Below are 64,284 nucleotides of genomic sequence, written 5' to 3'. Positions count from 1 at the left end.
TGAATCCGGGTTAGCTAATTTAGATACACGAATGCGAGAAATACGATGAAGTGTAGGTAATTGTGCTATTTTGACTTTTAGTCTCTAAAGAACACTAGCTGTATTGGCGGTTTCGCGCACTATTTATTTAAAAAAAAAGGCTGCCCTCCTATTCGTTCTACTCATTCCCTAGCATCATTTACTTCAATTCCACGCTAATTATCTAAGAGAAGTCATTTTCTCTTATCATTTATATAGGTTCTCAATTTAATTGGCTCCAAATGGTTACAGCATCAAGTTTGATAATCTTCTTTATCAATTAGACTATCAACCAGAAAAATGTTTTTCAAATCCGACTGGCAGTTCCAGAGACTAGTTCAAACAAACAAACTCTTCCGCTTTACATATTAATATAGATTAGACTTTTCTAATTTCGTGCACTAGGTGTTAATGTAAACATCATTTATGATCTACCCACAATTTTATGACGCACCGTGACTTAATTATCTTTAATTTTGTGGTTTGTATGTTGATCTAATAATAATTGGGTCGTTCAGTCTAATAAAATGTCGGCAGGTATATAATTATATAAATAGATTTGCAGCGACTTTGCTCGCGTTTGAAAAGTTTTATTGAAGGCAATAACTGCGTGTTTTGGGAAATAAGGCGCATTATAATAGCGGTGGGTATCAAATAAGGCAATTTTGTGTATCAAATATACGCATATTAGATGGGAATAATGTTAGTTTTGTAAGAAATAATCAGGTATAGACTAGTAATAGTGTATCAGTTTTCTAATTTAATAATAAGACTTTATATGGGTTTGTATTTTTAGAAAATGATGATCGCAAACAATTTGTCGACGTACCTCTATGAACTTTAGTACCAGGTGTAGGTTACGTAATTATATCTATACAAAGAAATAAAATTGAAGTGTCCGTTTGTATTTCGAATTAACAGGTTTTCACTAAATGCACATAGTAGTAATACGGTACTTACATTAAAAAAACATTTTAAAAATGTAACTACGTGTAAAATATATGAACTGCAACACAGAAATTCATAGAACATGCTTCTCTGTTCTATGGCTAGCGAAGTGTTATATCAGGTCAATCTCTACATACTCCTGGAAAACATCGTTAACTCCTAGCGATTACGATAGGCCTGAACAGGGTTTCATCTTATTATTCTCTACTGGTGCGTAGTATTATTAACACAGACGGTGTTAGATTCTACATGTATACATTGAAAAAAATATATGTTGCAAAGAATGTTACTAACTCTTTTTGTTACAGCACCAATTGATAAACGATGCAGTAAGTTTCTTGAAAACAACTACTTCAGTGTATCGTGCTTATAATGAGTTAAGTACCAAATGTGGTGCAAGTCTAAAGCTTACTGCTTAATAATAAAACGCGTCAATACTGAATTGTTATGAATCTGTAGTTTGCCAAATAATAATATGTCTTCAAGACTAAATTTTTTCGTATTGAGCTCAATGTTTTTTTTATTAAAATAAGTACCTATTATTATTTTTTATTGGAGAGGTTTAGGCTATTGTTAGATGTTTGGACCTGTAGCAATGCTACGTAGATCTATTGTGCTCGACCTTTATAATATGTACCTACTTAGTAAGTTTATTAATTGTCTAATACAAACCTATAGTATAAATACTGATTAATTAATTGCTATACTTTACAATACTATAGATGACCCTCCAGAAATGTGAGAGGCGCATTGATTTTCTTTCTTTACTTAATCATTATATATGCCAAATCTTAATGATATTTTAATCATCACGAAATTTGGTAGTTAAACTGTAACAATAACTTCTTCGTAAAGTGGAGAGTAAAACACGTATATAATGCTTTTTAGAGACGAAAGGGAATTGTTAGTAATGTAGACTAATAAATTTATTGGTACCATGTCAGGTTGCTCTCCACGCGGTTCTCCCTAGAAACCATGGTGACAGTTCTTGGTAAATTTGTCTGATTTGACTTCAAGCTCATCTTATTATCCTCCACTGGTGCTCTACTAGCTTTATCTCCAAAACCAAACCGTTATCATCCTTAAAAAAATGCCTGCTGCTGCCGGTACGGAACACATTCTAAGCCAGAATGCTGAGGAATCTGATTACTAAAAAATGCGCATTACTTGTGTGACTTATCCTATCTTCTATATATTATCCGAACTGACGGTAGATTTGACATATCATAAGAGTCTGTAATAGACATATATGAATAAAGATATTTTGAATTTGAATTTGAATTATATGGGGATGTATTTCAGACTAATTATCCGCTTATTTTAATACCTTGTACCACAATAGAGTTTTCGCTAGCCGTATTCTCTGCTAATTGCCAGCCTGGGAGCGTGACTCATAATAATTACCTTAATGTTTGTTACACAAAATTATTATTGCACTTTGATTTACCCTAAAAGTTCAAGGGTTCTGCCATCATTATTAGCTACCATACATCGTTGACGAATCCTTACAACGTCAAAATACAGGCGGTGAGATTATGTAGGTTAAAATGTGTGTTGCTTTTATATCACAAGAATATTTAGTTGATTAATATTTAGTTCTTGGTTTATATATTCAAAAGTATGCGTTATTTTTTATTTATGTAACCGGTACAAACTAGGTGATAGCCCAACTGATAAAAAGCACTCATGCGTTACCCGGAAGACTAGGATGTCTCGTCCCCATCTACTGAAACTAGCTGTGCATGCGGTTTTACCAGCGTGAAATTTACATAACATTTAAGTAGTATACACTACTACTTAAGTAGTATCACTAACATATTTTAAATATAAAATCCCTTGTCTGCACAACTAACACCATATAAGGTCGTCTGCTACATAATCGTTTACAGAGTAATCGCCTTATATCTACATTCAACCAAACAGCTTTAAAGCAGCTAAGCTAAGAACAGTAAAGCAACCTGCTTGGCTGCTGAAATAGTAGAAACAGAGGTACCCGCAGACGGATTTTGTGCCAATGAGACGTATCACGGTTGTCACATGATAACGTGATCGATAGTGTTGTTCAAGTACTGTTTAAGTACTACGACGGATATCGTTTACCATCAGGTAAGTCAGAGTGTTTCCTATTCTATGTACTTAACAAAAACAACATAGGTATATATCATTTCCCGCAGTTATCGTGTATATTACATAGACATAGAAGTAATCTTTATTCAAATAAACTTAACCGTCTTAGTGCCATACATTTTTTCGCAATATATGTGAAAAATGCCAAGAATAATTACCCTCTTTTTTGAGAAATTTTGGAGTAAGAGAAAATAATGTGTAACTTTTGTAAAAATGTTTCAATTTTCAAAATAGCGGCCGAAACTAAAAAACACGCTGACGCGTGAGTCGCTACCGCGCACCTGGCACTTTTAGATAAAATGAGCAGGTGTGCGATCGCACGCCTTGGCACTAAGACGGTTAAATAAGCACTTTTGAATAGTCAAATAATTTTTATTCTACCATACATTCGCAAAGCAGACTCATCACAAGAAGAACGAGCAAGATACTTGCGTGTTTCGTTTACATAAATGTTGCATTACATTTTTAATGTATAATTTAAAATTTCTTGGGAATACAAACTGCTAAATAGTAAATTTTAAGTTAATAAATATAATAGTTAGGTACTTGAGTGCCTTTTTAGAATGAGACCTATTAGGTAATCCCAGTTTGACTGCACCCACTAAACAAAATTTGAGGTGGGCCATGCTTGTAATAGCGGGTAATTCAGGCCGCGGCTATTTCTGAATACATTTGGGTCTTACACAGGTCTCACGTTAGTTATAATTCATTAAATTATTGTATTTCTTCACGAAACACCCACGAATACCAGCTGAACCTATAAATCTTGAGTTTTAGCCTTTTGAATGTAGCGTAGGAAAAACTAACAAGCTTTCTGTTCACATCAATAATTTGGAACATATATACATACAAATAATATGTATGTTTGTATGTGCGTGTCTTGCTAGTTATTTGCTATTGCTAAGGCAATTAATAAACCTTTAATTAATACCACATGCAAAGAAATTTACTATTCTGGTTAACTTTGACAAAAACTAAGCAGATTTATACCTACTTTGAAGATAAGATAAGGAATGAAAAAAGGAAATATTTTTTTAAATCTATTCATAATCTGCATATAAAATACCCAGTCACACACAGTGTATAAAATTTCTGTACTATTCGAGGATTGAATCTGGGACTATCGAGATTAAGGCAGTGTGTTAATCCGCTGAACCATCTAGGTCCTAATACAATTAATTTTATATAACTCGCCTATTAAAATCAATTAGTACGTTAAAGTTATGTCCTCAACATGATATGCCAATTCAACTCGCGCGGGTTATGTATAATAAATTCTATTACATGTAGTAGTAAAGCGATATTTTTCTTCCCTACATGTTTTCCAAAATGTCAACCCTGAGTCAGAGAGGACTCAGGGTTGACATTTTGGAAAATGAAACCGGATCTCACTGACTCACTTAGAACTCACTTCAGCCAGTGAGTCAGTTAAACATAACCTTATAAGTTTGATAACCTGTAGGTAAGTCGTTTATAATGAGTTCAGTATAATTGTATATGTATATTTGACACGCATAGTATTATAGTTAGGAAAGGTATAGTCAGTAAATATGATTCACTACACATTTTGCATTACTTCTTCACTGACTGTAAACGTATAGTGGTATAGCTATTTGATACTGCCTTAATGCTGATAATTTTAGGATTCAGTTCTGTTTTAACGTATGTCTAAACCAATATTATGTATAGGAAGAATTTGACTATTTGTCTTATGCCACATATTACATATATGCTTTAATGACTCGAAAAATTATCTCACCTGTAAAAAACTATTATACATTATCACAGATTAATATATTCTGATTTGTATTTCGAAAATCAGTCACCGTTATATGTATATTAAAAAAAAATCAATATAACACAAGAAATAAAAGTTTTAAAAAAGGACACATATTTTCATATATATCGGAACGTTAAATTAAAGATTTCGCTACACGAAGTAAAACAATAATCACAGAAAATGTTGGTAAAAAACCTCCACTGTTTTTGTTAATTAAAAAAACTCAATGTACCGTAAGGAACACAATTTTTTAAAAAGAAACACCTAAATTCTAATATTTCAGAACGTCAACTTAAAAAATTCGCTACACGAACTAAAACAATAATCATAGAAAATGTTAGACATAAATCTCCATTGTTTTTGTTAATTAAAAAAAGTCGACGTAACCTAAGGAATACAAATTTTAAAACACCTAAATTCCAATATTTCAGAAGATAAACTTAAAAAGTTTGTTACACAAACTAAAACAATAATCACAGAAAATGTTGCACATAAATCTCCCACTAACATTTTTAATGACTTTCTACTCACATACTACAGTCGTAAGCTTATTGTAGGCGTAATTACTTCAAAATGCAACATTCATGTCGTAGTACGAGATAATTACGAGAATATCGGTCATGTATTACACTACGCCTACGCTGAAATCTGTGTATAAAGTGTACTAATTTATAAATAGTATCTACAATGAACCAATGAAGTTCATGTTTGCTGTTTTAATCTTTACGACGACCGTCGACGTAATTATCAATGGGAAATAATGACATATCCACTTGCCTATCTCACATGCAATTACGAATCCCTACAACAACTACAACTGGTATTACTTCCATAATACTCAGAAATTTTGTATCGTATATAATATACGTGTAAAGTAAATTGCAAAGAGTACAGAGTGTTTTTTTTCATTTGTAATTTACTACAAGCCGTCAAAACTTTATAAATACTACGGTATCTTTCATGATATTTTACGGTAGTTTATTACGCTACCATAAAAATATTGCAAGTTACCAACTAGCAAAAATGGCCTAGAAAATAAATTTCCTGTACATTAGATACTCGCTGGAAATATAAAAGTAGCTTCATATTAAGTCAGTTATTAATCACGTTTCCAATTTCCCGGACTAGTAGGTACAATTCTCCGTTACACCATTCATCCCCACTTCCTGTGGACTGCAATATCCGTTATGCAAAGGCTTTTAGTCGAATTAACAGCCGGTACATCTGAAATGCTTAGTCACACTTGAGGGTAGTTATTTTGCGAAAGAAATGACCGCATACACAAAATTGAGTCACAATGAATTCACACAAATGACTGTACATAAATAATGCCAATAGGATTATTAGACCCATTCACAACTTCAAGAAATTGTTTAATCCTACATAACAAGGTTTTTGTGGCCTTGATAACACAAAAAGTAAAAAATCGTGACCCAACTAAGTTATGCATACAACCTTTTGATAGTGTTTAGTTACATTTAAAGAAGTCAAACTATCCATGAATCAAGGACGACAAGTATAGAGTAACTATTATTTTTAGATTCATGTATAAAGTTTATAGAGGGAGTTAATAGAGGTTTGTTTTATATAGTTCCAGCTAACCGTCCCGGCAACTTGTAGGTTTGATTTTGTTTTTTTTGAACAAATTTTATTTCTCTAATAACATTTATTCAGGATAAAAACATAAACCGTTTAAACAGTTTTCACAGCTCTTGATATTCGCTCTTAACATTCGGTAGATGAAAGAATTATTATAATATGTCGAGTATGTGTCGTTTTTCCATTACAAAGAAATGAACAAATTTTATTTCTCTATGATTTTATTTCTCTATGATATACATTTATTCATTATATATATGAAACCAACTGATATAACCAACCAACAAACCAACCATATGATTATATTTAACTCGTGTGATAAAAAATATATTCCGAATTATTTTTTATCGAACTTCTTTTGAAAATATTATGCATATATTTGTATACATGCTAAACACATATTTTTTAAATAAAATGTTTAATATCACCTTATAGTCCAACCTAGGTTAGACTTAGAATAATCTAAACTACTCTAGTAGACTTTCGATATGGCACCGTTTAAACACCTTAGCATAATTCAAAGTACTTACAGTTTTTATATTTATCTACACATACAATACATTTTTAACATACTTCATCAATATATTATATTCTCTCTATCTTTTATATATAATAGCCGTATCCCTCTTTTAATAGTACTTATAAATCTTAGAATGTAAGATATAGGGGGCGTGACATAGCAGGACATTGTTACTACATACGGACCAGCAGTAACATGGTATGTAGTGTGACGCAGCTGGAGTGGCCTTCATGAAGGAGGATTACTGGCCAAAAGGTTGTGGTGTATCGATGCTACCGTGGCAGGTAGCTGTCGTCAGTGCCGTGGCTACAGAGACGATTTATATTTATTTATATTTTTATTATTATTACATATTTATGTTAGTCTATGACGTATTTTAATTGTGGGCCTAGTAACCTAAAATTAATAATTAATAAAAAAGAGGTTACTTGGATACCTAGTACAGGAAAATGATTACTTTTGAATTAAATTTTACCTGTCGAAATGGTTCTGTTACTTTCCTGTACTGTATATTATCAATGATTTTGTGGAGAAATTACATAGAAATAAATCTTTACACTGTTGCTATACACATTACACACCGGATTTGAATGCATTCTTTAGCAATAGATAGAGTGAAAGAGGAAGGTTTATCTGTATAATACATGTACACCCGTGCGACGCCGGAGCGAGTAGCTAGTATTATATAAGTAGGTAAATTCACGGTGCAGTTATGTATACAATTAAGTGTTATTACCGCTATGATATACGTAAGTTGTATGCCAAATAAACGGCGTAACCTATTTGTATAGTCTCCCCTTCGTTTTAATAAATTTATGAATGCACAAAAGAAAGACGGACCGCCGTACTTAATTTCTTTGTAGTATTTACCTTTATCTTATGACTATAATATATAATACTGCATGTTTCTGTATATTATCTATACAAATAATTGAAATTAAAGTGTCTGTTTGTAATTTCAAATTAACAGCTTTTCAGTAAAGGTACATAGTAGTTAATACGGTACTAACTAAATAAAAAATGTATCTGTATATAAAATACTATATATATAAAGAAGTTTTTTTCATTGGTTAATAAACGAAATATGAAATGTATCAACTGCTACACAGAAATTCATAAAACAGGCGTTTCTGTTTTATGGCTAGCGAAGTATGTATAACGTAATGTAAACCATACATTTTAATTTAATGTAAATACTTTTAACAAATTAATAATTTATTACATCAAAAAATTAATGAATATGTTTTTTGTCTATCTGTTTGTTCTTTCTAATATCTGAAAAGGCTGTACCGATTTAGATGGGGGTTTCAATCGGAGATAGCACTTAAAGCTTTAGGGTGACTAAGGCTAATTTAATTTTAGAAACTTCATATTTCCACGGGGACGAAGTTGCGGGTAACAGTTAGTAATTTATATATATTTTTTATATACTTATAACAAACATTTTGTGTATCATCATAGATATTACAAAATTTATATGTGCCACCCGTTTCTTGGGTTGCTATTTACTTGAAGACTGAGATATTAAACTTCCGTACCATTTAATCGCAATGCCACATCTTAGAATTTTTTAAAATATAACACAGATTATAAAGCAAGTTGTTAACTGTTTTTACACGAATAATATGAAATAAAGATATAATAGCCAACACAGAATCGAAAAGGAGAATAATGAGGTTATTTGTTAAAAACAATCTCTGCAAGACATTAGATACAGACCACATCTACAAAACGATTTTTTCTGAGTTTATCATGGATTTCGCAATAAGTTTATGTAAGTTTACCTATAGTAAAAACTTTTCATAACAGGTATCTGTATTCTTGTTGGGGAACTAATAATAATCACTAGGAAAGAGCAGAATGGTTTTCGAAAATTTATACCTAATTAGGTACTGTTTAATAAATTGTTACTTTTTTTTACAGTCTCAATTAAGACAATCTTTTCACACAATTTGACCTCTTCGTTAAATGATATCACATACTACAGAGAAGTCAGTATTTATTGGATGGGAAATAATCGAAATATATAAAAACCACTCACACACATGTTTGTTTAGAGAAATTCTAATTAACAAAAATAACATGTTTAACCTTGAGTGTTTCGGCTTGTAAGTTAGCTATTGAGGAAATTAACCGATCGATTATGTACCAATTCTATAACTTTACGATTTCATTTCACCGTTATTATTTTATGTGCTACATTAACAACTATTAACTCTGCGTGCTTGGACTCCGCGTGATTTCTGAAAGTTCTTTTTCGCTACTGATTCTTAATAGTAACAAGACCCTATGAATTGATTTTATAAAAATAATATTATAAATGTGAAAGTTTGTATATTTCAATGTTGTAACTCAAACCGGGAAATAAAATAGATTTGAGATTGATTCCAATGAAATTTATTACATAAAAAGATTCTATACAGAAGACTTTTTCTCAAATACGAGTATATTTGAGACTATACTGGCATCAAATTAAACTTTAACTTGATTGCTCGTTAAATTAGCATTAATTTATATTTTTTTACAGCAGGATGGTGGTAAATAAGCGTAGGGCTCGTCTAATAGACGGTTGACGTAGCCTATGGACGCCTAAAACATCAGGGGTATCACGGTGCCAATATTTAATCATAGTGGGTATATCATTGAGTAGTCCATTGATATTTGGATACGCTTATGCACTACCCTTATACGTATTTGGTACCTACTCTATAACATAGTTGGTATTCTACAATAGAAATACTGTTATAAAGATCTCAATTCTAAGTTCGTAATCTAATGCACAGGCCTTGAAAGTCTGTCTTTACCATTTGTATTAGTTTAATATCAGTGGTATCTTTATGCATAAAATAAAGTCAGTCTGCAGTCTATTTCTTTATAAGTACGTTGCGGATTTTAATGCAGTTTTCAGGAATAGACTTTGTTATCTTTATCTATAATTCAAGAGGAAGGTATATTTGCACAGTACATGCGTATTACACTATAGGAAAGCCGAGAAATAGAAATAAAAATAATCTTTAAACTCATTACAAACACTTTTGAATAGTCATATTTTGATTCTACCACTCATTCGGAACGCAAACAAGAAACTTGTATGTTGCTGTTTTGAATAGATGTTTTTTTTTTATATAATAATTACAGTATAACAAGTAAGAGGCATGCTATAATCAAGATAGAAAGCGATTATTAGTGTAATCAGATAATATTTTCAGTGCTATGGATTTTAAGTTTTTCTATAAAAACATTATTGTCGTTAACGAATTCATCATTTTTATAGTAAGCTTTTTTGCAATGGAAATGTTTTATATGACATTTAAATCTTTTTTCAGGTAGATTTATAACAGACTTTGGTTTTTTGTTGTAAAACCTTACGCAATTGCCATAAAATGAATTACGAACTTTAGTTAAACGATATTTAGGTAAAATTAGTTTGTTATTGTTGCGTAAGATTTTATTAGTTTAATCACTAACTCTTTTGAAATTGTCTATAGTAAATGTCCGAGAAATTTAAAGATTTGTATTGCATCCTTGCAAAGCCGGGGCGGGTCACATTTTTCAATAAATGTTAGCATAGATGTAGACTAAACATACAATGCATGCTGAAAAATCGAATAAAGATCATTGAACACAACTGCTATTGGTTTGATTAGACTGAAAAAGAAAACAAACAGATATTTTCGCGTAGGATCAAATGTGCTTGTTGTTCTCTTCCTGAAAATATGGGTACATGCACCTATCTTTGTATGAATGTAAATAAATACACATATCTCATCAAAAACATGAATGACGTAGAGTCGCTCTTCTTTCGCTGTAAACAATCGCGAGATGTTATGTAGAGCTGTTATTTATTCCGTGGTAGAGCCAGCTACCGTTTATTTACCTTCACTATCCAATCAATATAAGTTCTCTTAATTCATTTACACAATTACTATGAAACTTAATTTTAAAGAAAAAAAATAAGTCGCTAATTATGCGATGCACTTAGTTATATATCTTGTAGATAAACTTTGCAGGAATTGCACGGGAATATGAATATTAATGGAAAGGCACAGCTTTAAGGATAATGATTGTTTTAGAAATACAAAAAGGTTGGTAAATTAACAGTAATGATGAAAATAAAAAAAGACTAAGGAACTAATTAGCCTTGGTTGGAGATTGGTCGCTTAGCTACAATTTCTTTCTTAGCCTGTCAGCTGTTAGTATGCAGGACTAGTAGTACATCATCATAGTTAGTTTATTAATGATAAATTAATAGCTTTTTTGGATATAAAATGATATCACCTCCTTTTCATTAGGAAACAACTGCCCACACCGATTATACAACAGTGAGGTTAGAGTGACAGCGATAGAACAATGAGTATTATTATTAAAAAAAAGGTTTAAAATATGTTGATAGGGTTTTAGGTTTAAATACAATTTTCTAGCACAATTATCAATTAACTTATTATTATATTACAGTTTATTATATGTATTACAGAATTTCCGTTTGAAGGACGAAATATATATATTAAACCATACTAAAATATGCAAGTCCTTTTTGGCCTGGTTCTATTTACACATTTTTTACACAATTACCAAGTATTATATGAATATTTATTGACCTCGATAAGTTTTCTAAAAATACTTGAACTAGACAAGCTTGCGATGAAAGCTCTAATAAAGTTACGACTCTTATCAACGAAGCGAGGTTTGTGAACGGCGCTATAACTACATTCATTTCCGCTAAAAAAACAATATTTCCCAAGTCCTGGCCTACATAATTTTGGGTTTTTATCGTAGTACCACTTTCTGTGTCAAGGGTAAGAGGTGAGTTTTGCGTGCGACGTATGTAATCGATGGGAGATTTTCGACCTTGGCTGGCCAACACCATCCTTGGAAATTGCTGACCTGTCTATTATTACCAAGGCCATTGCTAAGTATTTTCGAATGACTTCAAAATAGAAGGGTCTTGCAAAGCTAGAGAAATTATTTGAGTGTACGTGTAACAGAACATTTTAAACTTTATGGCCAAAGATGGGGTAATACCTTCATGGTAATTTAGAATGTTATTTTTTTTTTTACAGTTCGAAATTTAAAAACTAATGTAATTATTAGAACGATATTATAATTATTATGTAATATTCTATATAATTAAATATTTATGTATATTATTGTACATATAGATATATAATTGCGTTATTAGAATGAAAATATTTATATGTAACATTTTTTTTTTAAAAACAGCATATTTGTAAGCAATGTTTACATAGATTCAATTTGACGGTTTTATCCGCATGTGCAAGACTGCCTCAATTAAAACTATTTTTATATGAAACTGTGCAACCATTATTTTTTATATTCATTAAAGGTTGGTACCTACATAGTTACAATTTTGGTGCAATTCTCGTAAGGGCATAACTAACTGTTTGAAGACTTAATGTTAATTGCTCTGTGGTGGTTCAAAAAAGTCGAACCTTTTATTTATTACAACAGACCCGTTGTTCACTCGGACCATTCTCGTTAATGAAGACATAGAAAATTTCATTAGCATATCTACGTACGTAATGGTCAGACAGACAGGCTTATGGGTTAAATTTATTATACTGTGTTTATATTAACACTTAAAATGCGCCCCAAAAAATGTACGAAAGCTTGATAAGTTTATCAAGAAAGAGTATCGTGTCGAAACACCTGGAAAGCCTGTAAGAATAGTATACCAAAAATTAAATTTTGTTAAGTTTTTAGACGTATTTTTGACGTCGAATTAAAATGTTGTGGTCTAATTTCATATTTGATGCATTAGATGTTATATTATGTTGATTGTTTTTTGTAAATTGTTAATAATTATAGTGGAATAATGCAGCTGCCTGTGTTAATTGAATACGCTGGTTGGGGCACTAGTAGTGGTTGATGAGATAAGAATGAGGTCAGGTCACTTTGCTCATCGTGATTAAATAACCTAATATAATACTTGTGTTCCATTGCTAGCAATTGGAACACAAGACCCTATTACTAACAATCACGTTTCCCCAGTTTTGTGGTGTTACCATCGGAAGCAACGCGGCGCGCTAAATGGCTAGACCACGATCGTCGTCAAACTCAACTACCGGGAAATTTTACGACCTGAACGTATCAAGTCGTAAAATATCCCGAAGTGGGACCACTCCGGCGTATTTTTGAATCAGTTCCAAGATGACATGAGAAGAGTGAGTTCAAGACTCTAGTTCGGTTTTGACTCAATGAATCGCTACAGGTTTCAAGACTACAGTTCGAATTTGACTTAACGAATGATGATGTTAGATGAAAAATTATAGAATATTCGTCCATTCAATAAAACTTAACAGTCTTATCAGGCATCTAATGTGTCTATTATCGACATATATACGTATATTTTATAAGACAACTGCTTTTAACCTTCTTACAGATAGCATAAACCACTGGGTTACGAAGGACCAGATGATAAACAGTATAAGTAAATAGCCGCTTTCATGTGTGATATGTTGATTTCTAAATATATCATACGTTTTATCAAACTACTATTTCTTTTAAACTTATTACAATTATGTTAGTTGCCCAGACAAGTCACTTGAAAGTGGATCATTTAAAATGCTTGGAAATAGCTTTTAATGTAACAAAAAATGAAATTGGAGCCGTACGCTGACACAGTTACCTCACGCCAACCTTCCAAGGGGTTGGCCACTAAGATTTAGCTTATTAATTGTAACGGTCAGTTAGTACCCCCTCCCCTTTACTATGGTATAGAGGAGGTGAGGGGGTTTATTGCACGCGCGACCAACCCATAAAATTATTTATGTCGCTATTTGAAATAGAACATCTTGTAAGAAATTTTAATATCCACGCGTACAACGTTTGTGAGGATAATTACTTGTTGACATGGTTTTAGAAAGTACACACTCATGGCGAATACCTAACAATTAGAAATGGCTTAAGTATTTCATGCAAATAATTATTTCTGTACAAAACGCTGGATTCGAGTCGGATCAAATATTTATCCACCTAACAAATTAATTAGCCACAATAACAAAATCAGTTGATTGTTATTTTATTTAGATACCGTTTGACCTTCAAATATATACCACCCTTTACATCCTGCTAGGGATTATGATGAGCATCTACGTGATGTAGTGGCCTGGCTTCATTATAATTCTATGTTCCGGGGGGAAGGGAATTATTATAAATGTTAACCATCCTATTCCTAGCAATGTACCATATCAGGTTTACTTCCACGTAGTTCGGCTTGGAAAGCATCGTGATAAATTCATAGTGAATTTACTATGATAGGTTAACTGACCTGACCTCATGCTCATCTTATCATTCTCCACTGGTGCCCCGCCAGCGTAAACCATCAGCTAAGGCGGGTGCACCATTCCACTATCATACATAAAAAATTCTGACTTCCACTGGTGTCTTGCGCGGGATTAGGACGTTACAGATTGAAATTATATCTTCTATCTAGATTTCAATTTTTTTTTAACTAATGATAACTAGGGCTATTTTTGGAGGAGGCTTTCATTTACAGTGAGGCTCTTGGAGGTTAAATAATATAAGACATATTAAAAATTATGTATCAAATCAACAACTAAATTTAGGAAACAAACTTAATTAGAAACAAAAAAAATATTGTAAACAGAATTTAACATTATCTTCTGTTCATTGATTGTTTCGTTGAGTATGGACTGTGTAAATGTACACACAAGTCTATTAGGTTCAAGTGGTATATTTAGTATAACTATTTTGTGTAATATTTAATTTGCTAAATAAATAAATTGAAGGTAAGAATTCTCGTGCCAAGCCGGTAGGTTAATAATGTCAGCAGTAGCTATAGAATAGAATAGAATAAATCTTTATTTTAGTTTAGGTAGAAGTTTGATTACAATTTCTTGCTTTTGCACTGAGCTTATTATAGGTAATCATGCGTGTATTTTTTGTATCTATAATTGCAGTGAAATGTTATTCAATGCCGTTAGTTGTACAAATGTACTAATGAAATTGTTTACATGTCTCTTCTAAGAGACGATACATTTTTAATTCAAACAGCGCCATCTTGTTCCAAGCTAAGTTGAGATTGTGTTATGGGCATACTTTTTGTAAATATATAGATAGAAAATACCAAGACTTAATATAAATATTTGTACCGTGGGAGGAATCGAACCCGCGTTCTTCAGAAATAAGGTGGAGAGCTAATCCGCTAGATTACCGAGGCCGTTTCTTTTTTATATTTAATAAATTATCCGCTCTTTTCAAGATACTGTGAGGACGTTCATTGCAACTTTACTGAACTAGGAAGTCCTCTGCGTATAAATTATACAGTTTACTATTGGTATCCACGGAATATTAAGATTCGTTCCACTCTCTCCGGTCGTTGGCTGCCGAAATAGTAGGAAAACAGTGGCTGCCTCACGCGAAATATCAAAACAAATCATACATGAGGAGCGTGATCGATCCGATGATCCCCTGAAGGCAGTAAACACGGAGTACGTCTCGGCATGCACGCGATTCGTTGCCATGATATCGAATATACAGACTGCGATCAACATTTTATAAACTTTCACTACGTCGCATTTTTGTCATTTCAACCCCCGGCTCGAAGAGAGTATTGCTATGAGCGTTGCCTTTGTTGGTTTATCATCTTTACTCACAATGCATACGGCGGAATGATGGTTCCGATCTAGCGGATTAGCACATCGCTTACTTGCGGTGATTGCGGATTCGATTCCTTCCACGAAACAAACATTTTTATTCATGAATATAATTATTTTGGTGTTTGCTAAATCTATTATGTAAGGTAGGGAAAAATTATTAATACAAAAAATTTAACGATCAAAGGAGGCTAAAATGTCCTACATGAATAAATAGTTTTTTATTTGATTTAGTTTGATATATATTGCGCTTTGATTTGGACTAGATGGCTCTGTGTGAATTACTCAGGAATATTATATTATTTATGCTAATTTTGCTAGTTATTATAGTCCAAATTGCTGTTCAAAGAATTTCCAATTGTTGGTTTCATCATATAATATAACTTAAACTGCACAAATTCGTCTTCTATCTATCTATCTATTATATGTTAGATTACATCCATATCATGTCAGTAAACAACTTATATATTATATTATCTTTATAAGTCTGTCGCACCCATTTCAGTTAAACTCAAAGTAGCTTCGTAAGATGTGTTTTGATTGAAGGGTTAATAGATATGGCAGCAAATATGATTCGGAGCTATAAAATCTTAATCCTCAGGAAGGTCATCGAGCATCACATTATTAGGTGATGTCCGTGACATTGTAGACAATAGGGGTAACTCCCCTACATTATTACTATGTTGGCTAGATGGGTTACTTTTTTAAACTATAATGGTGGCAAACAATCAACAGGCATCGGCCCATCTGATGGTAAACGGTTATCGTAACCAATGAACGCCTGAAAAAGCACGTCTGTCACTTGCGCATTGCAAATCGTTAAGAAAGATTTATTTCTATTGTATATATACGTAATTATATTATTATTACCACACGAGAAGATTCTTGACGGCAACTTATTGTTTTTGAAAGAAATTAACGAAATTCAGATATTCAGAATAGTGTCAGTTTTTAGAATACAGTGACACTACAGAATTAGACAAATATGAAACATTTGAATATTATAGTTAGTACTGTGCTTAGACCGACTAACCTTTCATATATATGAAAAGATCGGTAAGATATTTTCTAATTTAAATATTTTAGAGAAGCCTTACTTTTGGAAAAAAAAAATATGATGAACTGTAATCGAAGAATTCGAAAACGCTAATTACATTTAACATTTAGACAAATCGTAACAGTATATAAACATGAATGAATTGTAAGTGACGATATTCAAATGATTTGTTTTGTTATCGCTATAGGATAGATCGCTAATAGTTATATGTACAATGCCTAAAAATTGTCTAGAACACGCTCACCAATATCCAGTGTATTTTTAAACACTACTATTTTTTTGTCTCGATATAATTTGTCTACGTTTTTCTGTTAGTTTCATCTTTGTTATCCATTAAGATTATAAAGATAGAGGTTTTTATGAGTTTTTGTATAGTTTTTATTATTTACGTAATTCTAATTATAATAATATCTCGGGGCAATTCACACAGCGCCACCTAGTCTCAAGCTAAGCAGAGCTTGTGTTATGTATACCGAACATCAGATGTAAATACTTTTTTTTAATACATACATATTATACATAGAAAAGACCCAGACCAATACAAACAATCATACTCATGATTACAAATGTTTGGACCATATGAGGAATCGAACCTGCAATCATCGGAAGTGCAGTGCGCTAAACCGCTAGAACACCGACGACTTTAAATTGAAATAGCAAAGAAACTGACGGGCCATGTTAAATAAATACTAACCGTCGCCTATATAAAAGGCACCATATAATTTCACTACCTTATCAACCGAAATACTTGTTACAAACCAAACTGCTTGGAAAACATTATATTGTAAAACTCAGGCAAAACCGGTATAAGCTGCTAGATGTTACTACCTCATGGTATTTAACTGAAACATATTTTACCTTATACCTAATACCAAAATATATAAGTGTTTGTCTTTGATAAACGCTTTCAGGCACTTTATATTTTTTGTATCACTAACCGTCCAGTTCGATTAGCTACTTCTTTAAAGTGACATAAAATTGTGGTAGATATGTATTTATTTTTATTATTATTTTTAATCAGTCTTTAAATGAAATTAAATAACAGAATCAATACAATATATATATACACTTAAAACAGAAAAAATATTGTAAAAAATAATTAAATTAAAGTCTCTTAAAGCCACTGTTTTTCATCGTTACTTGCTAGTCCATCAGGGTCCATAGTGCTATTATAACAATAACTCTTATTGCAATATTATAGAATGCAAATAAATAAATAATATAAGTTCACATACGTATAATTAGTAAAAATCACGGGATCTTACCACGTTTTGAGTAAACAGTTTGCCCATAAACACTGCCGAAATATCGGAACTCAATAAAAATGAAACGTGGTAATATCCCGTGATTTTTACTAATTATACATATAAATAATGACCGCGACGAATTTAAAACAGTATATAACGTTCATATAGTATATATGTTTGACATTTGCAATCTGTGGGTAAGATTTTTGTAAGACAAAATTGTTTATTTATATTAGACATTTTCGGTTGTTTATCCAGGTTAACTTTTTGTCACTGCGCTTATAGTTCACTTCATCTAGTTACAGTTGAGAGTTTGTTGAGTTATTCCCTAATTAGAGGACAAAGTTTAAGTATATTTTTTAGAATACTATTTATGAATATTACTTGAAACTATTTATAATTATTACATACGTAACATACGTATATGATTAAAAATATTATACGCATAAAATGAAAATCGTAACTAAAAAAAATAATATAGTAATAAAAAATAATATAATAATAATATAGTAAATAATGCTTCTGTATATTTCTTATGTACTTTTAATTTGTATTAGAAACTATTAAACTTCCAAATGACGAAACTATTTAAATAGTATGACGTTTGAAATTATTCCGAATAAAAACTCTTCGTAATCACATCCGGTTCTAACTAGTTTTATTTAATATTATTCTATTAAGAGCCTATAATAAAAATAAACAAACTCGATATGTAGTTTTTCATTATCGGACAACTTCATGCTGATAATGAGATGCGTTTTTGATGTTAATGGAAAAACATCAATTACTTCGTGTGATATACAAGCTTTTAGCGTAATCTTTGATTCAATAACATAATAAAATATATTACCTTGTGATGTTTTTGTACGGAAAAGTTTAGTACAAGTGTAATTAATATATTTTTTATAATAAATATTAATAAACGTATAAATAATATTCAATATCATTATTCAATATGTCATGGTTTTTGTCAGGTTTTTAAATTGATTTTTATGTACCTATGGTTTTTTATTAATGCTGTAGAACAGCATCCTTACTCGCTAATATATATGTATATATATAGTAACTTTATCTGTCTGTTTGTCGCACTTTCAGGCCAAAATTACTAAACTAATTTTATATGACAATTGGTACATAGATATTCTAGAGCCTATGTCTTTTTGGGTTGTAAGGGATTGAAAGAGAAGATGAAAAGTTGTATAGAAGTATCGTCATTCTTAAAGCTAGAAGCTTGAAACCTATTTTTTAGGCCGTTAATTAATAATAAATAAATATGACACTCAAAGTTGTTTAGAATTTTACCCTTAAGGGGTAAAGTAAAATAGGGAATGAAAGTTTGTATGTAAATTTGTCATTTTTGAAGTTAGAACGATGTAACTTTTTCTTAGTCTTTTGGGTCTATTAATGTTTTTCTTTATTTGGCCAAGGTCGCTATTCCACACAGACTAAGTTACAGACACAGCTAGTAGAATATAAAAACTAGTTTGTAGTAAAGTGTAGTGATAGCAATTTTGTGCATTGTATTGGTACTTGTACTAGCTATTAATCCCGATGGTATATATAAAACAAAGTAATTTTCTAATAGCAAAATTACTAGACATCTTATTTTATTTTATTTTGTAGAATTTTTCGGAATTCTACTAAATAAATCTTTATAAGTTAAGCTATCTATAAATTATAACAGTATAATTATATGAACTCAATATTTCTCATATAGATTTTTTTGGAATTTTGAATAAAATACTAGTAATATTCCGCAGTCCTGTCCGCGTGAATTTTGGTAAAAAATATTATATAAGAATTTTTTTTATACCTTCGTAGACCCAAACAAGTTCAATTACAAGTAGTATATAAACATTACAGAATATTTTATACATTATTACTATACCACATGAATGTCCAACGAAATATATTATAAACTATACGTATAATACATATATTTATATATGTGTAGTATTAACTTTAACGCATAAAATAATTACACTACATTAAATGGACTACATTCTGACAATATAGACCATTCAATGAAAATTTGTACTTTCATAAATTCTTTTTCATCATTCTTTATCGTTTTAAATTTATCGACACATAAATGCCCCTTCACTAGAAAACGTAATTTTATTATACAATAAAATATTAATGGAAGAAAGATGCAGGTGTTATATTTATCAAAATTGTGGTTTTCATATTGTTATATTAATCAAAGTTGGATTTAATTTAATATTCAGTAAATAATTAATAATTTAAAAATGAAAATAAAATCTAAAAATTTAAACTAATAATTGACGTAAATTGTTTGGCCCCTGTGAAAGTGCTGGCAGAATTACTTCGCTGAATGACCACGCTGAACCTTTGAGCGATTGTCGAAATGAATGGAAATATTTTCAATAACAAAACAAATGTGAAATGGAGAGGATTACTATGGGAACTGTTATCTCGCGGTGTATTTGAAGTCACATGACAGGAGGTGAGCTTACGCATATCTATCGGATTAATGTAGTTTGTTAATCATGATTTCCATTGCCGGTAGATGAAAACTAAATGGACCCAGAATATGTAATACAAGTAACCCACACAGGCTTTTCTCGGGTGATCGTAACTCTGTGAGTTTATAAGATTTAGTGACCCGTTCTGACTTCGCACGGGTGCATTACAATTTTTTTAATTTCTCAGCCTGTTGTGAACATAACATGTCCGTATTATACATATAAACATTCTTCTTGAATCACTCTATCTACTGCTGAAATTGCATTTAAATTAAAAATATATTAAAGTGTATATTATCATGATAAAGTAACGAATATAGTTTTGAATCGACATCAATGTAGTTTTTCTGAATGATGTCACATTCCCGTGAGATAAGAAGAGTTGTCCCATGATTCCTTCAAAGTAAAATATTTTTCTGCTAAATCTTAAGTACTATGTCTAGATATGAGTACTCATATTAAATACAAATATAGTGATGTCAACGAAAGAATGAAAAAAAGAAATAGTGAAATTAAAATCACATACAAATAACGTGCAATCGGTAATTGCAAATTTACACACTTTTATAATACAAATCAAATAATCTTTATAATTAATTACCCTTGGGACAAATTTAAAAATAATGCTACTATAAAAAATCACCGTGATTTATCATCTATATTGCTTTTGTTAATTTCTCCATTTTTCGAGTGTATCAGTAAGATCAACGCTGTTTTTCTTGTAAATATATTATTTTCGAATACACCCTTATTTTACTGGTCAAGAAAACCTGAAGAAAATGAGGTCCCATATCTATATATAATTCGCAGGCAATATGAGTAACCAGTTTAAGAACACACATACCGACACTTTAAACAACCTTATTTCGTCGTAATCTATATCAAGACGGAGTTATTAATTACCTAAAAAAGTAACAAATACATAAATAGAGAATTCCAACGAAACCTCGGCGCACACCCATAAAACTTAATAACATTTTTCAAGTCACGCTTGACCCAATATGTCGTGAACTGATTAAGTCACAAATAAAGAATAATTACCGGATCTAAGATTCCCGCCATGGGCACAGTGACTGAGTCTTCACCACCAGCAGCGACCAGTTTCTCCAGCACCTTGAGCGTTTGCTCCACCGCTGACCACTCGCCCTTCTGCGCCAGCACCAGGATCTTGCTGGCCACTTCCCGCATATTAATCCCAGCGCTGGGCGGTTTGGGGACCAGCTCACCATTTCCCTCCTTAACTTCTTTCTTATCTCCATTGTTAGAGGATGTCTCATCTTTGTCTTCGGCTGCTTTGGCCGGCGCAGTTTTCTCCTCGTCGGCCGCTTTCTTGGGGGGCCCTTTCCCGCCCTTCTTGCCGCCGGGAGCCTGAGACATCCTCACTGCATCTACTCACTGGTCACAGTCCTATACCACTACACTGGGTCGGGATGTCATGCCTGGCGAATGTTGCTCGCTAGGCGGACGGAGCATGACTGCGGCACGGTTGCGTAGCACCAGCCGATTTCTTGCATGATACGAATATATAAAGGCGACTTTGCGCGGTGCTAGATTTACAAAACAAACTTCGAACGACGTCTCAGAATGTCTCATGCATTGACCCATTTTACTTTTGTTTTAGGGAGCGCTCCCTTTAATCGCAGATTACTGATATGATAATGATCTGATAACAATCTTATGTATTCTTATGTTTTTTTTAAACGTTAATAAATAAATATATTACCAGATCTTATTAATTGAAATAACAATTTTGAAATAGTTAATAAAGAAAATAAAACAAGATATGATCACAACTACGAGTATCTGGTATAATCCTACATCAATAATCTGGTATAATCGTAATCAATACAGTGTATTATTTATTTAAATTTAAGATTTCTGTAATACAAAAAGTATATGCATATTTTATAGTTCAATTCGTGATGTAGCCTGTACTTATCTATTTGGGTATTCGAAAATATACGTATCAAATTTTTTATAAGTAAGATAAACAAAAATGTTAATAATAAGCTACAGTTGTCCAATTAAAAGTCGACTTGATTATTATTATTTTAATTTATTTATATAATTATAAACAAAAACCATATTAATGTAATAAAGATAATAAATTCAGTGGAACATTTGATTATTCATCGGTAAAGTCCAGTACTTAGTATACAAACTCATTGTTCAGATACAGAGATAACTTTCTTTCTTAATGTTGACTTTTAACTGCTTAGAAACAAGTTGAAATTAAACCTCATGTTAAATTAGAATCGTCGCCCATATGCCCACATACATAACAAGCCCCAACAGGAGTTTTGCAAACATATGTAAATTGGGAATAATCAAGCTTTTTATCTAATATACTTATACAATAAAATACACTTTGACTATACTATATATTACTCCCGGATGTACCGAGTATGTCGATTAAATCATGGTAATTGATATTTATATATATAAACAGGTTTTAGTGCTTTACTAAACCTTGATCATGGCATTCTATTCTATTCTATTCTATTCCAAGTACTCACGGAAAAACTATGAACCCTTACGAAAATACCATTCTGTTACTTAAATAGGTACAGGTATTTAATGAATAGTCACGAGCTCTGATGGTAAGCGATTGCTTTATCTATGTAATATGTAGATGCAGCAGAAACTCCTTTATTGCAAGTGTATTACTGACCAAAAAGCTACGGTATCTCACTCCACCGTGGTTAAACCTTACCAAATTACAGTCATTCAGCAACGTTTTCCTGAAAGGTGAAGGTTTTGAAATTAGTTCGTGAGCTTGATTATACAATGTAGTTTTCAAAATTCTACATTTGGAATAGTATTTATAATATTTGGAATAGTATATGTATTATAATTTAAAAGATTATCAAAAAAATATAACAATTTAAAAAAAATTGTTCTAAAGGTACCGTTTTTTATGGATGATAATGAAATGGTGCTATTCCATTATCATCCATAAAAAAAATCGAAATACGATATACACCAACAGTGGACCAGTAGAGGATGATAGGATGAGCATAAAATTATGTCAGTTAGTTCCTCGTGGCGAATCGATAAGATCTTACCCTCGATGATTTCCAGGGGACCGTGTGATGGTTGCTCTCATGTGGTAAATTGGAAGTACTGCAGCTTTACGTTCTATAGTCGCGAGTTCGATTCCTCGCACGTTATAAGTATTTCTATTCATGAGTATGGTTTTATGTTTGGGGTGTTTTGTCTACATTTAAAAAAATACTGCAAGTGTTCGTATCAGTTACCAGTTATCGGTCTACACAAAAACACCAGCTGTGCTTGCCTTGGCGCTGTGGATTATCCAGGGTAATTTTTATTATTATTGTTATTATTATTTTATATGTATATTAAAATAGTCATATAACATAAGTAATTGTCTTGGGTTATTATTATTATTTGTAAAATTCATTATAGACGTCTTTATACAAACTCTCGCTGTATTTACATAGATTTAGAAACAAATATTCCCTATTTACGGTATAAAGAATATTGCATTACACTTAAAAAAACACTTTTTTCAAGGGCACCATTCCTATGTTGAACCAATCATTATAACAAATGATGGAAGGACGACAACCCCGACCTTCCAACCCATCAGGTTCATTCTCAACGCAGTCGGCAGGCGGAAAAACACGTTTCGAACGCATTTTCACGATCTATATCACGGTCTTAGGAGGTCGGGCGAATTTGCATGTTTTGTCACAGGGGGCGTCCAGGAGAGGGGGTTTCAGGGGAGGCAGCTGGGGGTAGTCGCGTGCGCGCCACGCGCCACTTCCGCAGGGGAGGCGGCCTCGATTCAAGATCAGATATTGAAAGAATACGAAGGCTTGACCATGGTGTAACTCTTGGAACATGACCTGGGCTACTAAATGCAGAGCAGAGTTTAAGTAAACTGAAATTTTGTTGTAGCGATATTTTATAGCGCAGTTACACTGCAACTGAACTCTAATAATATGGTTGATAAATAAACATGCTAGCTTCTGGAATAAGGTCGTTATTTTCGAACGACTTATGTGAAGCAAATTGATGATATCGTAATAAAACCGCAAATGAAAGCAATATAAATGTATCTTGGGTAAGAGAAAAGGGATTAGTAATTTAATGATTGAAAATTGAATTAAATCAGTAAATTAATGATTGAGAACTAGATAGATATATTTACAATGACATGGTAGACAATTGAAGTAAAAGAAAAATTGTACAACATAGCTTATACCTGTACAGTACTAAACATTCCTAAACTTCAACAGAATCAGCATTAACTTATGTACTACAACTAACAGATGGAATGTCACAGAGATAGTAAGACGGTGGTCTTAGTTGCATAGTGAGAAAGAATTAATTTCTTCCACTCTTAATTATTAACAGTTATAACCGTGATATTTATTATTGTTATTTAAAAAAAGTGCCCATTTTTTTGTTTTAATATCTTGTTTAGCACTCGTTGTTGTAGATATATTTGTTCGATTAATAAATACCTCTAACTACATACGAATATATAAATATTAATAATAATAAATCACATGATTTTCCTTTACGTTAAAGACTCTATGTTCTCTCTATGTATATTTTCCTCTATGTTGTCGGTAACTACTCGAAACAAATCTTTAACTGACCATGTATATTAATTACATTTAAGTTTCTAGTGCATTTAAAGAAAATACAGTACTGCATTTGGTTTTTTTTATATATCACATATATAATACCGCTCTATAAAATATCTGCTTGCCCAATACTCGTATGTTTTATTAGTAAGAGTTCATATAAACATAAGGTTTATTTGAAAACTTTAATATTGATATTAGTCAACGTGTAGTACTCACATAGTATTAAAAAAAATAAGTTATTAGTAAATAAATGTTCACATCATAAACGCAATCTTAGTAGAAATGCCAAGATTCTCTTTATTTCTATAATCATGGATTATAATTTATAATTCATATAAAACACCCAGACTAATACAAACAATCATACTCATGAATACAAATGTTGGGTATCGTGCGAGGAATCGAACACGCGACCATCGGATGCAAAGCGGTGTGCTAAACCGCTACACTATCGACATCGTGATATGATAGTTTTCCTCATTTATTAATTAACTAATTACGCTTAGATAGTCTGTTGATAAATCAGTCAATCGGTAGTCAAAAGTAGAGTACATATATTTAATATATAAATATCGCTTAGATAGTTTTTATGAAATTTTATATGCTATTCAGTTGATAAATCAGCATTTAATTTATTTTTTATTTTTTATAAAGTGACATTAAATAATACATACAACCCTACATTTTCAAACTTCTATAACCAACCCCAATTTTTATTCGGATATAAATTTGTAAAAACGAACACAAATAAGCAACAACGTTTGCGGCCCGGCTAGTATCAATATAAATTACGTATAGTAAATGAATACGTAGTTGTTTTAATTGTTGGTGTAGTAACTGTAGTGGGGTACAGATAACTGGCGAGATATCATTGTCATTGCTATGACGGACCGCGCTATCATTCATACTCATATTGTGCGCAGACGCATACACTACTACAATGTGGAGTTTAAGAATTGCATTTAGTGTTAAAAATGTGAATTACTCAAAGAAATTGAGGTAAGTCTACATATCTACGAATAAAAAATAGATATATTCTATTAATCATATTTAAAAAATATTTTCACTAAATGAAAATATGTAATATGTTCATATTCGTGATATTATTTTCATAACCTATTATTTGTTAGTTTTTTCCGAACTATTCTAATGCTGTTGGTCGCAGCTGGCCTTTGCAGCTTTACCGAACGATAGGGGGTGAGTGCAGCTGGCACTCCAGAGCGCGGAGGGACTTATGGAGCGGCTGAAGGTCAACTCCTGCCTGATGGATACGTCATTTGTTACTGTATCTAACTTCTAATAAATATATATTTTTCTAATCTTTTTATCTATTCTTTCATTATTTCTTAACTTAAGTATGCATGTAGAGATGTATGTCTGCTTATTTTGTTTTCTTTTCTTATTTCGAATCCCCGATTCAAAAATAAGTAAAAGTAGGATGTGCTTGTGTGTTTGTCTGTAGCATCGTAGCTTCTTAAACAAATAGATCGATTATGATGCGGTTATTATTTCATATCATAATATAATATTTCTGGACAATTTACACAGCGCCATCTAGACCCAAGCTAAGCAGACCTTGTTATGGGCACTTGATGACTGTTAGAAATACACATACTTTTTTTAAATATACATAGTAAAACTCAGACCTATACAAATAATCATACTCACGAATACAAATATTTGTGCCGTGTGGGGAATGGAACCCGCGACCTTCAGAAGTAAAGCGGTGTGCTAAACCGCTACACCACAGATACCGTCATATTATGTCAATAAACAAGTTATAAGCAATATTAGTAATACAGACTGCTCAATTCATATATATATATATATATATGTCCACCTCCAAGTCTGCAGCAGTGCAATGATATCCGGTGTCTGTGCTATATGCCTATCATAATTATTTCTTTGAGAGAAATCGCTATAAACAAACTTAGTTTTGCATTCAGATATTTGTTCTTTATGAAAATTCAAATAACATGCATGAAAATTCAAATTAAAACATATTTACCTTATGTATTTAGAACTCTACAACCGATACAAACAATCACACATATTTATACATACATTATTGCACCGTGCAATCGAACCCGCGACCATCGGAAGGAAGCAGTGTGCTAAACAGATAAATCATCGAGGCCGTCAATTAATTTAAAAATAAATACATGTTCTTGTGTTTTAGGGCAGTCCGTCAAATCCAATCAGGTGTTAAGGACAGCTATCTGAACAACCCGGGAACTGAACCGCTGACTATTGCGACATTTGGAGACGTGCTGGCGGAGACTGCGCACAAATACCCCGGAAGAGTAGCCATACGGTCAGTCCACGAAAATGTTACTATAACATATGAACAATTGTTAAATCAGGTAATTACACTAAACTATGATATAAATATGTTCTGTGTGCGCTGTAGCGTGGTGCGACTGACAGTTACTAATTTTACATTTAACAATTGCTACATTTAAGTTATTAATGATATAATATATTACCAATGTGTACAGCTGAAATACTAAGTCATAATTTGTAATCGCGGCAAATTTTAATAGTGAAACGAAACGTTAATTAAACTGTCACCCGCACCATGCTACAGCGCACATGGTATAATTATATTTATAAACTTATTAAACTTTACTTTTCTAAAATAAAAGTAGCCTAAGTTACTCCTTATTATATCACCAGCCAAAAAAAAGTCCCGTCAAAATCGGTTCAGCCATTTCAGAGATTAGTCGGAACTAACAGACAGAAAGACAAAAATTCTGAAAAATGTTATTTTGGTCTATGTACCCTATTTATATTCATATGCATGTAGTAAAAAACGGTCATTTCAATATTACAAACAGACACTCCAATTTTATTTATATGCATAGATAAACAACATTTAGTTAAAAGAGCAATACGCAGGAATCTTGCCCATTCTTCTAGTGAGTAAACACTTGACAAGATGACTAGAAGAAGGGGCAAGATAGAATCAATATTACATAAGTTCATTATAGTTGTAAACGATAAACAACATTTATTCAAAAGAGCAATACGCAAATTTCTTGATAGTTCTTCTTGTGAATTTGCTTACCAAATGAGTGGTAGAAACCAAAAAATATTATTTGACTATTCAAAAATGCTTATATATAGTTTATTTCACAAACAAAAAACAGTATTTCTATTGTGTCAATATTTTAAAAATAGTAATATTTATTTATACAACAGCAATTAATTTATACAAAAATATGTATTAGTGTATAAAGTAGCTAACCTGGAAAACCTTTTGCTTAGGGATATAACAAAATAGCATGCAACCTATTCATGGACCTACAAAAAATATACATCAAAAATTTCATGAAATTCACTCAGTAGATTTCGTAGGAGTTTAATGGCAAACACTAATTTGAAATGACATTCAAAGGAAATATCCACTAAGAAATTGATTTTAAAAACCTCAATTATAAATAAATCGTAGCCTGTACCAAAACTCTTGAGAGACAGTTAGTGTTGTATATTTAATAAAAATCTATATGTATTTGTTTGTTTGTTCATATTTATTCATATTTTCGTAATATTTTCCTATCGTTCAAGCAATAGCGAAGAGATTTTCTCAATTTATAATTGATATTACTGCCTATTGGCCCGGGTTCCTACCAACATGCTCCCCACTTACATGAAGGTGGACTACTGGCCGAAGAGTGTGGTCTACCGTGGCAGATTGCCGTCGTCTGTGCCGTGATCACACGGACCATTTCAATATATCCATATTCTTTTATTATATTAATTAGTTTTATAAAATTAATTCATATATACGTTAGTCTATAAGGTATTCATAATATGGGCCTCCAGAAAAATCAAAATTATTTCTGTAAATCTACAGTAATGTGTCGGATACCATCTAGTTATTATGGTTGCATAGTTACAGTATAAATAATAACAACGAGATTCAAATGAATATTAAAGATTCCAACATCAAAAGAATATTAATGAGTAAACTAATAATTTATTGCCTCATAAAAATATTTAATTATTTTTAAACTTTGTTTTTTCAGTCAGCTTAAAACTATTTCTTTAAATTATGAATAGATAGGTTTTCCAGATGAAAGTATATTCGTTTAAATCTTTAATATAATCTACAGCCTAAACAGATTGCTAGAGTACAATGAATACACTTTTCAGATATCTTTATAATAGAAATAGAAATAACTGTGACCGCCCCAAATTGTGGGAAGTGGCAATTATTGCCTATACACATGAAAACACCACGAACATCATAAAATGAACTATAACCACTCTGCTGTTCATTAAAATGTTGTTATTGCTGAGAAGTAACTTGTTATACCATAACTCAGGAGTTGGAGCCCCCTCATTTCGCGGGTTTTTGTGATCTGCACTCGCCTCTTATTATTCGGTGAAGCTGCATAATGCCAGCTGCGGCCAACAGCATTAGAACAGATCCAAAAGAAAATTATATTTCATCGTTAGTTCAATATAATTTGTTAATATAAATCGTTTCACTCTACAATATCATATCACTCACAGTTAGGTATTCTACTAGTATCTGTTGTGGGATACATCAGATACTAGTAGAATACCTAACTGTCTATCAGCTTCATGACGACGCCAATTCTTCACTATCTACATACAATTCTACACGTATCTTATTAAATAATACAAGTATTCCAAACCCGCTTACCTTGCGTTGAGTGAACTTGTCATTCCGTAGTACTATTATTACTACCATAACAATATAGTAACATTTAAGATACCTCTGCTTAGCTTGGAACTATAATAGATAGCGCTGAGAGAAATTGTCTTGAGATATTATTATTATTAACCTGGAATATCACTGGTAAATCGCAATCTATATCCGTTCATAACTTATAAAGCAAGCAGTTTGGAAGCAGTTGAAATAGACGAGACTGAAGTACCCCCCTACATAGTATAATAGATGAGTTATTGTTAAAATGGGGTTGTTAGTAATGGGGACTAATGAACCTACTGCTAGCTATGTACCATGTCAGGTTGATCTCTACGTGGTTCCCCCTAAATCCATCTAGGCCAATCTACTTTTGTGTATTATTTAATTTGATTTTTTCAGGCGGACTCTTTAGGATGTGCATTACGAGCTCAGGGCCTACAGAAGGGCGATAGATTGGGACTGTGGAGTCCTAACACAGCTGCGTGGCTCGTAGCCGCCGTAGCAGCGGCCCGTGTTGGAATCATATCAGTAAGATTTGTTACAATATTAATATACAATATCATTCTATTAATACGTGAAACAAAACAATTTGTATCCATTTTTATGAAAATTGCGCGAATGGAGGAGTATGAAATTTCGCACACCCTTAATACCTATAGAGAAGGAGTGCAGAATGTTAAATATTTTTTTTATAATTACGCATAAAAAATACTTTAAATCAAATAAACAAACATTATACGTACTACCATCTATTTGACACCACACGCCAAATACCATGATAGCTTCGAATTTCGACCACTGACCGACCACGTAGGTACCGTACGTTATATCATAATCACTAACCTGGATTTTTTTTTATTAACCAGTACTTCAATGTTTTAAAAGAGACCATATTTGATAACCCTATGTTGATTAACAGTATTAATTATACCTACACATATATATAGATAAATTAACATATTTTTAGGTATTACTGAATCCCGTATACGAAAAATCGGAGCTAAGTTTTTGTATAAAAAAAACAGGACTGAAGGGAATATTAATAAGTGACAAGTTACCGAACAAAGACTACTACGGCATGCTACGAGAAATGATACCTGAACTGCAAACATCTACACCAGGCGCTCTGAAATCTGAAGCGTTTCCTACGTTAACTTCAATTATTAATGGCGGGAAAGAACAGCTATCGTAAGTATATTCGAGTCATGGCAATTTATATATTTTTATACATATAGAAACAGGCCGTATATTTAACAGATATTTAAAAAATTAATGCACACACCAACACACACACAGCCTTCGATATTCACGTCCTCTATAAAACTGTAGTACATTACTTAGCTCTACTGTTATATATTTCTGCAGTACATGCAATATAAGGTATTTTTGTTTTTTTTACACATGAATTATTCTTTTTTTCAAACTGATCCCTAATGTTTTTGAAAATATACTGTCGCTTATGTTCATCAGGTGGTTCATCAGATGATGTAGGATTATAATGGATTTGGAGAAGAATTTTTCAAATCGGTCCAGTAGTTTCGGAGCATATTGAATGTGAATAATGAAAATTTTCCTTTTTATAATATTACCATAACAGGTATATTCTTTTCAATACACATCCTTATATTAGTAATGTAATAGTTGGTTATGAATAAAAGCGGTACTTTAATATTATTTTATGTGTCTAGTTCAAAAGATATAAAGATAATATAAAGTCTATTAAAATATAGACATAGATTACATAACTGATATTAAGATGTTTTCCCTAATATGTGAAATTGAATGTTAACATAAGTAATTGTATGTAATATTATGTTATCTGTGGTAGTTGTTAATAAACATAATGATAAGGTTAATTGTGAACTTATTATTTTATTACCGCTGTATTGAAATGCGATTTCGATAACGATTTTTATATAAATAACGTCTTAAAGTCAAAGTCAGAACCTTTTTTCATAGAGATAGGTCAGGTAAAACGAAGTTTACGTGAATTTTATTATATGTTCGAAGCCCAAGGTAGGTTCATCATCCAGTAATTTCCATCCTGGAGAAATAAGTATGTGTAACTCCGTACCTCTGTAATTTCACCCTTATAAAGCAAGCAGCTTGGCGGCAGAAACGGGTAAGAAAATGTACACAAGTAGACAACTTTGAAGTCTATCGGTTAAATTATGTGTCATTTAGAATATATATATATATTCTTAAAAAGATTAGAAGTGGTAGATTTTCAGTGACTATATCTGATTGTCGGTTAGGGGTCTACGTTTTAGGAGCCAGCTTTCTAGAAGGAAGCCAGTATTGAGCTAAACTAACCGAATTTAGCACTCATTCAGTTGACTAACAAGTCATGGAAAATAAGTGAAATAAATTTATTCTCGTTTGAAGATAAGATTATTATTTATTTATGGTGTGAATATATTTGTATAAATAATATTACTGTTTGGTTTCAGTGGTACTTTGTCATATGATTCCTTGATTACACATAACAACAATGATGTCAATAAATATGGCGCAGAAGTGAAACCCGAAGATGGTTGTCTCATCCACCTTACATCTGGCACAACAGGTATTATTATATATTTAATAAATATTTTTTTTTAAATATTAAAATAGTATTGCCTTCAATAAAAAAGCAATTACTTATAATCGTATCAATATGAATGACTAAAGATATCATATAATACTTGTCTATATTTATTAATAGTTGATATTTAATACATTTAGTCTTTTTAAAAGCAACAAAAGCTAAAAATCTGTATAGTATAACGCAAAAACCACTGCATGGAATTAAATGCCATTTTCATTTATGTAAGTCGAATAGCAAACAAATTTTTTAGTATGTGGTTTATTTTCAGTAAAGTAAAAAGTTGCAAATAAAGTTCTCTTTATTACGTTGTATCTACTAAGATTGACAGCTGGGGGATTAATTTTAAAATAACACTAATTTACCATTAGCTAAATCGCATCAGAAAATCACTACATTTTACATATATATACCTAAAAACTACTTTATACACTTTGAGCGACTAAGTTCATCAATTGTATGTCGTGTAGCCAAACTATTTTTTTTTATGCAATTGAAATGACGAACAAGATTCTGACCTCTGATGGTAGGACTCGGATCGGATTGGCATCGGATCATCAGACATTACGATAAGACAGCATTTCGAATAAGCGGTAGATTAAAAAAAGTATACCTACTGCAGAACAATATGATATTCCTTGCTAGGGATGGTAGAAGGGTGGGTCGCTAGTTCCGATAATTTCACAATCGTATTATTTCAATATCGATAAGCGAATTTGTGTCGAATATTTTCTTTTTATAGACTTGTATATCAATTATCATTATAGGTGAACCAAAAGCAGCATTAGATTCACACATAAACGTAGTCAACAATACGTACTTCATAGGGAAAAGGAATTCTCTCCACGAGGAACATCAACGAGTATGTGTACAGGTATGCTAAATATCAGAATAAGGTTTAGTTCAAAACATTCTCCACTTCAAAACTGCGTACTATACTAACAACAAAATAAGAAGGAGCGACAGGTATCTTGGAGTCAAGAGGCGTAATGGTCGTGAGATCAAATTTGGCGGACATGTAAAAGGAAAACGTGTTAATTATATTTCCGACATTATCCAGAGATAGAAAGAGTGTTAATAAAGGAATATCAATCCAGAAACTATAATATCATCCTGATCATCTAGATGAATGGGAGTCCTCTACGATACGGTAGATCTTCTTTCTTCTATAAACTTTTAGCCACACACAACCACATTGTGGAATCACCTTCCAGTAATATTTCCAATCTGATACGATATCGAAACCTTCAAGAAAAGAGCTTATTTCTTCTTAACAGGCCGACAACGCACTTGCAATTACCCTGGTTTTGCACGTCCTCATGAGCGGCGGTAATCACTTACGATCAGGAGACGCAAGCTCGTTTGTCACCTATACTGGAAATGCATATTTTTACTTTAAATGATAATATATTTTTTCTACAGGCACCATTATTCCACGCCCTGGGATCGATAGTAACAACCCTGGCTGGTTTAAGGCACGGCAGTACGCTGGTTTTAGCTGCACCCACTTACAACGTCCATTCCAATATCAATGCTTGGTTCGCCGAAAAGTTAGTATCAATATCGAATGACCTTTTATGCCGTTCTGAAAAAATAAGACAACCACTATGTTAAGTTGAAGTACTATAATTCACACAGCGCCATCTAGTTCCAAGCTAAGAAAAGCTTGTGTTATTGATAGTAAAGCTAATAAATGTACTTATATTATACTAGCTGTACTCGCGGTTTCACCGACCTGAAGTTTGTAGCCTATATGTTATTCTGATGTATAAACTATATTACTGTAAAGTTTCATCAAATCCGTTCAGTAATATTCAAAATTGTTAATTAAACCAAAAAATGAGAACTGGCCGAGAATATTTCTAACATTAAGTACTGCTTTTGTACCATGTTTTCTTTCGACAATATACATAACTAAAAAAAACACACAGATGCACAATCATCACGGGTACACCCACGATGTATATAGACTTGTTGGCTCAAATGAAAATCAAAGGGGAGACTCCACCACCTCTGCGGTTGGCGATGGCAGCCGGCGCACCCTGCAGTCCGCAGCTTATCAAGAATATGCAACAATATCTGAACACTGAATCCGTTAAGGTAACTGTAATATTCATTTATTTGTTATTTCATTTAGTTGTTATCTCCATAATATCGATTCATTAGCGAAAGCTCCACATCTTAACTCCGTAGGGAATAAAGTTTGAAAATGTTAAAACATATTTATTGAACAATGCACTAAACGATTACTTAAATGACAAACATGCATATCAATAGTTGTTCATGCACGGGTTTTTCACCTATATAAGTGTAAGATCTAAATAAACTGGCTTTAAAAACAGAATTTTGTTTAGTTTCTTGCCAGTTCTTCACAATTAAATCTATATACAGAAAGGGACGGTAGAGAAAAAACTTATATCACTACAAAAAACTTAGCTTTTGTTGTAGTTTTATTTTATTCATATATAGGTAAAAGTAAGAAGATTTGGTATACGGAGAAAATATATTATATTCGGATAGTATTGACGTAACATGAATGTTATAAAAACAAGAATGTAAATAAAAATAAATAAAATAACTATAATATCAAATACAAATTTAGAATATATAATACATTTCTGATAAGGGAGTTACAACTTTCTTAAGCTGCTAAAATGTCCAACATGAATAAATATTTTTTTATTTCATTTGATTAAACAAAATATCCCGCCTTTTCAGCCTCACGATCCTCCTCACGAGTTAACAAACACTCTAATATTACAGAAACAATAGATGTTTGTTTCTTCATTACTTATTTAAGATTTATGTATATACCTAGAGATACATTTAATAAAAGATTTATTACAGAGTCGTCTGCATGGGTACTTCTGTCTCAACTATTTCAGTCGTCAAGCAGATTGCTTTGTTTCTCTATTCTATATTAGTCTTAAATTTTTTGACAATTATAATGATTACATTTTTATCCCATCCTATTACCTAAACCCATCATAGTCCAATATTGCATCATCACGAGAAAAGTCGATTTATTTTTGTTGAAGAAAATCATAATATTTATTACTTTTTACAGGCTTTGTATGGACTGACGGAAACTACAGCTTCTGTATTCCAGTCTTTGCCAGGAGATAGCACTGAACTGGTCTCCGAGACTGTTGGATATATACAAGATCATGTTGAAGTTAAGGTAAAATATTTAAAATACTTTTTCATTACTCGATATAGCAATTGCCTATCGATGTCTCTTGAGTTAGTTGCTTCCATTTGTCCATCTAACCCGGCAAAGATTGCTTTGCTATATAAATTAAAGTACTAATATTATTATTAAAAATAGAGGTTGACGGTAGAAGAGTGAAAATATAGGGTTCTATGTACTATGTACCGAAGCATAAAAATTTTAATTACAAAAGGAAATTTTGGGGTGGACCGTCCTTATTATGCAATTGTATGAAAGATAGATTACGTCCTATTCTGGGACCTACTGAATATACACACAAAATTTTATAAAAATCGGTCAAGCCGTTTTATTAGCGTTTTGTTAAAAACACTGCAACGAGAGAATTTTGTTATATATTAGATTTCCAAAATGTAAGGGCAGGGATTTTTTAAAATAGAAGTGAGAAAATGTTGGAACGCTTGGTATAGCACAATGAACTTATGAATATTATTATAGAAGAAATTCGTGTCGTATCAACATTTAAAAAAAATAATGGAAAATCGTGTAAAATCGTAAGAATGCGCCTCTTAAACTATTCAGGAATGGATAAAATACTCGACTGATTTTAAAGGAAAAAAGAAATTTACAACTATAGACTTATACATTATCAGTAAGTTATATGGGGGATATAAATATCTGGCTGAGAACAAATTTTTTAAAATTAAAATTTAAAAAATTTTTTTCTCAGCAATTATTATTGCACAAAAACAAACCCGGGGTGGGTCACCAGTGCCTAATATATGAGTACAAGGTTTAACAAAATTTTTAATTCACAACAATAAATATTTTGGTATCGTGTATGCAACATTAAGACAACTAGGGGTTTATTTCGTAAGGGAATTTCTTATTCGTTCCGTTCAGGGGTTCACATATATTTATTTTATACTTTAGGTCGTCGACGACAATGGTAAAACTGTACCCTTCGGCAGTCCTGGTGAGTTAGTGGTTCGAGGCTACCTCATCATGAGCGGCTACTGGGATGAACCTGAGAAAACGCGAAAGGCTTTTTATGAAGACGGATGGTTTAGGACAGGGTAGGTATTTCGCTTGTTTTGATACTGACAATTCCAAACACAGATTTTTAAATAACACTAATAAACAGGTAGACCTACTTATAATTATTCGTACTAGCTAGCTTTTTAAAAAAAAAGATCTTTACAATCAGCCAACACTATAATATTTGTAAAATTTGTATGTATGACATTGAGGGGGATGCATCTGAAGATGAGTCACAATGCGAGTTTCAAGGCATTTGTAGCCGGGTCCCCACCAACGTGCTGCCCACCTTCATGAAGGAGGACTACTGACCGAAGGGCCATATCCTTTGTCGGCGCTATAATATCAATATCTTAGTTTTAAAATATTATTTTATATGTATGTTAGTTTATGTTTATGTATTCATAATAATATGGGCCTAGTTGCCTTAAATAAATAAATACATAAACCATTATGTTAACATAATGGTTATCATTATGAATAGAGTAATATACAGTCAGAAAAGTTAGATTATAATAATGATTATTATTTATTAACCCCAGATGACTAATGAAGTGTACAGAGACAACCGAATGCAATTAATTTCAATTATTAAAATGTTATTAGTTAATAATAAACTTTAAATATTGTTCATCAGTGACAAATTTACGATAAGCGAAGACGGATACGGTAGGATAGTGGGACGGTTGAAGGATATTATCGTAAGAGGAGGCGAGAACATCGCGCCCAAGGAGATTGAAGACCTGCTGAACACGCATCCAGATATAATCGATAGTCAGGTAACAAATCTAGTAGCTAACTGCCAGTAACATTTTGCAGAAACTTTTTTTTATTTAGGCTGATGTCCCATTTGATGGAAAGAATTCTATTTAACACATTTACTCAATTTTATGATACATCACTACATATACACATGTTTCTTCCGTTCTAATTCGTACAATTAACTTACTTAATAATTATATTATATTTAGTATTATTAATCTTTATTTTATTTAAAACAAATTTATTACAAGCGTCACTAATGCTGTCTTTCAAATAATGACTTACTGGAATTGTCACTCTGTACTGACCTTAAACTTTTGTTACTTAAGATTTAATTTCATATGCCTGTAGATAGTTGGAGTTGCAGACGAGAGGTTAGGTGAAGAATTGTGTGCTGTGGTACGAGTCCGCGAAGGAACAGCTGTCACGCTGGACGATCTGAGGCAGCACTGCACCGGACACCTGGCCAAATTTAAGATACCCAGAATCCTGAAAGTCATAGACGAATTCCCAAAAACGACGTCCGGGAAAATACAGAAATATAAGTTGAAAGAGATCATTGAGGCTGGTAAATTGTGATAATTGTAGATAGCATAATTTTTAAGGTACTAAATAATATGTATAATAAACAATATATACATACCAGATACATATAAACACAGAGCACTATGTTCCATAAGTTTTTATTTTTATTCCTAAATTCTTTTAATTTTTAATCAATTATTTTCATGACTTGTTTCATATTAAGACTCATTTCGAACTTATAATTACGCCAGGGGTCCAAAATGATAGCTCACAATGGTTACCATAATTAATGTAAATTACAGAGAGTAAATGTAATGTAAATCACAAGAACGTGGCATTTCAGTAAAATAAATACAAAACCATAATAGTGAAAATATTGCAAAATTAGATAATGAGATTCATTAAAAATACTACTGATAAAATTGTTTATCTAAAATGTTTTTTAATCACACGGCCAAAATTAGATTAGAAGTAATCTAGAACGATGAGCAACGTAGGATATAATGTAATTATTTTATGATGTAAAAGAATTTTCGAAAATTTCAAATTAACAACTCCACGCATGTGAAACCGGGGTTTTACTAGTTATCTATGGACATTTGTTATCTAGAGACAATAATACGACCAGAGAAAACATTTGTGTAACTAAGTATAATTATCCATTATGCAGTTTACATAACAGTGTTATCCAACACTATCAAATATCAAATCCCTTATCGCACACACTAAATACAGATTACAACATTCACATGGATAATCTATACAAACTTATCGTGTTTCTTTTTATTTTAAATCTTGGTATAAAAATATAGATAGACATTTTCACATTAAGGTAAAGCAAGACATTATGCCATTTCCTATAGAAGACAAAATCTACGATACATTTTTTGTATTATAATGTTGAACAAACTGGTAAAACAACCACGAATATAGGTAGCATCCGATTTTAGAGCAACTTCACGAGATCAACATTAAGTAAATGTAACTGTAAATGTAACATTAAGTAAATATGTGTATTACATATTTAATTATTATTTATTTATATGTAAATTTAGCATTCCATTTGTAGTTTTGTTTAAATTGTGTTTAGTGTTAAAATTGTAGACTGTACTAATTTTCATTTATTAAAATCGAAAGTAGAGAAAGAACAATAACGTTTGCAACTTAAATGATTCCTTAGAACTTTGTATTAAAGTTATATATTTAACGTTGCTTCTTAAAAACACTGCTTTTACTTATGTTGTTGGTATACGACAAGTTGAGCATAGTAAAAGCGTTCGGAGCTCACATCGTTCTTTAAGTGATGACAATGTACGAGTATACGGCAATTATTTGCAGTAACAATGAGAGCGTTTGTAATGTTATATTGGAAACTTATTAAATTATATTATCTATATAAATAGTAAATTCATTAGAAACTCAGATCTTTCGTAAAGTATAAAACAAACAACTCATCCTTCTCTCTTCTCTTCTGCTTGCTGTGCCCAACAGGCTCCATAAGTAATCTGCTGTAAACTTAACCAGTTACTAACTACCTATTGTGAATTACGGAATGCAATGCTTCAATAAATAAATAAAATAGTAACATTATTGTGAGTATATGAATATATGAGTACAGAAGGCACTCAGATATTGTTACAATTAAGGAAGGTTCACTTAAAAATAAATATGCTGCTCATTCAAAAACATTCATTGGCTGTAGCCTTCATATTGTGATTTTGTAAGCGCGTTAATTGTACCTATTACTTATTTAAATTGTAACTCTCTGAAGAACCGGTGTACGTCTCATGATTTTTTTGTTCCATAAAGTCTGGAAAATAAACAAAATATAGTTGACTCTAATTTTTGATAAATATACTATACAGAAAAGATAAAGTTGTATGTAAGGAATAACTCGGTATTGCCGTGCAGCTTTCATTTCATAATTATCCAATTAAAGAAATTATTCCCATATCGAATAAAACTAATATATTCATAAGAGACATAGATACATCTATTAGCACCAGTACAGAAATAGTAAACACTATTGAAAAGGGACTAGATAAAAAAATAATTTTAACAAATACGCTTACCTTAAGAGCTCTTCTGAACTTGGTTGACATCAAACTGAATAGAAGGGGATTTAGTATGATACTGAACCAATTATTTATCGATGCAATACTGAGCCATAGTTCCCATCGCTGTCAATTAGAAAACATTTAAATTAGAAAAAGATAGTAATAATGAGTCACATGAAACCTCTTAATGTCCTTTCAAATATACAGTAATCTTCATGGAAGATCATGGTAACTTTACTCGAGATTATTTCACAATTGAATGGAAGCGAACTCATTTGCAACCGCTCTATACTTCATCATTTAGGTTCCAAGGTTGTAAAAAGAAGTTTTTTTGATCTAGAGGACTAAAATTTTTCTCCTGTTTCATTTGATTATAACATCCAAAGAATATGCAAGTAGTTGCGCAAATAAAATTAGTTTTAATGTTCTTGAAAGGTAAATTATTCTGATTTGTTTGGAATTGTAATTAATTATAATTTGAAACCCTAACCAATAGTTAGTCAAAAAAGTTTCTATACTTGCTATCTAAATTTTCACTAAAATTATTCGAATGTATCCAAATTAAATGTGTTATTGTACCTCAGCGAACTTTGTCAGCATCTCCGAGCTGGACATAACTAAAAGTACTCTTAACGCAAAGAATGGTAGCCAGCACACCAGGAATGACAGCGTCAGTGCTACTGAAAGCCGAAACAAGGATTAGCTAAGTAACAGCTGTTAGTTAAATAGTGATAAAACTTACATACATATTAGCTATCTACGAATGAAACTCCCGTCAAAATCGGTCCAGCCATTTCAGTGATTAACAAAAAACAACACAGACAGGCAAAACATTTTAACAGATATTAGATAAATATACATAGAGATAGGTGCATTACCACCTATCTTTTACTTAATTCAGAAGGTCTACTGTCACAGTATTGCTATTTTGTATAAAACACATTCATATATTGTTTTCTGTGGCTAGAAAATATCCACTACAGCAGAACAGTAAGCAAACTATAGACATAATATCAATAATTTTAGTTCTAGGAATACTTCATTCTTCCACAATAAAAGTAGCATAAAAAAAAATAATGTAGTTGAATAAATAAAAAAAATTGTGCTACTGAACAAATTTTAGAAACTGAAAATTCTTACCAATAAGTTTATTAACTTTGCTTCTATTGTTGCGATGATTAAAAATCCTATCTCTGGAGTCGCTTGTATGGCGCACATTCACCTTGAAAGCTATCATCGAGTACACAAATGTCATAATCCCAAGTGGTATTACGAAAGTCACCAGTCCCGAAACTGCATTGATAACTTTAGCAAGCCGTGTCGGAACTACGAAACAAATTGGAGATTGATCTGTGTTTATTAAACTCACGTTCCACAACTCTGGAAGCGTCTCTAGGATCGCTATCGTCCAAATTAAGATAATTGTTTTCATGACTCTTCTCAACACTGGTGTAGACTTCAGTAGTAAGGGATGCCAGATAGCTATATATCTTTCTATGGCTAACGTAGTCATTATCAATATGCCGTTATTCCATAATGTAACTACTAGGAAAAAGTGTATTTTGCACACTGCATTTCCTAAATCGTAGTCTTGGAAAAAGTAAAAATTTCGCATATACCAAATAATATCCACTTCAAGTAATATTCCGAAGGATACAATAAAATCTGATATTGCCAAGTTAAAGAGATAATAGTTGGTGGCTGTGTGCATATTTTTGTCCAAGTATATGACAATGCAGGTGAGGAGATTGCCCGTAACGCCGATAACGAATATAATGAGCATGGTCGCCACGTAAATTGCATGCATTACATCAGATTCCTGGGTCATAGTTTTCTGTAAAATTTGAGCCCACAATTCGTAATCAAATTCCTCGTTATGCGCTGATATATTCACCATATTTATTGCACTTGTATCTTAAAATTTTTAGTAGTGGCAATTAAGGTTGTTACAAGTTTTGGATTTTGGGAGTGGCAATTGTCACAAATTTTATATTTTAGGAGTGGCAATTGTCACAAATTCTAGACTTTGGGAGTGGCAATTGTGACAAAGTTTGGATTTTAGGACTGGCAATTGTAACAAATTTTAGATTTTGGGAGTAGCAATTATCACAATTTTATATGCGTGTTACCGGTGGCGCTGTTACCGTGATATTAAATTGCCTTGCCTTCGCAAAGACAATATTTGTCCATTATGTAATTGTTCACATAAGTGACCATGTTTGCTGCGCAAATAGATGTAAGTGACTGTTAATTGGATTAATTTTAACTCTCTACTACATATTGCAATATTCCTTAGCGAAAGCTATATATTTTGTTTGACATTTATAAAGATAAATTCTTTATTCTAACATACAATTCAGTTTGAAAACTATAAAGTTGTGACTAAATGTACGTAATAAATCATAATGTCATATATGAATAAAAAATCTGTAGGTATATATAAATAGTTGAATTAGAAAATATATATACAGTATACATATATATTAAACAAAACAAGGAGATTTAGTAAACGATACATCATTTATTCAATCAGAACTAACAATAAAATGTTTTCGGGTTTTTAACAATTTTATTAATAATAATAATTATAAAATTATTTACATATTATATATTTTTTGTGCATATTATTATTATTACAGACAGCTGCATACATATATTGCTAAATATGTTCTAGTTATCATACATTTATATATATATTTACTCTACCATAAAATATACATTATTATAAGATTTTATGTATCTTTACATACTATAAAACAAAGTCGCAACAGATTTTAATGCGGTTTTCAATGCAATTTTCAACAATAGATAGAATAATTGAAGGGGAAAGTTTATTTGTAGAGTGTAAGACATGAATGTTATAACTACAAAATTAGCGAAAAATTCTAAGATTAAATAATAATAGTAATAACCGTGGACGACACAAACACAGCCATCTGGACCCAAGCAAGCAAAGCCAGTATTATGGGTACTACACAACTGATACAAATACTTAAATATATTTTTTTGTAAATTCTTGTATAATGTACATAGCAAACAACCAAATTAATACAAACAATTATACTCATGGATACAAATGTTTGTACGGTACGATGATCGAATTTGAGACTATCGACAATAAGGCGATATGCTAAACCGCTAGATAATCGTATCGTCGTCGTATTTCAGCATGAACATATATTACTAATATTAGGTTTTCTAAGATAAAGTACAGTTTGTAATAAAGCTATCTCTAGAAACAAATGCCAACGAGTATCGTCAATTCATATAGATCTTTGTATAAATTCTACCATCATAATTTACTGTAAAACTAATTATTCTACATATTTTTTTTACAAACTATGTTCAGTTAATATTTATAAAACTGTTACATACACACACACAGTTTATATACATATACATATAAAATCTTCCAACAGCATTTAAACGTTGTAACTTTGTAATCTATTTTTTACTGCGCATTTAAAATGAATTTTCATTTGATAGTATACCATAATCATAAGCAGGTACTGTGACTTAAATTGCAACAAAATTCAACTCAATGGCGTTGAAATATGGCTTCAATTTTAAACGACGAAACAGAATTAAATATAGACCTTGTAAATTATGTCTATCGTGACCAGACGTCCGATTTTAAACGGGACTGTCCCTTTTTATAATTACGCGAGGCTCATAAAGTCTCATAAGTAGTGTCCCCAAAACTACGGGACAATTTTGAACCTAGAGTTCTCAAAATCGACTCCGGAGTTTACGGAAACTCCGCGAAAATTTGTGTCGTCGGGCCATTGTGATGTTGATTATTGTTGATAATTAAAGTAAATATATAATTTCGTGCTTAGAGTTTTCAGATTTACTTAAAATGTTCACTAGCTATATTAAATAAAATTTATTCACCCGATAATACTTAACGTTTAAGTTATTTATTATACTTTTTCTGTATAAATAGCTTTAAGAAATTGTTACTTCCATTGACTGTCTATTAATTGACATAAATAGACTAATATCCCGTTTTGAGTCAAAGAATAAATGGTCACGTTAATTATGTCGTAAATTGAACCCTTAATTAAACGTCATTAACTTGAATTTAATTAATATGTATAATAGAGTAGCCTGGGGATTTGGGACACCATTTTCCACGAATCATAATAGGATTTGCTTTGTATAAATCCCCGATGAAAATATACTAATCCATTAATAGGAAGTCTTTACCGCGAGTGGCTTATCAAATTCAGCAGGTTATACAAATGCAAATTCCATTATAGTTTGTGTTGGGAGTGTTACTTAAGGATCGGCAACGCGTACTTTAACCCCTAGTATTTTAAGCGTCTATAGGCTACGGTTATTGTTTCCATCAGGTGGCCCGTATTTTTCCTTGTAAACCGGCTTACGGCCCACCTGATGGTAATTGAATTGACACTACTACTATGTAATATTATATTATCTGTGCGATTCAACGGATGAAATAGGGAGACTAAGATAAGATGCAGACGACTTTTAATAGGCTACTCAGTCAGGCCGTATGCTTGATTTGTGTTTGTGATATACAATAAAACAAATGCAATCTTGGGAAATCATCTTGGGCTGGGCTAAAAGCTGACGTCATTTATAACATAGAATAGAATTCATCGAATAGGAGCTGAATCACTCTATCATCATCGAAATCGATATAATTAGACACCTGATCCTATTCCAAATTTCGTATTCTAAATTGAAATAATTAAAAAAATAAATTCTATATATTGTCTTTGGTAAATTTACCAACGTGCCAAGCCCATAAAAAAAAATAGACGCCCCATTTACTACTGGGTGCGAGGTAGGAACCAGCCATGTAGACACTTGGGTACTGGCGATGATGTGGTGAAGGTGGCGCGTGCAAGCTCGTACATCCCTCGTGCATCTAACACGATCAGCGCCACGCGACGGCTGTTTGCCTCGGTGCCACCCCACACAAGTGCACACACCACAACTCCTTCATCTTCTTCCTGTTTACAAATTAAACATAATTATTCCGGTTTTAAAATAACCTTTCAACTGTTAGCTATCAAAATGATATTAACGCCCCATCAATAAGACCAATTACAGGACTTCTCACTGATGGGGCTACAGTGTCCGAGTCCAATAATCGGCTCCTTCGCAGATGGAAAGATAATTGCTTTCCAACAGCGTAATTCTACCAAAAAATTATCATCAGCTGCCTACACGACACATTCTTTCACTTGCAATCATAAGCGCTAGTGATTTAGCGCAGGAAAGCCAGAGCACGCAAACACAAGTGATTGTTTTTCTATATTTTTTATGTAACTTTGCATAACTTTCAGGTCATTTTAATTTTATTTTATTTTCCACAGATTTTATTCCCTAAAGACACGTTCAACATTTCTAAATAATCAATACATCTTTAAATATGACCTTACATCCACAGTTAGATGTCGGCCATTTTGTAATGATTGATTATTAAAAAAGGCGCGAAAGCACGCACGATTGAGGAACGCGGGAATGTATCAGTTGCCAGTGCGCGCGCTTTGTTACTCGTTCTATTTCTCTGATTTTACATGGTCTTTCCTGCATGAAAGCCGACAGTCAGCTCGTTTGCCATTCCAGTTACATAAAATATAACGTAGGTACATATTATCCCCTTGTATGATTTCCGATTGTTGGCTAACTTTAAAAACAGAAATATATTTTTTTCTACATCCACTTATGGTTTTTTACGCACAAGTAGTTTCATATAGTTTAAAGACATACTCGTAACAATAACTATGGCCAATGTCTATCATGGATATCAACAAAAAAATTGGTACCATTAGTGTCATTTTGAAACTTTAACAGGTTCAAAATGACACTAAAGACAACATTGCAGTATGGAAAGCAAGATAGTGAGTTCAGAAGCAAACATGCCAGAGGCATATTGTATACAGTCGTATGAGTATTTATACAATCTATTTCCAATAGAAGCGATGCGTCATTCTGAAAAATTTAATAAGATTCTGTAACTAACCTGTGATCCAGGAGCGGGCACGAATATTGGCTCACTGGGGTAACAGTTCGTGTCGCACCATGTCTTTGTCTCACCAGTCTGTGTATCTACTTTAATTATCTAATAACACAAAACAATATATGCATAATAATATAACTAAAATACGAAATATGTGTATAAATTAGAATCCATGTGAGTCCCTGTAATGATGATGCCAAAATCTTCATAATAAAACTTCTCCAAAGAAGTTCATGTTAATAAAAGACAGAATTTCATAGAACAATTAATTGTCTAGTAAAGCAAAGCCCGGTATTTCTATTCTCCCTTTTAAAGTTACTTAAAAACACAAAATTGTACATTTTTAATTTTGTTCCTTATTTAAAATTTCCGATATAAGCAAAATTGTTTAGCGATATTCCTCACAGAGACAATAATCATTTTGTTTTTAATACCACACATTGATATTATACATTTCTTGTGCTTCTCGAGTGTGGTGATATAAAATATAAGCTTAAATATACGTAAAAAAATAGTCTAGTATAAGTAATACTTACTGTTCCAGGATTGGCGGCGTCCACGTCAGAGCTGATAGCATAGAAGTAACGGTAAGGACGACCTTGAAATAATTAATTTGTTATGTTGTTCGCAGTAGTATAGTGTTTTTAATATTTTATATTATAAAAGTATTATAAAAAACATAACTATTACATTTTAATTATAACAAAATTATTACGGTACTATACACCTCGTAATTACTTTAAAATAATTCTCGCGTAGCATCCCTGTGAAAGATTTGCTACAAACATCTACATTTTGCAGCATGAGTTGAAGTTAGTGTTTACTATCCTTAAGGTAATCTACATAGAATGCATTTTATTTCCTCGTTGCTGTATGTAACAAGCTGTATGTTTGGTGATAGTGATGTCTAGTGGTTTTAGCTAGTACACCGCTTTACTTCTGATGGTTGCGGGTTCGATTCCTCGCACGATGCAAACATTTCGATTCATGAGTATCATTGTTTGTATAGGCATGGGTGTTTTCTATGTATATTATGTATGTACACAAGCTCTGCCTACCGTGGGACTATATGGCGCTTTGTTAATTTTCCAAGGTTATTTATTTATATTTTCTATGTGAAAGCAGATTCACACGTGGACGACCTTTTTTTTCGGACTACTTTAATGCTGTTGGCCGCAGTTGGCCTTTACAGCTTCACCATACGATGGGGGGCAAGTGCAGATGGCACTCCAAACCCGCAGAAGTATTTATGGAGCGGCTGAAGGCCGACTCCTGCCTGACGGATGCGACTTTAGTCTGAGGGCACCGCTAACGGTTCGAACCTCGGCTCAGGTCGTCGTAATTTCGATGCCAGTTTGAATTGGACGATGTATTCATCGGAGCAAAAACATGTAAGAGCAGCTTTTGATGTAAATTAATATCTTCAATGATAGTTAAGTTACCATTGTGCAAGTCGTAATGTATCCTCGGAGTCTCACAACCGAGGTCCGCCAGTAGACGTGGTTCTATGCGCGACCTGTTGTCGGCATTCAAGGGCAGCTCCAACCGCTTTGGTCGCCCACGGAACCATTCTGCGTAGTCGGCGTTACTTTGCATCGTCTGCAAATAATTATTAAATCCACTTTTTTATATATAACTGAAATGATAATCTAGGTGACGATCAAATCTAGTTTAAATGGTAATCACTATAACTATAATGGATTTATACTATTTTGCGAATGACAAATTTACAAACAAACTTTGATCCGGATGTTTTTAATTTTTTACGAACCTTTAAATATCATATTTAATTAAGTTTAATCAACAGCCTAATAAATAAGTTTCAACCTTCTAGCTTTAAAATTTACAATACCTACATATAACGTTTCATTTCCCCTTTCAACACCTTAAAATCCTATTTCCACAGCATATGTCCTTTCTTAAGGTCTAGACTATCCGTGTACCAAATTTCATTTAAATCGGTTTAGTATTGTTGGCGTGAAAGCGAGATAGACAGAGTTACTTTCACATTTATACTATTAGAAAGGATTAGTAAGGATTAAGTAATGAGTTTATAATCACGTACAGAGCAACATATCTTACCTCAATAGCGTTTATATACATAGCATCTAAAGTCTTCGCGTCCTTGTAAGCACATATATCGACCACCAGCGTACCGTCCTGCTCGTATGTATTGATAATGTGCAGGTAGAATAACGTCTCTGTACGGTAACGCTTCACCTCTTTACCATTCTCACGAGAAAGCAGAACTATGTGTGTCTAAAAATTATAAAGCTTTCCATTAATGTTAGAATTAATAACATAAATCGAACTGTAGCAATAGATTCAACAACTAGGCAACAATTGCTGTCTGTTTTATATCTTTTCTCTATCTCAATTCTTCTCTGTATTAAGGTAATCTACAATATATACACTGAAAAGAAGCAGGTCAGTTAATGAAACCAAATCATGTCAGAATTAATAATATTAATGATAGAATAATAGGAATAGATTTATAAGCAACAGTCACTCTCTGATTTATCTCTGTCTTTTTTTCTCTCTCTTTTCCTCTCTCTATTAAGGTAATATACAATATACACAATGACGAGATGCAGATCAGTTAATTAAAATCATGTTAGAATTAATAACATAAATTATAGAATAATAGCAACAGATTTGTAAGTAACAATCACTTCTCTCTGTTTTATCTCTGTCATTTCTCTATCTCTATTCGTTTCCCCTTTAAGGTTATCTACAAGATGAACTCACGGATGAAACTGACAGAGTCCTTGGTTTCCAGTCCTGTAAAGGTCAACCTCCTGTTCTTGTATAGGTCAACCTTATAAGGTCTATTGATGAGGGATAAGATTGTTAGTAATGAGAAGGAGTGTCGCATTACTAGTAATGTGGGTCAGGTTGATCTTAACGCGGTTCCCCAGAGAACCATTGTGGTTAATATCTAGTGAATTCGTCCCAAAGCGCTATCTAATCTGACTTTAGCTTTATCCTATCATTTTCCACTGATGCCTCGTCAACGTGAAATTTTAGAATGGGAAAATGCATCATACTATTATCACCAACAAAGTTCATTGTTGGCATATAATAATAATCTAAATCTAAATCAGGACTATTCACACAGCGCCATCTAGTTACAAGTTAAGCTATCTAAAGCTTGTGTTACGGGTACTAGATAACTGATACAAGTACATAGTAATTTTTTTTTCGTAAATACATACATATTATACATAGAAAACACCCAGACCGATACAAACAATCATACTCATGAATACAAATGTTTGTGCGAGGAATCGAACCCGCGACCATCGGACGTAAAGCGGTGTGCTAGACCGCTAGACCACCGAGGTCGTCAGGTCAGTAGCATTTCATACTAACAGTCTTTCCCCCAACTTCCATACAGAACACCGAGAAAAGAAGAGTCAATTTTGAAGGTATTGAATATTTAATACCTCATGATTGGGATACCATTGTAGACTGGAAACAAGTGGTTCGTTGGACAGTTGATTTTTGACCATACTCAACAATGATACAGACAACGGCTGCTCCACTACAACGAAATAATTCTCTGTTATACCTGAAATTATAATATAATATTAATTAAAATATAATATAAATAATATAAATAATAAATACGGGTACAAAACCCGTAAATAGGAAAATTGTGCTGACGAACGAGTATGAAAGTTTAGCACACAACAGAATGCTATATATAATTTTAATTATACTTAAAAATACATTAAATCATTAAAAAAAACCTTACACTAGCATGTATTTGACACACACACAAGCATAGAAGTATTATTATTGATATAAGAGCCTTAATACTGTTCAGATATAATTGAAATTAATTATGGTATTAATACTTGACCATCTATCCTATCGAGGCAAGAAATTTTTGGTAAAAGTTTTACTTTTTAGACTGTTCATAGACACAATCTATGCAGTAATAATGGGTGCCTCATAAGTTTGTATAGGGTAAAAATATTTTTTCGAAATTTCCAATTCAAAATATCTTTATTCATGTAGGTCTATTACAGACTCTTATGATGTCAAATCTACCGTCAGTTCGGAATGTTTTCGAGATGAGAAGAACTGACAAGAAACTTATGTGTTATATACTTACTTATTTATTTATGTGTCAATCCCTATTTGTTCGTGTGAGAGCTGGAGAGAACACTAAACACTCAGAAATATATCTAATAGATTTTTTTAAAATATACAATATCATTATATAATAATAACTAAAAGTATATAACAATACCAACTATTTCTATAAAACTATAATAATTACTTCTCCGTTTTTAACTCACCAAAAGTGTGCATGTATGCGGGATGAAGCGGCCACCTTGGACTCATGTAGGCAACAATATGTGCCTTCGCAAACATGTCGCCTGAAATTTAAATTTATTATTTATTATTTATACTAAGTTTCTGTAAGAGATTAGTAAAAGATCAGAGAAAGCAATAAGAACTCCTTTTTTTAAGCACAAAGTTACAACTAAATTATTTAAAGGAGCAACACGCAAGATTCCCTCTCGTTCTTCTTGTGATGAGATAGCTTTCACAAGAGATTAAAAAATATAGGTATATTTTATATTTAAGCATTATATAATAGATATTAAAAAATGCTTAAATATAAGATTATTTTAATAAAGTATTTTCTAATTCTAGTAACATTTATGTAAAGTGTTTTTTTATATTTTCAGTGCGTAATGGAATATAATAAAATAAAACCTTTTTCAGTATATGGAAATTTAACTATGACATGTTTCAACCGTCCCTTGACTACGGACATCCCAAGATTGTATACATCACCTGAAAATATAACAAATATATATAAATACTAGCTGACCCCGCAAACGTTGTTTTGCTATATACCTACATTAAAATCGCTATTAAAAATGAGGGTTGATGACGGGAGGGTGAAATTTTAGGATTGTAGGTATTTTTACAACCACATTAAAAATATATAAAATTAAAAAAGAAATGAAATAACATAAAAAATAAGTGTTAGGGGTGGACATCACTTAGGGATATGAAAAATAGATAGTAGCCGATTCTCTGACCTACTTATATGCATATATATTTCATAAAAATCGGTCACGCCGTTTCGGAGGAGTATGGTAACTAACATTGGGACACGAGAATTTTATATATAAGATTTAAATTTAACACTTCATTTGCTTACCTTTAATTACGGGAACTATACACTTGAAAAATAGGAACTTCCAAAATGTAGACTGAAGACCAACCTGTTCCATTCCCTCTTCAATAAGGTCAGAGAATATATTTAAAAAAATATACACAGTAAATTATACGCAAGGAAAATGAGATGCACTAAAAAACAAATGGCCGATGGCATTTGCTCAGTTAACTATAGGGCAAACTAAGAAGCATTTAAAAAATGTCCATACGTATATAATATATAATTAATAATTATACATCTGCAGTGTGTACATTTATAAATATAACTACATACATAAACATACTTTCTATACGCTTCTGACTATTCACTGTTGATTATTATATAACTATGTATATATATGTATGTATTTAATTGTGTGTGTATGTATTATACCTATACTTAAAGGTATAATAATTATGGTAGGTTATTATACCTTTAGGTTTAATACTGAAAAATATATTGTGATTATACACTACCGTTGGGCATAACATGCGGATGTGAAGTATGGTTGACCAATGAAACGGAATCCATTAGATTCTTTCTTTCCAATGTGTCCAAAGTCTCAGGGTCTATTCTGAAATAATATGGTATTAATTATTTGTATTGTTAAACGGATCTCATCACGAATAATTATGGTAAATAAAGGACGAGCTGACTGTCAGTCAACGGTAAATAAAGGTAAATAATATCTTTATTTCATAAAAAACCGTTCAGTTGTTTCTGCGTGATAGAGTAACAAACATCCAAACTCACAAACTGTCGCATTTATAATATTAATAAGATTCTTTGACTAGACTTGTGAACGCAGAAGTTTATATACTTTTATAATAATTATATACAAAATCGAAGGAAATATTTACCTGTGTATCACAGGAGTTTCAGTAAAGGCGTACATTTCATCCCCAAAGGGATACAACGATATCATCGCGTTATCAGATAACGACTCTCCAGGTTTGAACAATGCTGCTACCCTGGAAACAGTCTAGTCATTTACAATATTCCATTGTATCCAGAGCCGTATAACATATGAAATAGAGAAAACATTAAAAAAATATTCCTCGGTTAAATATATATTTATTTTGTAACAATTCTGGCCCCTTACTGAATTATAGAACAATTACAAGAGGTCTAGTATTTTAATAAACCACCAACGAAAGAAATCAGTTAGCCCGGTGGGGTGAATTCACCAGAAATTTAAAAGGATTGTTTCTAAGGGTTATATGTACAAGTTGATTTGACCAAACATTGGTTCAAAGTCCCCATTACGAACAATCCTTTCCCTCTAATAACCCCATCCGGACCGGATGGGTTTGTTAGAAAGTCTGGATCTGTCTCTGTCTGATCTGAGTCATCTTCATTGTCCATCTGTATGGATTATTACATTAAATTATCTTTCTTTTTTTCTTCACATTTTCTTTGAAACCACACGCGAGTGATGCACCGTTTCTTCATCATCATTACAATCAATTACTGGATAATGGTGGAACTCCCCGAAAGTGGCCAATAACAAGATTAGTAACATAATTAGTAGTAGTATTACTTACACTCAAAATTAAATTCAGTAATTCAGCATTCAGCAAAATATGATATTTTTGTTTAATAATTTGGAATTTGATCGACAATGCGGTGTGAATTGTCCTGGGTTATTATTTTATTATTAAAATAAAACTAACCTGTCGAAGATCGTGTGGCATGGATCAGGGACGGCTTTAGTGCCAAACTCAGTTACGACGATACGGCCGGCGGCGCGGTTCTTGTTAAAGGTGCTGGAACGGAGGAATCGGCACTGATATGTCACGCCTCCATCTTCAATTGCAAACCTGTTAATATAGAATTTATAGCACTTATTATAGTATAATAAATAGAAACTTACATTAGGAAAAATACTTTTCACACAAAATAATATCAAATATGGTACTAGTTATTAAGTGTATGTTAAAATTTTGAAATTGTAAACACCCATTCTTAACGGCTTAAAGCCAGTTCCCCGGGGCGTGTTGCGCCCGAAGTTGATGCCGAGGCAAAGGGGCTCGCCCTTTGCCTCTTGTGTGAAAAATTATTTTTTCTAATGTAAGTTTCTATTTATTATAACTTCGCAACTTCGGGGGTCAACTTCATTTCAATTTTTCAGTTCAACTTCAAATCAGAGCAGTCTTTTGAATAACTAGTTTCCTTTCGTCGTGTTTGTTGTTTTTGAAACAAATTCTAAAAAGAAATTATTACACAATTGATACTTTTGCTCAAAATTGTTACTCTAATTGCATAACTACATAGTATAGGTTGATGTAGGTAAGTACTAAATTGACTAATTACGTTTTAATGAACCGGAATCGTCGCTGTACATCCGCAGTTTATAGACATCCTCTAGGACGCACGTTATCTATTAACTCCCGATAGTAGATACAATGATTATTGGCATAATAGGAATTTCCCTTTAGATATTCCCTATCTTGCTCAGAATAATAACTAAAAATATACATACATGAATAGCGACATCACATTTCTAATAGCAGAGAAATTGCAGTGATAAAAGTAAGTTACACAATGGCAATCTATGAGGAGTATGAGGTGACCCATGTCCTTAGTACTATTTATGAATGTAAGCGTCGGTTCTTAAATATTTGTTATTCCAGTTACGTAAAGAAAAAAAAATTGCATAAGTAACACAATACGGAAGAAACAATAAATGTCACATAAGAATTGGCCTTTGGCCTCATCACTTGTTCAAATATGAGGAACTTTAAACGTAGACTAGGCTGTACGGTCTAAGGATCTTTGCCTGTTCCATCACTGAAAAGGAGATGGACGAATATGGGACAAAAAAAAACAATAAATGTCGCAACTACATACTTGTCATTTTGTGGCGCCAAATGATTTTGTCATTATTGGCGCCAAAATGGCTGTGGGTCTCTTAATAATTTTCAATTCGAATTCGAAGTTCCTACAATAAATATATAAAAACATTGTTGTCATTTATGTAACCAAGTTAATTTCTATTATAATATACAAACCTGTGTAGTAAAGCCGAACTGTCGAAAAGGTGTTCAAAACGCGTAGATCCAACTTTCAATGAGCCAGGTCCGTTTCGTAACAATGTTCCCCGAAGCCACTTGGGTATCTCTCCTGAAAATATTTATGAAATAAGAAAATTAATGATTATGTTCTCTCATGTATGGTTAAGAGCGGCATAGGCCATTTCTTTCAAATTATAGACTTCAAAGCTCGTGTTTGCGTTTAGCGAACTATGTTAAATTTGTAATTTCTTTAGCTTAGTTTTGGTTAATTGTGTTATATTTTATAACAACAACAGCAATTTATCCAGCGGTCATTTTGCCCTTTTCAGGTTGGTTTTAAAGTATAGGTACTCAGTGAAATACCTCAATGAAATAGACACCTATATATATATATATATTTAATTCTTTGATATTCAGGGACTTTCGTACAAACTACATAAAAGCACATGCCAGTTACATTGTACCCTAAGACTAATAGGTAGCGAACTTTAAAAAAGGTCGAACACAATAGATCTATGCAGGTCGCAGTGATACAGGTATTAGCACCTGAAAATGGCCTAAAACCCCCAATAAAAAAATAGATTGATAATATTTTTTTTACATTATTGAATGTTTTGTGTATCAGCTTCTAAAACCTTTAATGTGTAGACATTCTCGTATCATTAGTGGAATGATAAGTATACAAACATATATTTATTCTCCTCTTCTTAATTTAACTGATTACAATTATATACCTACACCACGATGATGTCTCGGGACAATTCCTACATCTCCGAAAAAAAAAAGAATATACGTATAACATTTCATAAAAATCGGTCAAGCCGTTTCGGAGGAGTATGGAAACTAACATAACAATAATAACTAACTAACATAACAGGGGAAATATATATATAAGATTATATTAAATTACATACCCGTGACGACTCCTTGTAGTGGATCAACAATCTCTTCCTCACAAGATCTCAGCCATACACTAGCGTCGCAGTTCGGATACAATTTCTCTTGAAACATCGCCATCTCGGAATGAAGTCTAAATATTATTAATTTAATATTTTAAACAACTTATGTCAAGGTGCAACGTTTATATAAACATTATTAATTAATAAATAATCGAAGTGTTTTTCCATAATTTTACAAGATAAGGAAAATATTATGAAGATTATGATATTAGAAGTATTTATGATATTTGATAGAGTTTTTTATTTTTGATGCAAGATAATTTTTCTTACATATAAATATAATTTTTCTTTCTATTAAATAATAATAAAAATAACCTTGGATAATCCACACAGCTCCATCTAGTCGAGCTATGCATAACGTGTGTTGTGGGTACTAAACAACCGATATAAATACTTAAATACTTTTTTTTAAATACATGGTCTATATATATAGAAAACACGCAGACCACAGACTAATACAAACTATAATATTAATTACTAACTGCACCCGCGACTTCGTCCGGGTGGAATTTAATTTTTTTTTCTAAAATAAAAGTATCCTAAGTTACTCCTTGTTATATCAGCTACCTACCAATAAAAGTCCCGTCAAAATCGATCCAGCCATTTCAGAGATTAGCCGGAACAAACAGACCGACAGACAGACAAAAATTTTAAAAATATGTATTATATTAGTATATTCATATGTATGTAGTAAAAAATATTCTTTCAATATTACTACTACAATTGTCAACTAAAAAGCCCTATTTTTTCTCTACTAATATAACGTAGAGAGATAGAAACCGGATTTTGTTATAAAACTCCGGAACCACCGATTTGAGAAATTCTTACGCTGTTTTAAACTTACATTATTCAGAATAATAAAGCTTGTATATACAATTAATATATTTGTTTAATTAAATAAAATACAGTGTACCGATTTATATCGAAATCTATGCTCTAAACAATAATGTACAATTAGACAATATATATTTGCTCTCATGTTTCTACTTTCAGTCTCTGTATAATATTTTCTTCTATTACGTGTCAATATTTTGGCGCCAAACTTTTTTAATAGAAATTTTATAGGCAAGGGCAACTATATTAAAAGGCTATATTGACATTACTAAAAGTAAAATATGTAAAATTTGTAAGAATCTGTTATTCTTACAAATTATAATAGTTTGATATAATTATTTTATTAATAGTGGGATATTTAACACTATTCGAAACTCATTCACTCAGCACTTAGCACCCGAACGAAGCCGGGTCGGGGTATCACTATTTAATGAAGTCATAAAGACGGAGCGAGCACTCAAAAGTATTAAAAAAAAAGTAGTTAGTGTTCTTTTAAATTAAAGAAATCAATAAAAGTAAAAACAAAAATATATATGTTGAATGTACTCACTATTTTTCCAGATTCAATGCTATTCACAGTGCAAACTGCGCGATGCCGAGCTACGTACTGAAGTAGGGTTGGCAATCACTGGGGATGCTCGCCCACGCAATAGAACGGAGGCCTTCACCGCGTTATATACACGTGCCATGGCTTACTGAACAAACCTAATAAGTATTTGTTGTTCCAGGGATGATCCGTCATTACTAGAATAAACTAGAACTATCCATTGAATGTTGAACGTTATGGCATTGAATTTAAATCGTTTATTAGTCTGTCAAAAGTTTGAGACTTGTGTTAATAAATTATCTATTCTTTGAGATAATAAATATGTGTTCTATTGTCATATTCGGCAACACTCATCTTTTTAATTGTTGCTGAAGTGGTTTAGCCGTTTAGCACAACGCGTTACTTTCGAGGGTCGCGGGTACGATTCCACGCATGGTGCAATAATTTTGTATTCAAGAGTATGATTATTTGTAGTGATCTAGATGTATTCTATGTGTATTTTATAAGTTTATATATCAGTTTTGCAGTACCCATAAGCAAGCTGTACGTTGCTTGGGATTACCAATACGGCGCTGTGGACATTCTCCAGGATTATTATTATTGTTATATTATAAGTATACCTACTACCTTCTGACTGAATTATTTGTTCAAAGTTGTAGTTATAAATTCAACTCCTGACCACATCAGTGTAACCTGATCGTTGGTTACATTGTTAATACAGTTAAAATAATAATAAGAGATCATTTAAAAATCTACAAATGCCAGTTGTTTGAAAAGTCACAAATCTTAGACACTACTGAAGATCATGGCGTTATAGGCTCAGTTCTTTTGTCTTTCCCTGAAAAGGGAAAAGTCAACCCAAAAAGAAATCAGAAACATGTTTGGATGTTCGTCATAGAGAAAATAACAGTGAGCACAGATAAATGAAATGCTTCTATAATAAACACATAGAATACTTTTAGCGTTATTTACTCAAGACATAGATTTCCTTATAATATTATTTCCATCCGAAATCTGTTCCTTGAGCACTTCTATGAACATATTTATGTCTTAATTTTCACGAATCTCAGCCTATGCAGTCAGCAGCATCATTAGTTATAGATTGCACTAAAAATTCCATAAGTAGGTTCATATTTATAGTATAGTTGGTAAACGACATTTAATCTCAGTTTGAAGGGTGTAGGATTAATGTGCCACAAAATACAAGCGGCCGCAACTCGTTGAACACAATTTGTTTCATATTATTCGGGTTTATACATCGTAAATTGCATTTATTTTTAAATATATTTTTAATACATACAGAAAACACACAGACCAATACAAACTGTCATACAGGTGAATACAATTGTTTGTATCGGACGAAGAAAGCAACCCGTCGCGGATTGGACCCCTCAAACAATTATACTTATGAATACAAATGTGAATGCCGCGTGAGGAATCGAACCCGCGACCATTGCGGCAATAAGGCAGTGTGCTAAATCACTAGACCAATAAGGCCGTCAACTATTTTATATTGTAAAAAAGAACCAAAACTATTATAAATTCGACTGCTTCGGTGGTTTAGTGGTGTAGCACACCGCCTTATTGCCGCAATGGTCGCGGGTTCGATTCCTCACGCGGCATTCACATTTGTATTCATAAGTATAATTGTTTGTATCGGTCTGGATGATTTCTATATATATATTGTGTATGTATTTACAAAAAAATATGTGTGTATTTGAAACAGTTGTCTAGTACCCATAACACAAGCCCTGCTTAGCTCGCGGGACTAGAAGACGCTAAGGCGCTGTGTGAATTTTCCTAAAATATTATATATATTAAAAAATATTATAAATGTGTATTTGCTCTCCGCTTATTGCTTAATAATGAAAAATCACGTGAATTGCTAATCCCCGGAGAGGCGGTGGGGAGTGCCCCCACCGACCTTCAGCAGGCAAGGTCGTACCACACGTTCATTATTTCGTCCAATGTCAATCCTTATGGGATAATCTATTAATATATATACGTGTATAAGGAATAACAGCACCTATTTATTAATATATCATCATTATTATCATTGTATAGTATAAAACAAAGTCGCTGTCGCTGTCTGTCCCTATGTACGCTTAAATCTTCAAAACTACGCAAGGGATTTTGAAGTGTTTCTTTAAATCGATACAGTGATTCAAGAGGAAGTTTTATATATAATACATGTACACCCGTGCACAGTCGGGGCGAGTAGCTAGTATAATGATAAAAGTCAAGTGTGATGCAGGCGAAGTTGCGCAGGTTACTTACTAATACCACAGATAACATAATATTACATACTAATACTATGTAATATTATTTTATCTGTGATAATATATATTTGTTTACCTCTAATATACATAATATAAAAAGCGAGAAAATATTACGGAACCTGTAGTATGTTATACCAGTCAGCCATCTCTGATACATGTTAATATATATGTATTATCTTAGCATTTTAAAAATAAACTACTTTTAGTGATCAACAGTTTCTATGTCTATAAAAAAAAACATTATTTTAAAGTTCTGTATAATTAAACAAAACGGAATCGTAACGTCGAAAAGTTAAAGAAATTGAGTTATAGATAATTTAAAAAAAGTGAATTTGAGTTTTCTATTTTAAATTGTTCCTGGTTCGTTATATAACGAGTTTCTTAATTTATTCAGGAATATTTTTAATACTGTTAGTATTAAAAAAAACATTCCTGAATATATAGAAATACTTCCAAACCAATACAATCGTAAAATGATTATATTGGTTGGCACAAGCACTATACCAACATTTGTATTTATGAATATAATATATTCATAAATTCAACCCGTATAAGACCTTTCTGCTTCATTATGTTTTTGGCTTAAAGTTTCGTATAAAATTAATGTGTATTATTTCTCTATATCTTGGCAGTAGCGTTACAGTCAGCGCATTCTTTGCAGTCCTGTGGAGTGCAGCATGAGAAACATTTGCATGGATGTAGATAGTACTCGTCGCCTACCGCATAACTGCGACCCAAGTTCAGCATATCTTCTAGATCACATCTGCAGATATGGAAATAATTATAATAACGTTAAAACAGAAAGGCTATAACAGAATAGCAGAGAGGGTGACTCACTGGCCTCTCTGAGTAATAGGTCTAATGGTTATAGGTTAATTTTGCCTTGATTAATACACCTTAATTTTATAATAAGCAGCAATTGTAACAGTTTATTATTTGAAACAAATAAAGAACATTATTTTTATTATTAGGTGTTGACAATGTAATATATATGTAATGTATATATCCAACTAACAAATAGGCGTAGAAGAGATTGTTAATAATGAGAACTAGCAGTCATATGTCACCTCGTAGAAGGCCTACGATAGATGCAAATGGGCCGGGAAGTGATTAACATTAATTACTGATGAATTCAGCTTGAATTGATCAGGATTCAGATGAAATCAGTCCGTGTATCTTGAAAACAACTGACCTGAGTTCTACAAAATTCACCAGGAATTTATTTTTATATTTGATGGTTTCCATGGGAAGCTGCGTAGAGGTTAAACTGACATGGCATACTGTGAGAAATGGGGTCATCAATCCACATTACTAACTATCCCCTTCCGTGCATAATACTACGTTATCAGCGAATAATTGAGCTGTATTTTATTCTTAAAAATATAGTTGTTCCAATAATCGCCTTTGTGGTAGCGAAGCAAGCCACATATTTTAAAACGACACATCGCAAATATTAACGATAGTAATCTCAATTTTTCTCAGCAATTACGAATCATTCGGGGCTGATATTTATGTATTTCATTTTTCATATGCTTCACATTCACATATGATAGATTAACTTCTGTAGCAGATACAAAAGTTTCAAATAATGGTCTTATAAAACAGATTTACATGGTATAAGAAATCGGGACTGATTTAAGACTTAATTTGTCCATTATACTTTATACTTAGTACACACGTAAATAGAGCAATTCAATGCAAATATAATAACTAATAGTTTTTATTTTAAATGACGATGCTAACTTGCTATACTCAAGCAACTGTGTTTCCGAGTCATTGAGCGGAGGCACAGCGTACTCCACTATACCACCTTTTCCTACCGTGACTGGGGTGGCGCAGTATTGCATGTTGTAACACTTCTCTGGATTTCCTTGCTCCACCAGGGCACTCTCGATGAATGTTGGCTTTTCAAACAGACCTATGTGTGACATTTTAGTGGCATTATTTTAATAGGATACGCTGGTGATTAATAGTATTCGTCCTAAAAATCTATCTAAGATCCTATCCTACATATCTAACATACATATTGTTATATTTATCTATGCAATCTGATTAAAAGAGGAACTGCATTTCTTGTCTGTTCTTTTTGTTTGAAACTAAATTCCGAACAGTCAGTAGGTCTGATTTATTATGTCTGTGGTAAGGCATACCTGAATAAACGTATTTTTGATTTGATTTTAAGACATGTGTATTATTGTGAATACAAATAAAAGATATACAAAATTTAAAATAATAGCTTAGATAAAAAAATTTCATTTGCAAAACATATTGTAAGAAGGTCGTAGTTGTTCTACTAATATCTAGCAAAATTTCTGTAATTCACGAATAGATTTAGAAAAAATAATCTAGAAATAATTCAGAACGCTGTTTGTTAAGCTCAATCATTTTCGGAAGCGAGAGCCGCAATCTATAGAAAAGTACGCTCGCTTGACTGTACCTGTTCTGCTGTACTATGTTTACCAAAACAGAAATAAACATACTGTAGATTACTTATAATGAAATAATAATATTGCAATTACCTTTCATAATGTTGACAACAAATCTAGCAGTGGAGAATCCAATAGACAAGTGCCCTTGTTCGTTGTTGCTCTTCACTTTGCAAATGATGTCGTCAGCCTCACGCACCAGACGAGTAAGGCAATCAACTTGTGACTGTACGTGCAAATAGCATTAAATATGGTATATACATTACTATAAACGAATAGTGTTAGATAGTAATGAAATAGTTTTTTTAACTAACAAATAATACAAATGGAGCTACTACTAATAGCTGCCTTTAAACGACACGTTCTTTCAAACGCGATCAGAAGCGCTCACGATTTAGCTCGGGAAAGTCACCGCGCAATCGTTTTTTATTTTTTTGAGCACTCTTTCACGGCTAATATCGTGAAAATTTCATGTCAAATTACTTTCTTCTAAAACTTTATTAGTTTATCTACAGATTTTGACTCGTTTAAGATTTATAAATTAGCAATAACTCTATAATTGTCCTTGTTACCTGGTAAGATGTTCGCCATTTTGCAATGATAATTAATTATTACAAGAAGTCACCAAAGCACGCACGATTGAAAGCCATGGAAGGCGGCGCGCTGGGTTTTTCTCGTCCTCTATCTACATTCATATACACATTTTTTCCTACGTGAAAGCGTACGTGTAAAGGCAGCTAACAACAAAATCGACTTCTGCTTCTTGTTCTTTAACTCTTTGACTTCATTTTTCCCTCAATTTCAACCTACTTAAAAATGTAGGAGAATCTCAGTTCAACTGTTGATAAGCAGATGCTTAATCTCATGTGGTTCCATACAAATTGAATGAAGATCTGCTAGTAGTTTTTGAGTTATCTTTAATAATGCGATTTAAATTCAATTTTGTCGTAGTCTGGACACAATATTATATCGTTCTTATCGTTTGTTAAGTGTTTATAGATAGAACCTGCGGGAAGTTGCCAGCTTTAGCTGCGGAGAATACAGGAACTCGAGTGCAGCGGCCTGTGCCGCATACCACCGGCGTGGTGGAGATACCAGGGTCCGCGCCAGTTACGGTAGAGAACAGTTGATTAGCACGCATGGCATTGATAGCGTTTACACCCAACACGCGTCGCTTGTCGTACGCACGGGCAGTTTGTAATGTCTATAAGTACGTTCGGATTTAAAATAGACATCTATTTGATAAGTATTCATCGATATGGAGAAAATATTAATACAAAGTTGATATGACTAAGTATAGTCATTAACAATACATGTATATATGTAGGTCATTAGGCCTACATGAAATAAATGTATTCTTGATTTGAATTTGTAAAGTTATATAATCAAGTGCAATGACTGATATTACCTTTCCCAATAATCGTCATTAAATGTATACCACGGTTTTTGTACAGAGTTGTCTAGACCAGTACTTCATGCCCTATTTCAGCCGATAAGCAGATTGGTTTGTTTGTAGTTGTTTTTAAAATTCGAACAGGCGAAGAGCATGGGCCATACTGCTTCCGAGCACCTTGATTTGTAAGGTGTATTTTGGTTACTAGGTCGCCAACCTTAAAACACTTCATGTGGCATGACATCTTAGTCCTCTAGAATGGGACGCATGAGTAGATAGATAGATTCATATACACATATATGAATCTATAACAGACATTATAGACGACGGTGAGCACTTCCCACCAGATGGGACCTTAATTTATTTCTCCTTAGGTTCCATAACAAAAAACTAACATGTATACACAATGCGAAGTTGCAGTCCACCGGCGGCGTCTGTATGGCGATGACCGCTTGAGGACAGAACTGCGCCACCGCCAACGTCGTGGTACGCACCAGTTGCATGTTATTGAAGAACAGCTCCCGGTCGGGGTTGCTGCAGCACGGCGGCATCACATAAGAACCACCGCAAATTAATACCACATCTGAGTTCTACAACATTTAAACTATTAGGTGACTTGCACAGTTTTTTTGTACCAAAGACTGGACCTAGTTTGCCGAGAAAGTTAGTTTGCTCATTGGAAAAGTTAAATACGAATTCCATATTTTTTAATTATATATACAAAGCTATACGCTAAAAATCCTTTTTTAAACTACAATAACTTACATCAAGAGCTGGTCTCAAGAACATTCGTCCCTGATAGCCCTCCACAGCGGTACTGGTGTCTATATGAGCAATATCGTTAGCAACACCAAGCACGAATCGCTCCGGTACGTCGTCGTATAAAGCTAGGGTTCGAATTATGTTCTGTTGCTTGAGAAACAAAGATGCAATGCGTCCTACGTCGCTACCGGCACCTACCACTGTCACCTACAACACATGCCAAGATTTATCGTTTGGGTTTTTTAAGATTCTTAACTGAAATGATAAACAAGCTTATGGTCCATCTGATTGGATTTATATTGTGTTCTTTACTTCTACAACTACCATGAAAATCAACGCTGGAAAGTAATTGAAGCATTATGCTGAGTTGTATTGGCATGTGTGAGATCACTATTATTCAATGCGGAAACCTAACTACCGTTACGACACTCTCTTCTCCTTCGTCGATTTACCTACATATATAAATACTAATTTAAGACTTTAATTATCTAAATTAAACATGTAGGTAAATTACAGGGAAGATACCTATGTACATTATTATTACTATATTTAAACTAAGTCTACAATCTGAAGCTTATCAATAGACCCTAGTAGTGCTAGATGTATTATGTTCTCGATAAATGTGTGTTTTTCTAACCTTTTGTGGTGGAAATCTTGGCACTGGACAAAACTGTTCACATTCCCTCTCTATCTGGGCTAGTGCCTGTGACATAACAAAATTTTGGTATCCAGCCCTTAGTACCGAAAGGGACCGAGGTACCGAAAGAATACGTTTATACAAATTACGAAACATTTTCAGATCCTATTTTAGGTTTGTTTAAACATATATTTTTAAAATTATATTTTATTACATTTTTTGTTTTATGTTTATGCAATTATTAAAATTTATTTTGTATCATTCAAGTTTTGGTTAGACATTTCCATCATGTTGTCATACCGTTAACGAAAAACGTTGTCAAAAAGAAAATTTAGAGGAAAATTAATAAGTTTTGATGACTAATTCGATGAGATATAAAATTTTCTTTTACGTAGCTGGAATGACA

At 32.4% G+C, this 64,284-nt stretch overlaps 4 protein-coding genes across 4 annotated transcripts; 1 reads left to right on the top strand and 3 right to left on the bottom strand.

Annotated features, from left to right (window-relative positions):
• Window positions 1-25,931: 25,931 nt before the first annotated feature.
• On the top strand, window positions 25,932-37,867 carry LOC131844654 (medium-chain acyl-CoA ligase ACSF2, mitochondrial). The gene is made up of 12 exons (XM_059193592.1): window positions 25,932-26,036; window positions 27,217-27,400; window positions 30,115-30,243; window positions 30,683-30,903; window positions 32,166-32,281; window positions 33,067-33,173; window positions 33,722-33,849; window positions 34,231-34,399; window positions 35,367-35,480; window positions 36,402-36,544; window positions 37,144-37,285; window positions 37,620-37,867. The coding sequence occupies exons 1-12, from the start codon at window positions 25,978-25,980 to the stop codon at window positions 37,845-37,847; spliced, it is 1,740 nt and encodes a 579-aa protein (XP_059049575.1). The 5' UTR covers window positions 25,932-25,977; the 3' UTR covers window positions 37,848-37,867.
• Window positions 37,868-38,739: 872 nt separating this feature from the next.
• On the bottom strand, window positions 38,740-41,747 carry LOC131844693 (neuromedin-U receptor 2-like). Its single transcript, XM_059193633.1, has 4 exons — window positions 40,991-41,747; window positions 40,430-40,530; window positions 39,866-39,973; window positions 38,740-38,778 (listed from the first exon to the last, which is right to left on the bottom strand). The coding sequence occupies exons 1-4, from the start codon at window positions 41,745-41,747 to the stop codon at window positions 38,740-38,742; spliced, it is 1,005 nt and encodes a 334-aa protein (XP_059049616.1).
• Window positions 41,748-44,649: 2,902 nt separating this feature from the next.
• LOC131844650 (carotenoid isomerooxygenase) lies at window positions 44,650-55,058 on the bottom strand. Its single transcript, XM_059193587.1, has 13 exons — window positions 54,956-55,058; window positions 54,039-54,150; window positions 52,701-52,847; window positions 51,888-51,998; window positions 51,504-51,601; window positions 50,577-50,657; window positions 50,153-50,233; window positions 49,292-49,416; window positions 47,928-48,104; window positions 47,288-47,444; window positions 46,382-46,443; window positions 45,849-45,947; window positions 44,650-44,832 (listed from the first exon to the last, which is right to left on the bottom strand). The coding sequence occupies exons 1-13, from the start codon at window positions 55,056-55,058 to the stop codon at window positions 44,650-44,652; spliced, it is 1,536 nt and encodes a 511-aa protein (XP_059049570.1).
• A 4,099-nt stretch (window positions 55,059-59,157) lies between these two features.
• LOC131844692 (malate dehydrogenase-like) lies at window positions 59,158-64,034 on the bottom strand. Its single transcript, XM_059193632.1, has 7 exons — window positions 63,879-64,034; window positions 63,245-63,448; window positions 62,875-63,069; window positions 62,093-62,290; window positions 61,180-61,312; window positions 60,404-60,578; window positions 59,158-59,423 (listed from the first exon to the last, which is right to left on the bottom strand). The coding sequence occupies exons 1-7, from the start codon at window positions 64,032-64,034 to the stop codon at window positions 59,279-59,281; spliced, it is 1,206 nt and encodes a 401-aa protein (XP_059049615.1). The 3' UTR covers window positions 59,158-59,278.
• Window positions 64,035-64,284: the final 250 nt, after the last annotated feature.

The sequence above is a fragment of the Achroia grisella genome, unplaced genomic scaffold (assembly GCF_030625045.1).
Source record: "Achroia grisella isolate CSIRO2021 unplaced genomic scaffold, CSIRO_AGI_Agris_v1 utg4116, whole genome shotgun sequence".
In the NCBI taxonomy this organism is placed as follows: Eukaryota; Metazoa; Arthropoda; class Insecta; order Lepidoptera; family Pyralidae; genus Achroia; species Achroia grisella.
Note: the sequence above shows the minus strand (reverse complement) of the source record. Positions and strands in the feature narration are given on the sequence as shown.

Bases quoted from the DNA above. Each gene is read 5' to 3' on its own strand.
- LOC131844654 (XM_059193592.1), top strand. From the start codon at position 25,978: ATGTGGAGTTTAAGAATTGCATTTAGTGTTAAAAATGTGAATTACTCA. The intron at 27,401-30,114 runs GTAATTACACTA...TGATTTTTTCAG, and splicing joins ATGAACAATTGTTAAATCAG to GCGGACTCTTTAGGATGTGC. The intron at 34,400-35,366 runs GTAACTGTAATA...TACTTTTTACAG, and splicing joins TGAACACTGAATCCGTTAAG to GCTTTGTATGGACTGACGGA.
- LOC131844693 (XM_059193633.1), bottom strand. From the start codon at position 41,747: ATGGTGAATATATCAGCGCATAACGAGGAATTTGATTACGAATTGTGG. The intron at 40,531-40,990 runs GTAAGAATTTTC...TTCGGCTTTCAG, and splicing joins CAAAGTTAATAAACTTATTG to TAGCACTGACGCTGTCATTC. The intron at 38,779-39,865 runs GTAAGCGTATTT...TTACATTTACAG, and splicing joins AGTTCAGAAGAGCTCTTAAG to TTACATTTACTTAATGTTGA.
- LOC131844650 (XM_059193587.1), bottom strand. From the start codon at position 55,058: ATGGCGATGTTTCAAGAGAAATTGTATCCGAACTGCGACGCTAGTGTA. The intron at 51,999-52,700 runs GTTAGTTTTATT...GACTGTTTCCAG, and splicing joins TGCCACACGATCTTCGACAG to GGTAGCAGCATTGTTCAAAC. The intron at 51,602-51,887 runs GTAAATATTTCC...ATATTATTTCAG, and splicing joins GAAACTCCTGTGATACACAG to AATAGACCCTGAGACTTTGG.
- LOC131844692 (XM_059193632.1), bottom strand. From the start codon at position 64,034: ATGTTTCGTAATTTGTATAAACGTATTCTTTCGGTACCTCGGTCCCTT. The intron at 60,579-61,179 runs GTAATTGCAATA...TGTCACACATAG, and splicing joins TGTTGTCAACATTATGAAAG to GTCTGTTTGAAAAGCCAACA. The intron at 59,424-60,403 runs GTTAGCATCGTC...CCATATCTGCAG, and splicing joins CAGTTGCTTGAGTATAGCAA to ATGTGATCTAGAAGATATGC.